This window comes from Nomascus leucogenys, chromosome 18 (assembly GCF_006542625.1).
Source record: "Nomascus leucogenys isolate Asia chromosome 18, Asia_NLE_v1, whole genome shotgun sequence".
In the NCBI taxonomy this organism is placed as follows: domain Eukaryota; kingdom Metazoa; phylum Chordata; class Mammalia; order Primates; family Hylobatidae; genus Nomascus; species Nomascus leucogenys.
Genome location: NC_044398.1, coordinates 41,195,871 through 41,267,959, shown reverse-complemented (window position 1 = coordinate 41,267,959; position 72,089 = coordinate 41,195,871). Strand labels below are relative to the sequence as shown.

General features: G+C 45.4%; 2 long non-coding RNA genes across 2 annotated transcripts; both read right to left on the bottom strand.

Annotated features, from left to right (window-relative positions):
* Nucleotides 1–12,763: 12,763 nt before the first annotated feature.
* On the bottom strand, nt 12,764–48,992 carry LOC100579626. The gene is made up of 5 exons (XR_001114841.2): nt 48,042–48,992; nt 46,454–46,502; nt 41,047–41,227; nt 33,871–34,093; nt 12,764–13,332 (listed from the first exon to the last, which is right to left on the bottom strand). It is a non-coding gene; the product is annotated as an uncharacterized LOC100579626 (long non-coding RNA).
* Nucleotides 48,993–57,764: 8,772 nt separating this feature from the next.
* Nucleotides 57,765–63,066, bottom strand: LOC100595648. The gene is made up of 3 exons (XR_001114852.1): nt 62,964–63,066; nt 62,769–62,838; nt 57,765–58,716 (listed from the first exon to the last, which is right to left on the bottom strand). It is a non-coding gene; the product is annotated as an uncharacterized LOC100595648 (long non-coding RNA).
* Nucleotides 63,067–72,089: the final 9,023 nt, after the last annotated feature.

Here is a 72,089-nt window from a genome sequence, read left to right as displayed (position 1 = left end):
TGATATGAGGAATATACTCCACTTTTACATCTTTTCTGGCCATTCAATTCCCAATTTTTAGTGATACAGTAGGTAGTTTGAACTAGATAACTATTACTTAACATTTTTAACCATGTGTCCTCTTTTGGAAATTATTTTTGGCATTCTCGTTGTGTTTTAATGTCCTATTGAGAATTACATTAATTTTGTTCTATAGTTTATGTTTGTTTTGGGGGAAGAGGTTATTTATTTATTTTTATTAGTATTTTATATCATGAATTCTCCATTTTTGGATTTGATATTTTGATTCCTCACTCAATTGGCTTAAAAATGACTCACTAAGATGTTTCTCGTTTGCATTTTTTTGTGGCTGTTGTCTGTCCAGACCCTCACGTGGGGTCTGAACTTCTCAAGTTCACAAGAGGACGCAGCTCTTCTGCGCTGGGATCTCAATGTCCGCATTAGGGGAGCCAGAATGGGAGAATGCAGGACAGACACTTCAATTTAAATTTCAGATAAACATGAAATAACGCTTCTGGTATAAGAATGCCCCCAATATTGCCTGGGCATCCTGCATTTTATCTGGAAACCCCATGTGGGTCACCATACTTTTCTTGGTCACATTTCTGCAACTGATGATCATTGTCTTCGTGTTACAAAGAAACAGGAACCAAGTGTTATTGACTTGACCCTCACTGAATTTTTTTTTTATTCTTGAAATTAAAATAAATTATCGGAGTAAGTCTAGGCAACAAAAGCCCTTCATTATTTTGTCTAGATTTCTGAAAAGTCTTTCTTTAGCTCTGGAAAATTTCCACCAAATAGTTCTTTAATGATAGCTCCACTTTTGGAGGTTCTTTCTCTGGAATGCCTGATATCTATAAATTAAATATATCTCAGCCCATGCTTTTCCTGTAGTTTCTCTAATTAACAGTCTCTTATCCTCTTCCTCTGACTTCTATGATGTCAAATTCGACTTCTCTCTTATAAAACCTTTTTTACTGAAAGGTCCATTTTGCTCTCCCCTTCCCCGTTTCCATTTCTGAAATGAACATTTTTTAAATCTTCTCACAGCCTTCCCTACCCTGTTTGTTTTTTTTTTCTTTATGGTTCTCTACTCGAATTTCATAGAAGAAATGCTCATTTGAAGTTTATTGGAAACATAAATCAGAAGTGTTCTCAAAATTTTCCCATCTCTTTCAGAAACTATCTTTTATAGGAAAATACTTTCCCTGATTCCTGAGTGCTTCCTCCTTTTGAACTGTGCTATCTTCTCATTCTCCTGGTGATTTTCATCTGTGTGCTCAACATTACAGAGGGAGTGCAATGTTTGTCCAGAACCATTAGTTGAGATCCCAGTCTGAGTTATTCCGACCCAAGGGAAGGGGCAGGGAAGAAGACCGAGTTCTCAGTTCTCTATGCTGATTCAGCAGCCCCAGAAGCCAGGAAGCAAGCCATTCTGAGACGGCCTGCACGGAGTCTCTCTGCTCTTGGTTCTTTTCTCAGTTTGGAAGGCATCAGGAGTTTCCTGGAAGTGCCCTTGTTCTCTGCTGAACGCCGGCGAGGGTCACTCCTGTTCTTGGCCTGTTCATGGCTCACAGCCCATGACAAGTATCAGCTGGTGTTAGTGCCTCCCTGGCTTTGTGAAAGGCAGAATTTCTACCTACAAATCCTACAGCCTCCCTCTTCCCCTCTGGGCCTCTCTTCCGGACAGCGCACATACCAGGAAAAGCTAAGGGGCATTGGAGAGAGTCTTCTAGACCTTCCCCGTGATCCTTCCCAACTACAGTGTTCCTCCTTTACATGTAAGGAACTAAGCTAAGGGAACTCTTGACATTTCCATCATGCGGATGTCACCCTACCCTTCCCTCAGCCGATTCACATTTCCCCGTTCATACAGTAACAAAGCATGTCAGCATGTAGTTTGCTTAGGATAATTTCTCAGATTTCACAGTAAGAATGTTTTGCTGAATTTTCTCCCTTGAAAAGAGTCCATTTTTCCTTTTTCTGGAACAAATGATATGTAAAAAGCTGTATGAACCCCATTTTCATTTGGAAGCTGTTCCATGAAATATATTGTCTAATTTAACAATGGGTCCCATTGTCAAATTTACTCTCAATACCAAGGCCAGCCATAGATTATCAAAACTTGCAGGCTGGTCAGCGTTCTGTGGGCTTCTGGTGAGATGTTTTACAGATAACATTCTGTATAGGAAGCAATCACGGCTTCATTCTATGATAGGCAAGTTGCCAGGAAATGCTAAATCAAGTGGCAATCGAGTCCCTAAAGAAAGTCATTTCTGATTTATGGTGATAGCTCCAACAATTCTGCTGAACTTTTTACACATTGAAATGACTACTTAGTTATGTTTTCCATTAGAGGAGAGAACAGCTGGCCTGCCAGAGATCCAGCGTGGCAGCTGGAATGCAGAAACCCTCATACCATTAACCCCGAAGCCTGAGAAAAAGATTTCTTATTTCCAAAATGTAAGTGCTTGTTTTCCCCCAGCACATCTGACACCCTGAGTCTGTGGTGGCATTCAGAAAGTGGGAAGCGGCCTGAACTGGGCTGGAGGCGAGGGCAGGAAAAGAGGAGTCAGGCGCTGGCGCAATGGGGACTTTGCACTAGCAGGAGTTCCCCAAGGGCTGGGGGTGGTCTGCGTTATTTTTTAATTTATCACAGTTTCAAGAGACTTATCTCGAGCAGTCTTATCTTCCAGCTGCTGGAGCTGCCTGAAACCCTCTAGAGAGAGTGTGTGTGTGTGTGTGTGTGTCCACGTGCACATGTGTGTTTTCTTCTGTGTTCATGTATTTTGCTCCTGGAGCTTTAAGAAGAGCCTAGATTAGTATTGTCCAACAGAGTGTGATACAAAGCATACACATGATTTCAAATGTTCTAGGAGCCACACACACACAAAAAAAGAGTAAAAAGGAACTAGTAAAATCATTTAATATAATTTATTTAACTTAATACATCCAAAATATTATCAGTTCAGCATGTAACCTTCACATAACTTATTAATGGGATCGGTTGCTTTCTTCTCTTCAGGCCAGGTCTTTGAGCTCGTGTGTGTCTGCCATGCATTTCACACTCACAGCCCACCTCCTGTGGATTGGCCACATGCCTGGGTCTCAGTAGCTCGTGTGCCGGCAGCTGGGGTTGGGGGGCGGGGGGCAGGCTGGGCAGTGAAGAAGAACAACCTCCTCCTGTTTTAACTCATTCAGCTCTGCTCGGGTCTGTGTATTTCCCTGGCCCTGAAGCTCCCCGTCTCAGAGGCGCCCCTCTACCAGCCCCTTGAAGAATTGTGTGTGAACCATCACTCCTAGCCCTGTGCTACCAGCCCACCTCACTCACAGGTCATGCAGAACTTTATGACTAAAATCCTAGGACCTGGAAAATACATGTACGGGAGCTCCCAGACATAACAGAATCACTTCTGGACTCCCAGGAGAAGGCCATATCTTTCCCTTTGTCTTCCCTGCACACTTCCAATCATTGTCTCACCCTGTTTCTCCACAAACTCTCTCCTCTTTTCCTCTCTGCTCTCCCTTTCCAGATTGAGCAGGATGGTGGTGGGGCTGCTGGGGGGCATTTCTGGGTCCTGTCCTGGGGAAAGAGTTTGCAGAGGGGAGGCAGGGAAGGGCAAGGCCTACTCTCACTGCACTGTCAGTCCTGCAGCTAAGAGTCTAAGGCTGGACCATCGCCTCTGCATGGGACAACAAAACCGGGCTGGCAGCGCTCCCGTGACAGTTCCCAGACACCCACAGCCCAGGCAGGTGGCGCACCCGAGTAAAGCTGTCTGGGTATCAGATGGGACTTGTGGGCCTGGAAAACACGGGCCCCACCCAGGACATTTAAATTCGGCTTTTAACCCTGTGCAAGCCAAGCAAAACCAGTGGGAGCCCAAGAGTCATCAGCTTGTGGTTCCTAAGAGAGGGAAGGGTCCTGGGGACTCTGGTCACAGCTGGTAGGTATCGAGGGACAGCTACCTTGCCTCCTGCCCCACCCTTTTAGGGATCTGCTGTCTATAAACTGCCAGATGTCAGGTACCTGGTTCATCATCTTCATCTTCATGCACGTCAACAGCCACATCACTGACTTTCCAAACAACCTTCCAGCCTTACCGACCCTCACTCCTCACCTCTAATGGCCCTAAATTCCATCTGGAATCGGACCTTCAAGTGAAGTGAAATGCAGCCTGTAACTCAGAGAGTGGCAGGTTGTCTCCTCTGAACCGGTGTCAGGTGCTACTTTCTCCACAACCCTAGGCTGTAGGCACTCGGCAGCCCCAGAATCTGCATGCTTAGCCCTGCCATCCGGAGAGCAGTTCCTGCTGCTGCTCAGAGGGGCCACGCAGCCCAAGACAAGCCTGGACTCCCTCACAGTCTCTGCACTGTCAGGGTCCGCTAAGCTCTGCCAGGTCTCCCTAGTCGGAATGCAACATGTCTGTCTCCATGTTCCGAATTGCATCCAGTCCACCCGCAGGGCCTGGAGCCCTGCCCAGAGGTCCAGGTGGAAGGCATGATGCCCTGTGCAGTCCTGCTCAGACCCCTTCTCAGGAGGTGAGACTCTGGCCTACACATCCAGCAAGGTGATAAACAGATCAGGCGGAACAAGAATGTCATTGCCTCGTAGTCCACCTGCAGGTACTGGAAACTGCTACCATTGCCCAGACTAGTGGAATAGATTTCACCTTCGAAAGCAACCCTGGCCTGGATCCTGCTGCTTCTGCCACATCTATTTCCAGCTTCCTCTTCCTCCTGGCCTCCTTCTGAAGTCTCAGCATGATGTCCTGCCAAGTCACACAGGTAATGGCCGTGCCGGCTTCTTAAGCCATCCATTTTGTTTCATGTCTTTTCCTTCTTGGGATGCAATGAGCTAAAGTGAAGAGAGTAAGTGCTTTTGAGTCTGAAGAATTTCATCTTGAATCTTGGCTCCAAGATTTAATAATTCTGTAATTATTGGGCAAATTGCTTACCATCTTTGAACCTCAATGTTTTTTCATCATTAACATGTAATCAATCCTACTTCATAAGGTTATCAGGATGATCAAAACAGATCATGTAGGTAAGATACTTAGCACATAGCAGACACGGCTACCTGCTGGCTACTGTTTTGAGTGGACCTGCACTTTGCCCATATTGTAATTGCCAGCCTCTTAGCTCTTCCCTGTTCCCAGTCGCCATTAGGAGAGTTTGACCCCCTTTGATCCTGTTCACAGCCTAAATCCCACAAGTTGCTATTTTCCAATGGGCTTGTGTAGATGGTCTGGCGACAGTCCTGCCCATCCCCAGCTGCCTTGTCACAGCCTCTACCTGTGGCTGGGACTCATCTGAATCTTTCGCACATCCCTCACTACCTCCTGCCAAGAAGCCACATCCGATGTTCTGGACGTCTGGATTTGGGGATCATGAGGCTCAATCATCAGGAGGGCCAGGAGGCGATAAGGGAAGAATCCAGTTTCCGAGGGTCTCCAACATGGCATAAGCCACTGTGGGAAGGAAAAGATGGTTTCTCCAAATACAGGCTGGGCAGATGCAGTAAGAGCTCACTGTCAGGATGGTCTTTCCAGCGGTGCCTCTTAATGGGTGCATCGTTTATTGAAACCCTATCTGAGCTGTCTGCTTTTGCAGCTGTTGGATATTGTTCTCTCACTCAGTGGTCATTCAAGAGCTGAGACCTTTTAGGTAATTGATGAACATCGCAGAATGACTGACACTCAACTAGCTCTTAAAACCAACCCCCGTATCACCGCCGCAATACACAAAAGTTTATTTCTCACACAATATTCGATTTGGGTCAGGCAGCCTCCTTCACCTTGCTCTATGTGACCCAGGTCCATGGCCTCCCAGGTCCAAGCAGCAAAGACAAAGGAAGCTTATGGGCTCCCACCTGCTCAGCCTGGAGGTGACCCTTCTCACAGCCGCCCACAGGCCACTGGGTGGAACATCTGACCTGACTTTGAGGGAGGCTGGAAAATCGGGGGAGCACAGGGAATGTGGATGAGCCAAGTGCTCTGCTCTGGCATTCAAGTGGGAGGGGGTGTGGATGTTTATGGGCTGCGGATGCATGCGTTGTATGTGTGTGCTGTGCTTTTCACACTCCTAAAGTGCCAACGGCTGCTCCTCTACCATTTCTCTGTTTTTTTTTTTTAAAGTCCTTGTGATGGCCCAAACCCCCACATGTCTTGCACAAAGCAGGTGCTTTATAATGTCGTTTGAGTCAGCTCACTCAGCCTCTGATGAAAGTCTCTTATAAGAGGAAAAATAGAAACAGGTGTCATTTATCAACTCTCCTCAGTTTTAGGCTCAATGCAAATAAGAACATCACGTGTATTATTTCATTTCTCTCTTACAGTTGCTCTTTGAAATAGGTTCTATTTTTTATCCTTATTTTACAGGTGAATATATAAGTTTAGAAAGGGGATATAACTTTCCATGGTCAAAAGCAAATAAACTGGACATCTCAGCCAGCCCATCTGCTTGGAGCCCTCTGCCTTAAAGCCACATCACTCTCTGAGATGAAACACCAGCCAGACAGGGTGAAGACAGGAGCGAGCTCCAGGTTTACAAGTGATAGGATTCCTGTGGATTTCTAGTTCAGACTGAAAATCCATGAAATTTAGAATAATATGGGGATAGTTTACAGACATGTGAAGTTCTCCTTTTACTGTGTATGTTTTACTTACAATGCAATACCTAATATTTCCATTGTGACATCAGCAAACATCCTTAGCCCTGTTTGCCATTGCACCACAGAGCTTTTCATGCAAACTAACATTACAGTATGATACAAAGAAAACTGTTTCTTCTTAAGATATTTACAATGTGATCGGGTTTATTTAAATAAAGTCCATTTTATACCAGCTTTAGAATTGTCATTAATTTTAAAAGGCAGTAATATGCCATCAAATTTGTTCCTAATCTTTTACAAGTGTATTTTTCCTTGCTATTTTCATTTTATCATTATTATTTGCAAAAGTCTGCAAATTGATTTTGGGGAAAATAGGTAGATATGCCACACTAAAGTTGCAGACACCTAAACACCCATGAAGACTTACTTTTTTTACTCAGGCCAGGCCTAATGTCAGCTGCACAAAACCATGAGGCTCAGCCCTGGAAAGAAGAATGTTTCCACTTTTGCTCTCAGTCCTTCCTCACTATTCAGCTTCTGTATGAGGGTCCCTGTGTGCTTTCATAATCTCACATTATCCTAGTATTGTGCTTCTATATTTTTCTAATTTCTAATTTCTAAATTTTCTTTTTAATAAAACTTAAGGACTGCTGAGTTTTTGTCCAGGACCAGGAAAAAATAAAAATCAGCACACTGACAATAAAAGTTGCTTTGAGATTGCATCCCGTAAGTCATGCTTGTTCGGTGTCCAGGGATACTGCTGTATTTCTAGTGATTTCCTTCAATCACTGCCAAGAGGAAGGCTTGGATTTCCAGCATACTTTTGCTCCCAGAAAGCCAGTGCACAGGGGAGCAGCTTGGCCCCCGACCATCTTCAACTCTGGTGCAGCCCTGCAACAGAGCGGGGGAGGCCAGACAGAACTCACTCCTGAAGCCAAACCCCCACCCAAGGTTTGCTCCTGGAGCCTCTTCCTGTGTCATTCTCATTAACCTGTTGTGATGCTCCAGTTGTCATTCCCAGAAATCCAGGCACTTGGTCATCTGTGCCCAAGTCAAATTGCTTGCTCTGGGGCACACCTTCTACTCAAGGAAAAATGAGACCTCAGGAAAATCCGATCCATCCCAGACCAAGCTCCCAGCCCAAAATAGTGCGCTGCTGCTGAGTGTCTAGATGACATCTTGCCTTCTCCTCAGAGGTCTGCTCCAAGGGCCTTGACCTGGCAGCCCGCTTCGTGGAGTGAGCAGGCCACACATGCAGTACATGGAGCTTAGGAAGTGCTTGGTCATCTTTCCATTCAGGGTGAGTTTGGTTACAGCTTGAGTAGGTATAGTTCCACCTAAGAGAACTACCAGTCAAATAATTAGGGCTTAGAAATGCTCCATTTCACCCTTCAATTGTCCATCCCAGGGCACCAGCTGAAATGTAGAGGAAGCTTGAGGACAGGCTCACCTGGATGGGAGCATGCCCCTGTTTGCCCTGTTCGCTTCATTTTCAGGATTTTTCTGGCTCTGAGCTCTGTTAGTGGCAACTATAACTCATGCCTTTCCCCTCCTTCAAGCCTCCAATCCCACCAAAAAACAAACAAAAAAAAAGCAATGAGACATCTAGAACAGAATAATAAAATCAATCATTTAATATTTGAGCAATGCTTCACAGTTGACAAAGTGCTTCCTGTGTATTTCCTCTTTTGACCCACATAATAACACTAGGAGGATTGTAGGGAAGACATTAATAGTCCCATTCTTCAGATAGAAATAAATGCATTGTGCCTTGAGAACCCTAATGCTGGAAATCACAACTCAATTGACCTTTCAGAGGCACCCAGTGCAACCCAAGTCGTCTGACTTGGAAGCATGACATACTCTACTGGTATTCACAGCACATGTGGCCCAGAAGGTGGAAGCAGATCCCAAAGCAGTTTTGCCCATTGCAAAGTTCATAGGTCCGGTGGTCTGGGTGATGCTGGGATGTTTCTTCTGGGGTGAAAGACATGCTGTTGCACCTTGTACTCCCTACCACTAAGAGGGCATCTGGCTTTTGCCAGCCCTCGTGGATTTCTGATGCCATATAAACCACACCTGGAAGTACTGATCTGATCTATTTATCACATGACCTAATCAGCTGCCAACCCCGCGTGGGGCTCAGAGCCAGAAAAGGCTGTAATGCAGGCCCCGGCTGTGTGCAGTTTGCCCCTAGGCCACACAGCATCCGATGGAGCATGCCTCTGCTCCAGTCTCTGGAAAGCCCCAGTAGCAGGGCTGCAGCATGGGCCCCTGGGGATCTGGGCAGGGCTGCCTCTTCTGTGGCAGGAGCTACTCACATTTGAAGAGCAACTCCAGGCACAACACTGGGCTCCACAGGAGCTCCTAGGCAGGGCTGCATGCAGTCAGATGCCCCCTGTGCCATAAGTTTGGGTGGGCACGACAGCAATCCTTTGCACACAGGAACTGGGATGCTCAAGATCCAGCCCGAGCAGACCCAGGGGAAGAGAAAATGATGTGCACAGATGGCCCAGGCTCCCGCGCCCCTGCCTGCTGCACTTATACCTTGCTCTCAGCTGGCATCAGCCAACTCCAGGGCTTCCCTGCAATTAGCTGCCTTGGGACGGAACTGGGCCTGGGCCACATAGGGCAGCCCTGTGTGTCAGCACCATCCAGCAAAAGTAGACTGCCCACGCCTGCCACTCACGAATCCCTGGAGGACGAAAGTGAAGGAAATTCCTCCCTGTTGGCAGAGCTGTGGACACACTGGAAGTTGACCAATCTGTGTGGAGAAGGCACCTGAGGTGTGTACCCACACAGACTCCTGGAGGAGCCAAGGGGCAGGGCTGGCCACCCCCATGACCCCTGGGGAATGTGCACTTCCTGCCACAGCAACCTTAGGTTTGGGCTGATCAGAGGCCCTGGGTTAGGGGTGGCAGAGGGGGTGGAGGTGGCGGTCAAGGGAAAAGCTTCCACTAAGTGAGCACAACAGGGCGTCTACTCAGCTTAAATTTGTGACTCTCACCCAGTCACCTTTGGGCCACAGATGCCAGTGAACCAGCAGGCAAGAGGGAACTGGTGAAGGGCCTGGATCCCAATGGCTGTGAGGAGCTAGAGTTTCCACTGCCTAATGGATTCACGGAGGAGTCTTATATGGAGTGCAGTGATTTCCTGCGGTACCCCTTGTGGCCTCCACATCCAGTGAGGATGGTGAACAGGCAACTGCAGCCCCTGCCCCCTGACAAGGGCAAGACAACCAAGGCCTTAGATATTCTGGGTAAGAAGGTCAAAAGTCCCAAACCCAGAAGGTACCCAGATCAGCCCAAGCACTGGCTAGGGTGGGGGACATTCAGACCCGGAGGTGGAGGAGAAGTCTGCAAACACCGGTTATTGCCACACAGCCAGCTGCACTAGTGGAGACAGGAGCTTGTTTCACTGATACTTTTAAGTTAAATGTTTGCAGAGGCTATAGCCAGTCACTGCCTTGAAACTGATGCTGTGGCAGATTGGACTTAACAGATAACATGAGCGGGTGTGACTGTCCCTGGGTGGACTGCATGGAGCATCTCTGGGGCACCCCATCAAATGCCCTCAGCTGCACCTGCCACTCATTCCGGCTATGCCCTATAGGAACGAGCACCTCCATGCAGACACAACCTGGAGACTGCCACCCTCAACTCCATGCTGTGTGCCTCTGGTGTTCTGCCCCAGGGTTTCCCTGTGAACCTGCTTAGTGCCCATAGGTACACAACACAGAGTTTAGGGGGATCACACCCTATGCGGGGCTCTTTGACCAATGGGGGATGGGAGCTGGTGCGTAAACATTTCCCTCTTTCTCTTCTATAGAAAAATCCCCGAGATCCCTGTCATGTAGCTCCTTCGCTGTCCCTGGGATCAAGCACACAGTTGCCTGCAGCAGTGACTGACACAATGACAGACTTTGCACAGCTCTTTTTCTTTCCCTGTTTCACACCCCCACCTTGCTCCTGTGCCCTGGACACCGTGCTCCAGGACAGCACTTTCACTCCTGCCTCCGTTTCCGGCTGTGCTTTCTGGGGAAACCAGGTGTAGTCATTTAATTTTAGGTGTCAACTTGACTGGACTAAGGGATGCCCAGGTAGCTGGTAACACGTTATTTCTGGGGGTGCCTGTGAGGCTGTGACTGGAGAAGATTAGTGTTTGAATTGGTGGTCTGAGTAAGCAGAGCCACTTCGCCAGCGTGGTCAGGCACCAGCCAGCCACTCTGTTGAGTGCCCAAATGGGATAGAAATGAGGAGGAAGGGCATTTGCCTACTGTTCTAGCCAGGACTCCCACCCTCTCCCACCCTCAGACATCAGTGCTCCTGGCTCCTGGCCCTCTGGGCCCAGACTGAATTGCACCATCGGCTTTCCTGACTCTTTAGCATGCAGATGGCAGATCAACGGACTTCTCAGCCTCCACAGTCATGTGAGCTAGTTCTCATAATAACTTTACCTATATGTGTACATATATCTCCTAGTTGCTTGTGTTTCTCTGGAGAACTTGACTACTGTATCAGGCCAAGTCATGTTACCTATTCCTAACTACCACTGAATTTGACGTTCAAGTCCTATACCTTGAGTTCTCAGTCCCTCTATCAGCTCATTTCCAGTGCCTTCACCTCAATTCCACTTTATCAGCTTGCCTCTGGTGCTTCCTAGAACACTGTCATCGTCCATGACTGCCGTATTCATGAGTCCAAATGTAGACATCCCTCTCTCTTCCTCAACCTTCCCTCGGTCCTTTCAATCAGTCCTTCTGCACCAATGGCTTAGCACCACTAACACTTTCTGGCTTGGGAACCATCTTCTTTCTTGTTATCTAGCAGCCTCCTCTTGTCTTTTATTTGTTGGCTTTTTTAACCCAGTTAGGATTCCAGAGAACAATATTTCTGTCACGCTTGCCAATTTCCCAATCCCCTTATTCTCCTATCTCATTTCTTGACAAAATCCCCTCAGAATTAACACAACTGCTACATTAGTCCATTTTCACACTGCTGATAAAGACATACTCAAGACTGGGAAGAAAAAGAGGTTTAATTGGACCTACAGTTCCACATGGCTGGTGAGGCCTCAGAATGGAGGCAAAAGGCACTTCTTACATGGCAGTGGCAAGAAAAAGTGGGGAAGAAGCAAAAGTGGAAACCCCTAGTAAACCCATGAGATCTCATGAGACTTATTCACTATCATGAGAATAGCACAGGAAAGACCAGCCTCCATGATTCAATTACCTCCCCCTGGGTCCCTCTCACAACATGTGAGAATTATGGGAGATATAATTCAAGTTGAGATTTGGGTGGGGACACAGCCAAGCCATATCATCTGCCAACTGTTTTGTGCTTACATCCCAGGTGCTAATCACTGTTAGAGAAAAACCACAAAGCTGAACAATCTGGAGCCATTATAATAGCTCACCACGTCTATTGAGAGTATAATCGTCGCCAGAAATTATTCAAAGTGCATTACATATGATTATCTTGTTCTGTTCCCTGCATCCTGCTGGAAAGCTGCCCAGAAGGCCTGCCCTCCAATCTCTGAAATGCATTCTCAGAAAACTTTCTCTCCTGCTGCTCAGAGCAAATAGAAGTCATCAACTGAGAACCTGGTAGACGTCTTCCTTCACATTTCAGTATCATTCAGTGATGATTCCTTTCTTCTAATCCAAAGACTCTCTTTGGCTCCCTTAACCCCATCCTCCGCTAATTTTTATTCTGCCCCTTTGACATCCTTTCAATTATTTCCCTTATCCCTCTGCTCATGCTTTCTTTTATATTTTGAATGTAATAATATTGAGGGAAAAAACAAACTTAGTTTCTCCTATACTCTCACAAAGCAGAGTACTTCTGACACCAGGTTCTGTAGGGGATTTTTCCAGCACACCAGGCAAGTAACTAACTAGTCTTGCAGCAGTGGACACCAGCTGTGTGTCCTCCAATTCGATTCTGACACTCTCTCCCTAGTGGTAGCATCAGATCCCACAGGGTGAGGGCTCAGACCCACAAGATTGCCCCCCACTTCTGATGGTGATTACAAGCCCCAGGTTATTTTACCTGTGCTTCTGACAGACTGGCTATAAATTGGATTTCCCATGATTCCCTCCTCAGTTTAGTTAATTTGCTAAGATCGCTCGCAGAACTCAGGAACACACTTATGCTTAGCAGTTTATTACGAAAGATATTTTAAAGGATACAGATGAAGAGATGCATAGGGCAAGGCATGAGGGAAGGGATGAGATGCTTCCATGCCTGCCCCAGGCACCACCCTCCAGGAACCTTCATGTGCTCAGATATCCAGAAGCTCTCCAGACCCAGTCCTTTGGGATTTTTATGGAAGCTTCATTACATAGGCATGACTGATTACATCACTGGCCACTGGTGATGGACTTAACTTGCTGCCCCTCTCTCCTCCCCAAAAGTCAGGGGTGTGGGGTATGGCTGAAGGTCCCAACACTCTAATTATGCTTTGATATTTCTGGTGATTAGCTCCATCCTGAAGACATCAGTCAATCATTTGCACATGAAAACCATGCCTTTAGATATTCCAAGGGTTTCAGGTATGCCAAGACACAGGATGAAGACCCATATATATTTCACAATATCACAGTGGTCATTAGGCTAGTCCCCTCTCTTCTGAATCATTTTTTTTCTGTTGATTTATTTCAATTGCATGGATTCTATTACCACCTCTTAAGAAAATGATTCTCTGGTACTTCAATAAAGCTGGAGAACGAAAACAAAAAGGAAGAAAATGATTCTCCAGTTAGATGCTCAACATAAATGTCTCTCCAAAACTCAGACTCACTCAACATTTTCATTCATATCTAACAAACCCATATCAGAAAACAGAACGATCTTCCCACATAAACTACTTCTCTATCTCTATCAGCATCTAACAAGCCCTACAAGTCAGCAACATGACCTCACCTTTGACTCTCCCTCACCTCCCCCTCTATCCCCATATCTTCCAGTCACTTACTTCTTAAATATCTTTAGAAACTAATCTTCCGTTCATACTCACTACCATATCTGTAATCTAGATCATTATCATCTACCTGCCTGACTGCAAGAAACTTCTAGTTATTCTCCTTGCCTTCATACATGGCTGTGATGGTTAATATTGTGCATCAATTTGATTGGATTGAGGGATGCAAAGCATTGTTCCCTGCGGCAGCTGGGTAGGGGGGTGGTGTCTGTGAGGGTGTTGCCAAAGGAGTTTAACATTTGAGTCAGTGGACTAGGAGAGGCAGACCCACCCTCAATCTGGGTGGGCACCATCTAATCAGCTGCCAACGTGGCTAGAATATAGCAGGGAGAAGAAGGTGGAAGAAACTGACGTGCTGAGTCTTCCAGCCTCCATCTTTCTCCCATGCTGGATGCTTTCTGCCCTCGAACATCAGACTCTAAGTTCTTTAGCCTTTGGATTCTTTGACTTACATCAGTGATTTGCCAGGAGTTCTTGGGCCTTTGGCCACAGACTGAAGGCTGCACTGTCGGCTTCCCGACTTTTGAGGACTGACTTCCTTGCTCCTCAGCTTGCAGATGGCCGTTGTGGGACTTCACCTTGTGATCCTGTGAGTCAATTCTCCTAATAAACTACCCTTCATATACACATCTATCCTATTAGTTGTGTCCCCGTACAGAACCCTAACTAATGCAATGCCTATATTAAATGTAAGTACTTCTTCAGGCTCATGCCAAGCCTTTTCTCATGTTTATCAATATATATTGACATGTGTCTTTAGGATTGACTCCTTATCCCTGAACTCCCCCAAAACATGCCCTGCCATGAGCTTATTTTCAATAAACTTTTGTTGAATGAATAGATGGCCATTAAATAAATTAAAGAATTACTCCATCAATGAATAAGTCAATCAGTGTTGTCTACTTTAAACTCCTTGAGACTGAATCAATTTATGTATTTTGTTTACTTCCCATCATAAAACCAAACATTAACTTGAAATTATAATCATTATTAAATTGATCAACTGAGTGCATGCATCTCGGGTCCTTATAATAATCCTAAAGTCTTTAGACATATTTTTGAGCCCACCAGACCAGAGGTTTCTATGCTCAAATTTGTCGGACCTCAAAAATGCAGACATCCCATATATATTCATCTTCACTTTGTTTCCGTAACTTGAGTTTTGTAGCCTACAAAAAGGGTGAAAGTAGAGCCTGAGTATCCTGAGACAATGAGTTTAGGGGCCTGGATTCTGGGCATGTTGGCTGAGCTGTGTCATGGACAAGATGTGAGGACATGTCCAACTAGTGTGGCCAGCAGCAAGGGCATGGTTACAACAGTCTTTGGGCTCTTGAGTCTAGAGGCCTAGATGTTAAGGGGCAAGAGTGAAGGGCTATAGCAGAAATGAGAGGACCTTGGAGGAGAGGCTGAGAATGTCAAGTGTAGAGAGGCCAGGGGGCCTTAGGTCTGGGGATCCACCCTAAGATGACTGTGCTTCAATCTCAGGTTTTCATGGTCCTGAGAGTGAGAATGTGATTGGCTGAGCTTGGCTCAGGCTCCTCTCCCTAGAACCAATCAGCCATGGCCTGGAGTGGAGTGGCTGAGCACCACTCACACCCTACAGGAGTTGTGAGCTGGATAATGCCCCACTTTCTGTATTCTGCACATCCCGGAAGTCTTAAGTTTTTATTGAAGCTTGCTTAGCCAATTCAAGCCCAATTTCAGTGATGCAAATTTCACATCTATTACACGCAAATAACATGTGGGTCCCTTTTCTGTTGATGTGCTTAGTCTTCAGAAACACAGGATCATGGGCCAAATCAAGTAGCAAATGAGTATTAACACTGGAGGGTCAACCAAGCTCCGAGAACAGTTACAAGAAAACAGGATGAAGGCAAAGACTTTGCTCCAAAAGGAGCTGCTGAAAGGAAGGTGTTGCTGTCTGCGGTCCAGCACAGAAAAGGGCCAAGCTGGGAGCCTGGGAGTCTGAGCTGTCTCTCACATGTGCAAGTCTGCAGCAGGAAAGAATCCAGAGCATTCTCAGTGACACCAGATCAGCCTGTCGCCATTTAGCTCTGACATGCCTGAGTGTGAATTCTCCATGAAATGTCACAGTGCAGAGGGAATAAGAGTGATAGCAGACCCGGTGACCTCCCCAAATTACACACTGCCCATCTCTGGAAGCTGCTGGGAGGCATGGGCCTCTCAGCAGAGCACAGTTTAATGTACCTCATGGGATCTACTCCCACACAGCAGTGTAGAAAATGTTTGGGAAAGGAAGGCTTTTTACTGAGTGCCCAGCACAGATGAATTGCATCAGTGGCAGCGCTGCCTGGGGACTTCCCTCCCCAGTCTGCACTCTGAAGGGCAGACATTGTCTGTCTGGGCCATGGAGTCACCCATCCCAGGAATTTGGTCACAACCACAGACTTCTAATTTGTAATAACTGTCATTGTTCTGTAGCCATGCAACAGAGCCCAAGTGCACATGGCATGATTTCTTTTGGATAAAAAGTGTGACATCTCAGGGAAAGTGGGATGTTTTACCAGAAAGCACTGTCCTGCAGTGACCACCTTCACTAACTCTAAGAACCTCAGCTCAGTGTGTGTGTAGTAGTTGGTAATGCTCAAAGCGGCTTTTTTATTGTTGTTAATTTGGATTTTTAATTTTATTTTATGTTAGATTCAGAGGTACCTGTGCAGTTTTGTTACATGGGTATATTGCATGATGCTGAGATTTGGGCTTCTAATGAACCTGCCACCCAAGTGAACATAGTACCCGATAGGTAGTTTTTCAACCTTCCCTGCTTTTGGAATTCCCAGTGTTTATTGCTCCCATCTTCATGTCCATGTGTAGCCAATGTTTAGTTCCCAATTATGAGTGAGAAATGCACTTGGTTTTTGGTTGGTATTTGGTTTTCTGCCTCTGCATTAATTCACTTAGGATAATAGCCTCTGGCTGCACCCAGGTTGCTGCAGAAAACATGATCTCTTTCTATTTTATGGCTATAGTATTCCATGGTATATGTGTACCACATTTTCTTCATCCAATCAACCCTTGATGGGCACCAGGGTTGACTCCATGTCTTGAAGTGGCTTTAGTCTTCTCACCTAACCTTGCACTTCTCTGTGAGACAGGTCAGGCAGGCATTCAGTGGTTTGCCCACTCAGTCAGCAAACGTTCAGCTAGCATCTTTGTGGTTGCCTCCCTTGTTCTCACCTGAAGTAGAATCAAGGCTCTAAGTTCCCTCCCTTGCTCAGCATGCTCTATGCCCAAACACAAGGTCTAACACATGCATTTAACTCATATCCTAAGGAGACACTCAAAATGATGGTTAAGTAAAAAAGGTGGAGAATCAAGAAAATTCTACCCACATTATTTTGGTTACCAAATTCAAACAGAACTGACCCTATTCAAAGGTAAATACAGTCATTCCTCAGTGTACACAGTGGGGGAGAATTGGTTCCAGGATCTGCCGTATATACAAAAATCAGCACAGACTCAGGTCTCCACCATCAGCCCTGCAGAACCTGCTTCTAGGAAAAGTCAGCCCTCCATGAAATCAAGTTTCACATTCTGCAAATATTGTATTTTAAGTTCTGCCTTTGGTTGAAAAACAAATCCACGTATAAGTGGACCCCTGTAGCTCAAACCTATTTTGTTCAAGGGTCAAAAGTATATTTAAAATCACATCATTCAATATTAAGTGAAATTTGAACTAAGGAAGGAAGAAGAGTAGAGAGAAGAGAAGGAAATAGAGGATGAGTAGGAGAGGAGGAGAAAGAGAAACAGAAAGGAGGGCAGAAAAGCATGCAAGATGCAAAAGATAGTTGAAGTGAACACTGTAGGAGACTGATTCCAGGAAAACAAAGAAGAAAATAATGACAAGAAGAAAGAAACATAAATAAAGAAATAAAAGTGACAAGGGTGAAAATAACAGAGACAAACAGAAAACTGGAAATTTAACACAAAAATAATTATATACCTAAAGAAGAGACTAGAAAAAATTGTAAGACATAAAATTCAACTAGGATCTTTTCTACAGTGAAAGAAAAAATAAATATAATTCAAAGGTTTACTGTACCCTGATAAAAAGAATATAGGATGAAATACACCAAGATTTGTCCAAAAAATAACCACAAATACTTTTGAGAAAGTAAAAGCCAGTATCCTAAAAGGAAAACTATTAGCTGACTATCATACACTCCTCAGCATTTTCTTCTTACTGGAATGCAATGAAACAATCGAGATTTGAGAAAAGTAGGACTCAAGAGCTCTATTACTCACAGCTGTCATGTGTCTATGGCAATAGAAATACATTCTAAGATAGGTAAGTCATCCAAATGTGGATGAACCACCAACTAATAACATAGCTTCAAGACGCATGAAGCAAAAACTGTTAATAGAACTGTAAAGAGAAATAGAAAAAGTCACAATTAGAATCTAAGATTTGCAAATCCCTATCTCAATAACTAATAGAACAAGTAGAAAGAAAATCAGTAAGGATATAGATTTGAACAAAACTATCAATCAGCTTTAACCTAGTTGACATTGATAGAACACTCTACCTGACAAGCATGCACATCCTTTTCAGGCGTACTCGGAACATTTGCCAAGGCATACTCTTAGCCATAAAGTCTCAGTGAATGTAAAACCATACAAGTCATACAAAGCATATTCTCTGACCACATGGAACTACTTTAGAAATCAGTAAAATAAGGGTATCTTTAAAAATCCCCAATTATGTAGAAAAAATAAGTCACACACTTCTAAATAACTCAGGGATCAAAGAAGGAATTAAAACAGAAATTAGAAAGTATTTTGAAGTAATTATAAATGAAAATGCAACATATTAAAATTTGTGATATACAGCTAAAGTGTAATTTTATAGCACTAAATGCCTGTATTAGAAAAGAAAGGTCTCAAATCAATAACCTTATCTTCCACTTTAAGAAACTAGTAAAAAATATTTCAAAATACATGTTGCATACAATAAATATATACAATTTTTGTCAACGTTTAAAAGATAAATAAATTAGAAAAAATATTAAAGACAATATTTTTAGTATTGTTATTTTTAAAAGAAACTCCAAATAAGCAGAAGACAAGGAATAATAATAAAGATCAGAGTGGATGTCAATAAAACAGAAAAAAGAAAAAATATAGGAAATTAATAAAGTCAAAAGTGGGATCTTTCAGAAGACCAATTAAATTTATAAACCCCCATTCAGACTGATCAGGAAAAAAAAAGAGAAGACACAAATTAGTAATATCTGGAAGCAGATCACACATCACAACATATTTCAAGAATCCAAGAAAGTGAAGATGGGTCCAAATGCACAAACCCCCCAAAGTGAGGCTATGTAATGGTGTATCTACACCCAGAATGTGAGAATGGAAAACAATGCATGTTCCCCAGAAAATGATGGTGCACATCTCCATTTGTTGGCCCACAAAGGGGCTCCCAATAGTGTTAAGCTTAAAGAGTAGGTCGAAGAACAGTTGTTTTAGTCCAATGCCAATCAGGAAAAAGTATTGACATCTATTTCAAGAGGCATAAAGAAATACCTGGAAAAAATGCTAATCTGTGAGTTAACAATGGCCATCTTAGGCTATTAGGACTCTGGGGATTTTTGGCAATGAGCTTATTTCATTACACAATAAACAATAAAGCTATTTTTGAAAGTTTTTATCTTCAGATAGAAATTCATGTTATTGAGGGTGTGGGCAGTGTATTGCATACACTGTAGTATTGCAACTTTTTTGGAATATGATTTGGCAGAAGCTACTGAAAGTTAAAGTATGTATCTGCATTGACCGGGAATCTGATCTTATATAAATAATGGCTTTAGTATGTGAGGACTGCTGCATAAAATTTTGCAACCATGAACTCTAAGGTGCATCATTTTCCTGTTAGTCATAATGGATTTGTATATATTTTATAACAGTTTTCTGGCAGTAAAATGTCTTGGGGGATGCCTTTTTCTGTCACCGTTTGGACTAGCAGTGGTGCTCAAATAATGCAGGGATTTTCTTACACGGTTATTTGTATAGACCAGAAGAAAGAGGAGGAGAAGAGAAAGGAAGGAAAAGGAGAAAAAAGGGGGAAAAAAGAAGAAGTAGAGGAAGAGGAAGAAGGAAAAGAGAAAGAAGGAAAGGAAGAGGCTCAGGAAGACTAAGTTACAGAATACTCATATCATTGAATATTATGAAATAATTTTAAAAGAATATACTAGATCTATTTGAATTGACCTACAAAGATGTCCAGGATTTATTTGGGGGGACGGAGGCAAACTGCAAAACAAATGAAATAATAAGTCCTTAATTTTGTTTTCGTGTTTTGTTTTTTTTTTTAAGGAAAGAAAACATCCTTTACATTTGCTCATATAAGTTTTATGACAGCTAAGAAAAATGTAGAGGGACACATACCAACAGTTAACTCTGTTCTGTGGGTTTGGGGATGTGGCCATTACGTTTTTTCCTTATTTTTTAAGTTGTATGTATTTAAGGAATACAGCATGATGCTTTGATATTACGTATTTATAGTGAAATGGTTACTACAGCCAAGTAGGTTAACATATCCACCAATCATCTCACATAGTTACATTTTCTTTTGTGTGTATGTATGTGACAAGAGCACCTAAAATCTACTCCGGCACATTTTCAATATACAATACAGCAGATTTAACTCTAGTCCACTTGCCGTACATTAGGTCTCTAGACTTACCATTCCACATAACCGCAAGTTTATACCCTTTGACCCATATCTCCCCACTTCCCCCACGCCTGCTTCCACCTCTGGTAACCACCTTTCTACTCTGTTTCTACTTATTCATGGTTTTTCTTTTTTAGACTCCATATCTAAGTGAGATCGTGCCATATTTTTCTTTCTCTGTCTGGCTTATTTCATTTAACATAATGTCCTCTAGTTTCATCCATGTTATCATACATGGCAAGATTTTCTTCTTTTTAAAGGCTGAATAACATTCCATTGTGTATATCTACCACATTTTCTTTATCCAGTTATCCGTTGATTGACAGGGCTTGTTTCCATATCTTGACTATTGTGAGTAATGGTGCAATGAACATGGTAGTACAGATATCTTTACAACGTGGTGATTTCATTTGAGTATATACCCAAAAGTGGGATTTCTGGGTCGTACGGAAGTTCTATTTTTATTTTCTTTAGGAACCTCCATACTGTTTTCCATAATGGCTGCACAAATCTACATGCCCACCAACAGAGTACAAGGATTCCCTTTTCTCTGTGCCTTCATCAACCCTGGTCATCTCTTGTCATTTTTACAATAGCCATCCTAATAGATGTAGGATGATACTTCATTGTGGTTTTAATTTGCATTTCCCCAATGATCGGTGATGTTGAGTACCTTTTCTTATAGCCGTTGGCCATTTTTTTTTTTTTGTCTTCTTTGGAGGAATATCTTTTCAGGCCATTTGCCCATTTTTTAATTAGGTTATTTGTTTTGTTTGTTTGTTTGTTTGTTTGTTTTGTTTTGTTTTGTTTTTTGCTGTTGAGTTGTATGAACTCCATAGGGATTTTAGCCCTTATCTGACATGTGGCTCGCAAATATTTTCTCCCACTCCGTTGGTTGCCTTTTCAGTTTGTTAATTGTTTCCTTTGCTGTGCAGAAGACTTTTAGTTTGATGTAGTCTTTACTTGTTTGTTTTTGCTTTTGTTGCCTGTGCTTTTTGGAGTTATATTTTTTTAAAAAATAATTGCCAAAGACAATATCAAGGAGCTTTTCCCCTGTGTTTTGTTCCAGGAATTTTATCGTTTCACATCTTACATTTAGGTCTTTAATCAATTTTGAGTTGATTTTCGTGAAGGGTGTAAGATAAAGATCCAGTTTCATTCTTTTGCATGTGGACATCCAATTTTCCCAACATCATTTATTGAAGATATTATCTTTTCCCCATCTTGTCTTCTGGGTGGCCTTGTCAAAGATTAGATGACCATGTATACTTGGGCTTATTTCTGGACTCTTTGTTCTGTTCCATTGGTATATACAGTATGAGTGTTTTTATACCAATACCATACCGTGTGATTATTACTGCTTTGTAATACAATTTGCAACCCAGAAGTGTAATGCCTCCAACTTTGTTTTTCTTTCTCAAGATAGTTTTGGTTATTCAAGGTCTTTTATCATTGCATAAAAATTTTAAGAATTTTTTTGATTTCTATGAAAAATGTCATTAAAATTTTTATAGGATTGCATTGAATCTGTATATTGCTTTGAGTAGTATGGACAGGTGAACATGATTTTTTATGTATATATTTCTCTATTGCATAAATTAATACTTTGAATATGTATCACTCTTTGTCATCTAAAAAAATTTAAAATTTGAAAGCAAATTACAATTACCTAGGCCAACGATCTTTAAAGTTTTCTTCAGAATACTTCAGAACTCTATTGTCCTTTTGTTTTTCCAATATTCAGTTAAACTTACGGTTATTCCTTTATCTATGCATCCACCTGCCCTCAGCCCACACTCCCAGCCATCAACCAAGCATTTAGTTTCTCTGCCCATCCTCTCTGCAGGGAGCTGGGGACTCAGAACCTCCTGAGGAGTTGCTGGTGATCCCACAGGTAGCAAGGTAGACAGCAGCAAACAGGCGCCCCACCACCTGGTGACAGCCTAGGGTATTGGAGCTAATTAGTGCACAGCAAGGCCCTGCTTTCTCCTGTTTGGTAATCAATATACCATTGGAAAAGTGAGTGTGGATTTCAGGTGACAGGGTAAATCTCAGGTGGACTTGTCATTTTGGAAGGATTATTTCTCAATGACAACTCAAGGGACCAGCTATGTTAGAATCCACTGTGAGTCCAGTCAAATTCTTTCAGGCAGCCAACTGTCTCAGTCTCTCAGACAGTGTGGTTTTGAAGGAGCCCAGGTAGAGGATTTTTTTAACACAATCAATGTTTGAGAATCACTTTTCTATAGACTCTGCGAACCTCAGGTGGAATCATATATTCCAAAGTGCTGAATGAAAGCTTCCAAAGTGTCCTCCTGCATCTATGGTCTCTGGGGCAGAAGGAACCAGCCCGGTTAAGGGGAGCTGCTGCCCCAAGGGCGAGGCATCAAGCCTGCTGTTTGCAGGCTGGGCTGTAAGCGCGGAGGCTCAGGAGCCATGGTCACCACGAGGTTCAGGATGGCTGAGCTTAGAGATCCAGCAGAGGGAGATTAAGGAAAGAATGTAGGCTGGAGACTGCCCATTTTACCCTCTCCTGGTGAGAGCAGAGAACCGAAGTCACTGTCTTTATGTTTAGAGAAGTGAGTGTATGGAAGTGGGTCAGGGAGAACACAGCATGGCCATTTATGCAGTCAGTGCTGCTGCCCTCGGCTCACCAGGGAAAGCTTCAATGTGCTGCTCAGAGAAGCGGGCACTGTTTTCCTGAGACCCTGAACACCCAATTCCCAAATTTCAGGAGGTGGACCACAGACCTAAAGACTCAAGCTTTTGCTCTGGAAAGCTAAGCCATCCAGAGAAGTCTCTGTGTTTGTGTACAAGCAGAAGAGGGAGAATGGTGTTTTCAAGACTGGGAAGATGCCCCAGGCAGGCAGCAAGAGCAGGTGAGCCCTGGGAACCTGTCCCCATCCAAACCAAGGGCTGGGGGTAGCTAGGGCTTTGGAGAGTGGGGAGCCAGTCCTTCACAGCTGCATGGAAGCTGGAAATTATCCTCTGCTGCTTCTGAGCCAAGCGGGAAACCCTCCTTCAGGCCAAGAACAATGTGGTATGAGTGGCATTTCTGTGGCCCCTGAGCCACAGAGCCCTAAAGATGAAGGAATCATGAAGCCAAGAGGACACAGCAGTAGCTGTGATGCTGGTCACAGGCTGAGGTGCAGCTCCTGCCCGTTTCCAGGGCTCTTGGGCTCCAGGATCCCTGCATGATCTAGTTGAAGAGGAAGGAACCCTGAGAACAGCCAGCATCGTGTTTCTTCTTAACCCTCGGGAGCAGATGCTGAGAGCCAGGTGTCATTTGATTTGGAAAAATAAAGAAATGTGATGCTTCTTGCATCTGAGTGTGGAGGAGCAACTCGTAACTTACACCCTCCACTTGTTAATTCCTCCATCCACATGTGAGCGATTTTAGATCACCTTAACTTGGCTGCTGAAAGCTGCACCCTCCTTATCATTCTAACACCCAGCATACTCGAGGCACCTCTTGCAAGAGTTAAAGTTTATATAAATATTATGTCTTAGGATCTTATCAAAAATCAGTTTTCCAGTATTTATGTTTTAGATTTTTTGCCACCCCTTGGAGGTGGGACCAGGAGGGGTGAGGTGAGTTCTTGGCCAGAAAATTTTTAAAGTGGCTCCCAAGAGGGTGAGGAGCTGAAAAATAAAGAAAGCAAACCTTGAATATGTTTGCAGCAGCCTGAAGCAATTTTGTAAAGTAGGGTGAGAGGGCTTGCCAAAGATACAGGCATGGAAATTATTTCCCTTTTTAATGCAGATAGATGAAAATGAGAAAATTGTAATCCTAAGAGGTAATGCACCCAAATGGAAAGGTCTCTTAGCATGCCCACTAGTTATACATTTCAACTTTTTTCTAGTAAATATAAATATACATATATATATCTAAATTAATATAAAACTCAAAGGGAGCAAAGAAATACAAAATAAAATAAAATAATTGGTCTTCTCCACTCTGCCTTTCAGCCCCTCTGGTTGTCTTCCCCAGAGGAGAATGTTACTGTTTTCTTCTCTATCTTTGCAGAAATATTCTAATGTCTAGTTACCTACATATATAAATATATTTTAATACAAATGAGACCTTACTGCACACACTGCTCTGGGCCTTGTTAGATGGACCATACTTTATTAAACCAGATCCCTCTTAATGGACATCAGAACATGTCCAATAGTCCAATATTACAAGTGATGCTGAAATAAATATCGGTGATGTATTTCCAAGTCTCTTTAGAATACCGAATGCAGGGTTTACCTAAGACACAGGAAATGTTTTTAAGGGCAATGTTCTGGGTTGAGTTGGCTCGTGGAAGAAAATATGAGAGTCGTGTTCAGGATTCCCTCGGGAGCAGAATGCTGGCCCCTCCCCAGCTCAGACCCGTGCCCAGCACTGTCGTGTCGGGGGCCATTCATTTCTCCAGGACTCTCCTGGGAAAGGTCGTACTGGGATGCCTTCATTAGTTAGGGTGGAAAGATATTTCATCTTTAAGAGGAATAACTTTCCTCTTCACAAGTGGTCTAGAAAAAAGAAAGTAAAATTGAAGAAGTGGAAAACACATGTCAAGATGAGGCGAAATCCAGAATCACTTCAGACCTGAACAGGGAATCACAGCTCAACACGCAGAGAGAGAGAGTGGGGACCACCAAGGCGGCTAGAAACCTGAGCGAGTGTTGGAAAGGCGGAGTGAACTTTTGTAACAGGCTCAGCTATAGGAAATTCTTGGGACACTTCCTTTCCCAATAAAACTTCACATAACAAAGCTGTTTTTGACAGGGTTGAAGTTTTTGTGGAAGGGATACAGAGGCCTTCACTTTGCAGGTGCAAGAGATCCCCAAGATAAGTCCACTGGGTTGTCGAGGGCATTTCATTTGTGGCCCAAAGTTGACACAGTTCGAGGACAAGGAAGAAAACTAGAGAAAGACTTGCCCTGGGAACAAGAGAATCCAACCAAGCCCCATTCTCCCTCTTTTTCAGGACAAGGTCGTCAGGACACAATGGGGTTATGGAGAGGAGAGAAACAAAGGAAAAAGCACTTTATAATCATTACCTCATTTAATTCCTGCAGAAGGGGAGGGAAAGAGCATTGTTTCCATTATGTGAACCACATTCCAGAAAAATTGGAGAATAGTAAAAGAGAGAGAAAAAAAATCAGCCCTAATCCCATAATTGAAGCAAAGTTATTGTTACCATGCTGGCAATTGTTTTCACCCTGACATCTTAATGTATTTGTTATTATTTTTATATAATTATGGTCAAAGTGTTACAACTGTGTAGCCTCCTTTCTAATTTTTCATTAACCATTACAGCATATACAATTTCCATGTTGCCAAATTCTCCAAAATCATCACCTTGCTAAACATGAACCAATCATCGCCAGTGTCAGCTTTACTTGGACAGTTCCTTATTGTTGAACATTTGCATTGCTCTTGGGGCTTTATTTCTGCATTATTTTAAATAGTAGTACAATTTCAGATTGTTTTGTTAAGATAAATTTCCCCAACGGGTAGGGGAGTAAGGGGCAGGGGAGAGGAAGTGAGTGGACAACCATCCTAAGATGCCGTCAGGAACTTGGAAATAAGATTTCCTTTGGGAGTTCTGCTGTAACAGCCAACCCATAATCAGTGAGTATAGCAATTTGAGAAGTTACCCTGAAGGGGTAGAGGCAGCCAAAAATGAAACAATGTTGAAGGCACCAAAGTAGCTGAAGAATGTGACCATCAGAAGAGAGTGGGCTGGCCTGAGGAGCCCAGAAAAAGTGTTCATATCAGTTAGAGTATTGGGGGGAGGCTGGGTAGCCCGGGTTTACTCCTATTTTCTCAGTATCATCAGTAACAACTCCCTCCCCATCTCACTCTCAAAACAGTCTTATTTCAGAAAACAAATGACACAGTCCTCTCCTATGGATGACTTGGCAATGGGCAGGCCTCTGTCTTCCAGAGGGACCAGATGGATACACTCTATTTTGCACAAAAGAGTTGGAAGAGGACAAGTTACATCTGAGAGAGAGGTGATGGTTACTGGCCCCAGGAGGCTGGGTGCCAAGCCTGCCTGGACACATGTGCTCCAGTGGGACAGGGCCTCCAGAGGTACAACCGAGAAGGAAGCTGCAGAGAAAAGCATGGCACTGCACCCCAGGAGCCGGTGGGGGGACTCTGACCACCACATCAGGGGAAGGGTCACCCCAAAGCCTCTCCTTGCCTGCTGGGGCCCAGCGCTGCCCTGCGGCTATAACACACGTGAACTGAAGGACCAGAGCCCTCCTCCTGGAGAGAGGGAGGCTCACCAAATGCTTTCTGGACTTCGCACACCACCCTAACCACCCTAACGGTGAGCTGACCTTGCAGTGAAGACCTCTGCCTGCCCACCAACACTGGGGCAGTGTGCTCAAGGAGATTTTGTGACATCTGAGAAAATAAAAGAATGCAGTGCCATTGGCTGGATCTGAGTGTGTGCAGCAATTCAGGCTTGACAGATGGGTGCAGCAGCCTGCAGGTCCCGCACGGCCCCAGGTGCAGCCTTTCCCTGCTCTGATGCCACACTTACCATAGCACCCTGTGGGCATGGGAAGAGGACCCCCAGGCAGATCCATGTCTCCTTGTCAATTAATTAGGCACTATATTTTATACATTGGTTTTATGAATTTGGACAGCTCAAATCAGTGTACAGGGGTTCACTCAACCCTGGGATGGCTAAAAAAAATTGAGTTTCTGAGCCACAGAATGAAGGGCAGACCCATCCTCAAAACACTTGATGACATTTTTTTCTTTCATCTGCCTTTGGTTGCTCTGTATTTTAACTTTGAAATTAATCTGAAATTTGCTTTTTGTTTAGGACTAAATTCCTCTTTCTCCCTAACTGCAAGCAGGTTATTATCATGTGATTTGTGGAAAATATTTTTATTTATGAGTATTTGTATTGCTTTATGAACCATATAGCTTATTCAGTGATGAGCCAAGGTCTTTGAATTATTTATTCTGTTTCATTGATTTGTCTATTCATCAACAATGACCAAATTATTTTGAGCATTGTATCTTGATAATTATTAATAATTATTTATAATTAATAATTATAAAAACCAATCTTTTTATTCAAAGATTTATGTTGAACATTCACATTATTATTTTCACAGTAACTTCAGAATTTGTTCTGTTTCTAAAATAGCCAGGAGGATATTGAATGACCTACACTAAATGTGTGCATTAATCTAGGAACAATTGATATTTTCACAACAGTCATTTTCTTATTCAGGAATATGATACTGTTCAAATGTGTATGTTATTTTTTGTGTACATTTTATATGCCAATAAAGTTTTGTAATTTTCTTGATTGCAATCACACTGATTTTCCTTAAAAATACTCCAAGGTGTTTTATGATATTTGTTGTTATTCTTTATATGCTTTTTCTCATTAAATCTACTTATTGCTGGAGAGGTATGTAATTTAACAGCCATATTACGGATGACAAAACTGGGGCTCAGGGAGGTTCATAAATTGTTCAAGATTTATGAAGCAATTAAGCCGGGGAGCAGCAGCATGAAGCAAATGAGGACAAACCCGGACACCCACATGAGTGTTTCCTTATCCTGCTCTGTGTCTGGGCTCTTGGCAGCCTGTGGTGTTGGGAGCGGGCCTGGTCCGTTCTCCCTTTCATGCTGACCTCCCTCCCGCATCTCCATGGAGACTGGCTTTCCTTCCCACTGTGATGCACTTTCATCTCCAGCCCATTCCAAAGTGCCCTCCTTTTCTGAGAATGCCTGCAACTGTGTCTCCCACAGGAAATGTTCGTCATGCTCACCATCCTTGCCTTTCGTGTTTTCCTTGAGACCATTGGGGAAGAGACCTCAGTGAGCAGAATGCACAGCCGTGGGGCAGAGGTCTGAGTGTGGGGATCAGCTCAGAACATGAGACCAGATCACAGACACCCGAGTCACCCGGCTGCAGCCTGCACAGCTGGACACACTCACCATCTGCTAGGGGTGCCTGGGGCTCTGCGGGTGTCCAGCACCAGGAAGTGAAGACTCCCCACTGGCTGTGGGGCGGGAGTGAGAGTGGATCCTCTGCTTCAGGTGATCCATCCAATTATATTTGATTTATACCCACGGGGCCACGGGCTTTTCCTGAAGGAAAGCTGCAGTGTGTGCCCTCCCGGGCTGGCCACCCTCCCCTGGCTGTGGTCAGTGTTCTGAAGCCAGTACCAGTGGTGGGCAAATCCCACTCAGTGGTGACCCCACTCAGCTGTGGCTTTTCACTCAGTTGCTCCTACAAGGAAGATGGGCACAGCATGGTTATCCCACGTCCATGGAACTTCCAGTTTTGGGAGATGACTTCTCTGGGTCTCTTTGTCACCACTCACAATTCCCTGTGCAATATCTTACGGCAATTCAGATGAATTAACTGAAGCGTGGCAAAAGGACAACACTTGCCAGAGCCTACGGGGAAGCTGAGAAAGGGAAAGCCGGCCTTGAAAGCGGCAGACTGCAGTCTGCCAGGGCTGCAGGTCAGCTGCCCTAGGCGGCCGTCTCGTTTGGGATTTAGGTCTGAATCGCCATTTAGTGCTGGAGACTAGGCGCACCCTCTACTCAAGTTTGCTGGCTGTGATGAAGGACTCACTGTCAACCAGGGTCTGCGGGCATTCAAAATGGAGCAGAGGCTCGGCCCCTGCCCTCCTGAGATGTGCCAGAGGCAGGCACCTGGGAATGTAACTTGAAGGAGGGGCCAGAGGCACTGTGGGTCTGGATCAGCTTCCCAGAGGGCCTCATAGGAAAAGCATGGTTCAGAGGGAAGCCTGGGGAGGGCTTTGCATAGAGAAGGGTAAGGAGGGCACTATTCTTTCTTAGGAACAATCAGAGAGCCACTGAGACAGCACATGTTCTGTCCCCAGAAGCCCTGGTGCTCTCACCTCACTCTTCCACCACCTCCCTCCGTCACCCAGCTGAAGCCACTTTCCCCTCACAGAAGTCCTGTCACTGACTTCCCAGACATGAGAATAGGCACGTTCACGACTTCAGAAGAAAGGACTCTATAAGCACAAATGATGGGAGACTCTCGGCCCTGATAAAGATGTTTTTCAAAAGACCAAAGAGGGTAAATAACAAAAGCACCCATGGTGTAAGGTCCAGGCGCTATTTTTAGGCTGTCCTTCGTGGTTCAGGACAGACGGAAGATGGAAGAGGTGATGCTGGCCGCCAGTCCTGCTCCATTTTGGTCCTCACCCCCGGAAAGCACTGAATCCTTGATTGTTTGCTTAAAAACATCCCAGAGTGGATTTTGTTGTTAGCTGCTCTTGATCTTTTAAAATTTCCTGCATGTGCTATTGACTGCACTCCCGGCCTTGATAGAAGTCCAGACAAAATTGTCAGCCTATGAGCTGTGGCTTTGTCATCAGCAGGCTCAGCCGTTCTGGCGACAGGGGCAGGAGGCTGCGGGGCAGGAAGTCGGGCTGTAAGCCAAGCCTGAAGTGACTGGAGAACAGCCTCAGACCCACCCTGGCTTCTCGTCTCTCCGTTCCTGCTCCTGCACTGGGCAAGATGATATTCTTACGTAGGAAACCAGAGGAGAAATCCTGCCGCAAGCACAAAACAGCCTTACACAGTGAGTTATCAGGAATACCACTAAATGTTGCAGATGTGCATGTGCAACTTGAAGGAACACGTGGCCCCGGGCTTCACTGGGCCCCTTCACCACCCAGCCTTATACCTGAAAGGAAGGGCCTACCAAAACACAGACAGGTGAACCCACCACAGCCGGATTTCTCCACGTGTCGTAACTTCTGCATAGTCCAAGCTGAGTCAGCCTCACTCTAAGGAGTGTCGTGATGTGAGGTTCTCCTGGAAGGAGGGGGGTTATCTCAAGACCCTCAGGATCTAAGTGGGGCCTAGCACATGACTGGCACTCACCGACTGGTGAAGGAGAAAGAGAAATGGTGAAGGAGAAGGAGGGAATGGAGGAAGGGGAGAAAGGGAGAGGCAGGAAGGGGAAACCAGAAAACAGGCAGACATGAAACAGAAGAGCTTCACCCACCCAACCACAAATCTCCAAGCCAGGGCACTTCAGCAGCCGGCAGGGCTGGAACCGAAGGGGTGACAGCAGGAGGCGGCCTGAAGGAAAGGAGTCGAGAAGAGAGGATAGCGAAGTCACCAAGGATGTGCCACGCTCCCTCCATCAAGGCCTCAGTCACAGGGGCCTTCTTGCTGCTGAGTCCCTAAAATGGAAGAACCACAGCATGGCAACGACTTGGAAATGTTTGCTCACGGCATTTAACAACCAGAAGCGGGGCTGGGCGTGGTGGCTCATGCCTGTAATCTCAGCGCTTTGGGAGGCCAAGGCGGGCAGATCAAGAGGTTAGGAGATCGAGAACATCCTGGCCAACATGGTAAAACCCCATCTCTACTAAAAATACAAAAATTAGCCAGGTGTGGTGGCCTGTGCCTGTAATCCCAGCTACTTGGGAGGCTGAGGCAGGAGAATCGCTTGAACCTGGGAGGCACAGGTTGCAGTGAGACGAGATCATGCCACTGCACTCCAGCCTGGCAACAGAGCAAGACCCCATTTCAAAAAAAAAATCCAGAAGTGTTTGTTTGTGCCATTCATTTTGTTTCTTAGCATGTGGACTTCATCTAAAGGAGTGTTTAACTCTTTCTCTTCCTCTTTAGCTCCCCAAGGGATACATTGTGATCTACAGCTCTACCCTTAGTCCTGAAGGAAGTTAGGTAAACTCTGGAGTGGGAAGACTGGTGTTTCTGTCTCCCCAGCTACATAAACATGCCTTCAACTGTAACATGCTACAACTATAAAATGCAGTTTTATAACAACCCGTTTCATGTTTCACAGCCCAGCTTCCATTTAAGTTTGTGGAAGGGTTGCTGAGGGAGGTGGGCCGGGAACTGGGGAGAATACACACGCGTAGTTCATCAAGGTGTAGTTTAACTGTAACTGCTGAAATAAAAGATGAGAGGAATACCAATTTCCGTGAAATGCAGACATAAACACAGCCCTGTCAAAGCTCCAGACATGTATTGGCCTTAAATGTGTGCGAGGTGGGCTTCCGTGACAGGCCACACCACAGCATTCCTCATGACCAATTGTGCAGTTATTCACAAGACAAGACGAGTGTGAGATGCCTCCTCTGAGAAGGACACGACGGAAGTTGCCCCATCTTGTGTGAACCAGAGTCTCTGAAACTCACCCTTGAGTTAGAAGAAAGGCAATCGAATCCGAACACCGAACAGCACTATTTAAAAAAAATCTTTTATTTTAGCAGAATCTCTCAGTGGCCATTCTAAGAAAAAAAATGAAGAGACTAATCTTCATTTCCATGGGTAGAAATACAATTTGAGAGCATATTTTACCTAAGGGTATTAAATTATTTGACTACTCTGAAAATCTTTCCCAAACCTTAAGGATTTTAAAAGAAGGGAGTGCCATTGCCTCCGCTTCACAGAGGGAGAAACTGAATGACAGGAACAGGAGTTTAGACAAGTTCACCAGCATTCATTTGAAAGGGTCAAGGTTAAACCTCAGCATTCCCAAGAACCCAAATTTGACAGTGCTGGAACCTCAGGAATTCTGATTTCTAAAGATCTACTTTATCAAAAGGTAAAAAATATAAAGAAAAATCCCCCAATGTAGAGGATTGGGATCCCAATAGTTAAATACATGTTCTGCATGTGTACAAACAAAGTCAGAAGTTTAGAAAAAAGGCACGTCAGAAACTGTGACCTCCCTTGCCAATGTAGCTCCCATGAGTAGCATAAATAAAGTGCCTGAGAATCCATTTTAAAGAATTATTTCATCTCTTCTAAGCCTGGAGTTAAGTATTCTGAAATTCAGTGCAAACTCATCTATATTCTTGTTGAGAATACATTTGTTTACACTAATATCAAACTTCTAAGGCCCCAGCGTCTATATAGTTTTGGGAAATTCTTTCATGCCAGAACCAGAGAAGTCTCAGGCTTCCTTTACAGCCACAATTCCTGGTCACCCTGACACTAAAAGTGTCAGGTTTTGAACGTGAACAGGGCTGGTCATTTTATCAGTATTTCAGGACTCAGCAGTTTCTTCTTTTTTCTTTTCTTTTTTTTTTTGAGAAGGAGTTTCACTCTTGTTGCCCAGGTTGGAGTACAATGGTGTGATCTCAGCTCACTGCAACCTCCATCTCCTGGGTTCAGTTGATTCTCCTGCCTCAGCCTCCCAAGTAGCTGGGATTACAGGTGTTTGCCACCTCGCTCAGCTAAAGTTTGTATTTTTAGTACAGACAGGGTTTCACCATGTTGGCCAGGCTGGTCTCGAACTCCCGATCTCAGGCGATCCACCCTCCTTGGCTTCCCAAAGTGCTGGGATTACAGGCATGAGCTACCGCTCCTGGCCCTGGGACTCAGCTATTTCTGACCATAAATCCAAAATCTGAAAATTCTCGTTTCAAAGAACTAGATTTGTTTGTGTTCATGCCAGCAATTTTCTAAGCTGAAGACGCTTCCTTACTGTGCACTGAGATGACACGTAGGTCAACTTGACTGTTTTAATCAACTACAGGCTCATCTAATTTTCCGTGTCACAACAGGTTTTCAATGTAATACTCTTATCTCTGAAAACACTATTTTAAAAACAAAACAAAACAAAAATTGGTCATTGATTTTTAAAACACAAAGAAACTATCCTGTTAGGTATTTTTTGTAATTTAGGAAAAGTGGGCACTTGGGAAGAGCTCCCTGCAACACACGATGGCCCTGGTGAGGGCTGCGATTCACAGTCTGGGCTGTCAGCTCTGATCTCACAGTGCCCACAGCACTCGGCCACCACCACTTCCTCAAAAGGAGCATTTAACTCTTTCTCTTCCTCATGAATGCATCAGTGGCTAATGGGGGAGTGCACTCTGGGGCCCTTCATGAAGCCTCTGTGGGGAAATCTGATTCTCTCCAAGTTGCAGAGGGGTTTATGGAGGTCCAGGATCTGGCAAGCTGCCCCATATCACATGGCTTGCAAGTGGAATCCTGTCTGAGAGACACCAAATCCCATACTCTTTCCACTGTATTGCTTTTCTATGGAATGGAAGAAATTGAAGTACACCTTCCATCAAGTGTCCACCATTGGCTCCAGTTTGATTTCTGAGTCTAGTCTACATTACACATAAACCCATCTACCTAATCCATATTATATGTAGAAATACATCCTTTACTGGCCTCATCTCCTTCATCCCCAGTGCCTCCCAGGTTGAATCACAATGAGCCTGGCTCTGCAACTGGCTCTTAGCTGTGGTCTCTGCAATTCCAACCTTGCCCTCTGCCCCGGTTAGCATTCACCACCCAGCACCCAGCATGATTTCATAAACACATAAATCAATCCACCATTCCCTGCTCAGTGCTTTCTGGTGGCTTCCCAGGCCCTCAGAAAGAAACCCAGCTTTCTTAGTGTGCCCGTGATACCCTCTACTGAAGCACACACATGACCCCAGCCACTCATGCATGCATCTGATACAAAGGGCCATCTCATTCACCACGCTCCACATTCTTTGCAGTCCCAAATGCTCCAACCTCATTTGCACCTGGGGACCAGTCTGTCCCTGCCTGGTGTCTTCTGGCTTACTTTCATGCCATCCGGTTCTCAACCGAAATGTTCTCATGGAAGCAGAATGGTCTGGAAGCCAGGTCCTGTGATTTTGCATCACATCCTCTTGCCTTCTCTTCTTCACTGCACTGTGGCTCTCTGACACTGGCACTCTTTCCCTCGGTTCACTGTTTCCCACCAGGCACTGTCAATTAGAATGTTGGCTCCCTGCAAACAGGACTGTGTCTGCTCCGGGACTGAACTGTAGTTGGAAAAAACAGATGTAAAACTCATCTGCTGAATTTCCTGATGCTCCATCGGACTGTCCTCCCAGCACTGGACCAGCCTCCTCCTCTCTAGGTGGTCTCTTCTCCAGGTCAAATGTGCCTCGTGTGTGAGCTGTCCCCCACGCCATGTCTAGACTCTACCCCATGTGAGGGCCTCCTGAACTCTGCAGACTCCAGGTCTGAGCTCAGCCCTGTAAGTGCCACATAATTGGACGATGTGACTCCAGGGAGAGCCTTGAACACATGGAAAGGAGCCCAAGGTTAGCAAGAGGAGCCCGGTTCTGCAGGAAGCCTCGGCGCAGTTCAGCTAAGATGACTGGGGTCCTTTCGCTGCCCCTCACCCTTCACTCTACCGTTCCTGGGGCTGGGGCTCCTGGATGGTGGGAGCTCTCTCTGCCCCAGCTGCTCCAGCCAGATCCTCCTCTCCCGGTCTCATCCACACAACCTCCAAGCCTCCGTGAGTGGCCTTATTGGCAAAGATAAGACTCCAGGCTCAGAGGAAAGCACCTACTCTTGAGGCTGAGAACCAAAAGCAAGGGCTTCTCTCCAGGAATGCGCTCTTCAGAGGGAAGGTTCTGGCGAGGCAAGGAGTACCAAGCTCACCCTTAGCAAAGCGGCTCCTTAGAAGGTTTCTATAAACCTCTGGCAGGCCTCTTCCCACTTCTCAGGAGGTGAGCTAATTTCTTGGTTGAGTCAATGCAGTAGAAAGTCAAGATAGTTTGATATCCATCTGACTTGGAGTCAATGTAATTTGTCAATTCAGAAAACTCAGTCTACAACAGGATTTGTGACCTGGTGAATTTGACTTTTCTGCCTCAACAGCCATGTGTGGCAAGTGCCCCCTCCCTCTCGGTTTCTGAATTTTACTATCTAGGAACTAGAAAGGCCCGTAGGTCTCAGAATCCACCTTATACAGTAGAACCCATATGCGAGTCCCCCTGAAAAAGGCAGGATGGCACTGGGAGCCCAGTCTCCTGGGTCCTGGCCACAGCTCTGCCTCTACCCACAAGAAGTTCTGTTCTGGTCCTGAACATCTCTGCATCTGTGACCACAGCATAGTTATACCCTATGACTTCTGAGGCTACTTTCAGCTCTGGGATTTCATACTCAGGATTTATAGTTATAACTGGTTCCAGGCCCACATCCTCAACAAGATCTTTTTGATGGCCCTGTCTAAACAAGTGCTTGTCTCCTCCTCTGTGGCTGCACACTGCTTGCTTCCTTTACACCCTCACCTGCCCTACCATGACTCACCCACTCCGTGTTTGCACTCTCTGCCTCCTGTGCGGTTCTCCAGGCACCAAGATACCAGGGAGCCAGTACTCTCCTTCAAGGCCACAGCCCCAGGACCCAGAGAGTGTGCCTGGCACCAAGGAGGTGCTGGGCATTTGCTGAGTGACCTGATTATAGCCTTTACCTCTGAGGATGCATTTGTGGGAAAGGGCAGTTCACCCCTCACCAGGCTGGGGATGCTGTGTGTGAGCCTAAAATATCCAGATTGAGCTCAAATCAGCCTCAGTCCAGTTTGGTCTCAGGTCTAACCGTTGACTCTTCTAATCTTATTAGCAATTACTCAAAGTTTTAAAAAAGCATAGAGTTTCTTTGGAATCTTGTTTTAAAATCCTTCCCTTTTAATTTGGAATATAGCAGCTTGGGAGAGCTGGAAGTCGAGAAACAAAGGGATTCATTCTCTGGCCAAGAAATGTTCAGAAGCAACAATGGTCATGTTTATACTAAAATAGCAAAAAAAAGAATGCTTAAATTAAACCATTACTGATTTAAATTCACAAAATAAGATAATTGATATTGAATATTGAAATTAAAGACTCTGCATTTGTGTTCTTCTTAAGTCTACCTGGTGGAGAACATTAATATTTGAGTAACATTTGTCTTTAAAGAGTAGGTGGGTGATGAACCCTGAAAATAGCCTTCCTTCTATATCAAATATGACTTTAACAAAACAAGTTGGACTGCATTAGAATCTGCTTACATAAATGGGGTTTGTAATTTTTTCTTAATGATTTGAGATTCTATAGTAATATCATGGCCACATGTGGATTTTAAGAGATATAAACTTTACAAAAATCTAACATAAATTAAACTTCATTCTATATTTATTCAATACATATTCTTGTTTCAGGAGAAAATATTTACTGGATGATACCTTTGTGAGAACTATTCTCAGTAGCAGATTGTTATAATGACATGGTTTCTTGCTTTAAGAAAAATAAATGGTATCATTAAAAACAAAAAAAAGCTCTCCCCATTGGTGGCCTGGAAAGGGAGCACATGGTGATGCTCAGCAGCTGTCTCAGCTGCAGCCCTCCTGGCAGGGTGGGATGGGAGGCAGGCAGTTCTCTGCTCTGAGGCTGCAAATGTGGAGGCAGCAGAGCCCAGGGAAGTCAGGTGCCCTGGCCGCTGCCCCTGTACTCCAGCTACTGTCCTGGGGGTGGTGAATGCTGAGACAGGGTCCAGGTGGAAAGCTGGTATGGCTTGGATTTTCCCAGAGCATCCCTTGTCACTGTGTCATATTCTGCCAGGCAGCCTGCACCATCCAACAACATCTCAGAAATGGGGACAGTTTGGGGCAAGTGCACGTTTTTTGTGTGTATTTGGTGTGTTTGGTTTATTTAATTATTTTAAGCTAAGTCAAAGTCGAACTCTACTCTCCCATCCTCCTGAGCTGTCATTTATGGAAATCGCGATGTCCCCACAGGATCTGTGTGTGAAAAGATAAGGCCATATGAGAAGAACTTCGCCCATGGGCACCCCTCTGCCGGCTCAGCCGATGTAGGGCTCCGTGTCCACCCTGCCCTGTGGCACAGACCTCCCTGGCACTAGGTGACCTTGGGATGTTGTCCTCCTGCTCTCCGGTCAGCCTTGCACTCTCCTCTCAACTCTGAGGCCAGTAAAGGAAGGGAGTCCACTTGAGTGGAAATGCCGAGGGCGTGGCCCCAGGGGCAGGTCGGGGCAGGTCAGGGCAGGTCAGCCGCATGTGCAGAGCTCCGAGTCTCCAGTGGGGCCGGGCAGTTGGCAGCTCCAGGCAGTCCCCCGGGGAGTGCCCATCCTCTGTGGTCTAGAAGCACGTTTGCCTCACATGGCAAGCACTGCTGCCTTTGTTCTCCTACGACTCCTCCGAGGCTGAGCCCTTGGGAATGAACATGCACAATAACAGGTTGCAGAGGCCTGAGGATTGTTTCTGACAACAGCAGCTCTCTGTGACCATGGCTCCCAACTGCATCTTCCCCAGGCATAGACCTGGGGAGGCAGTCAGCCCTCAAGTAAGAGGGCGACAAAAACAAAATGAGTCAAGCCACCCCACCCACCACTTTCCCTCTGAGGCAGGTGCATGTTCTCAGCCATTTGACAAGGTTCTGTAGAAGTTAGTCCCTTTATGCAAATCGGCCTCCCTGTCTGGTGTGTGTGTGTGTGTGTGTGTGTTTGTGTGTGTGTGTATACAATGGCATTGACCTGAAAGTAAAATCCAATAGGTAAGAAACATCCTATTCCAACCATGACAGACCCTTCCTCCAATGCACGTGGGTGGAGCATGGTTACCATCCCCAAGATTTCTGGTTCTCAGTCTCAAAATGTGGGCTTAGCAATCTACGGAGTAGCCTTTCCAAGCATCCCCTGTGAGCAAAGACAGAGTCTAAAACCAACATAAAAATGAGTGTCCATGTGGGTTGAGAGTTTTCATGATCCAGGACGGCGCATTAAAAAGACCTAGGGAGCTTCAGCAGTACTGAGGCCTGGCCCCACCACAGACCAATGAAAGCAGAATATCTGGGGAGGGGTCAGGCATCTTTATTCTTTGAACTCCTCAGCTGATTTTAACAGGCAGCCGGGGTGGAAAATTCTGGGTCAGGCCTTACAGCGACTAGAGTCCATGGCTCCTCCAGCGAGCCTGATAGCAATTCTATCCGCACAGGGAACCATCCTGTCCCCACACACTCTGTGTCGTCCAGCCAGTGGTTCTTAGACTTTGATGTGTCCAAGTCACCTGGGAGGATCATAAGGACCACAGACCCCCAGGTTCCTTGAAGTAGGTGGGACCCGGGCCTGGGGATTTCTCAGAGCTCCTGGGTGAGTCTGATGCCCATCCGAGTGTGATCACCAAGGGCCTTGTCCTTACAGAGAGTAGAAGGTGGCTGAGCAAGCACAGCAATTGATGGCAGTGCTCCTTGCCTGTGTCACAGTAATACCAGCCAGGGGCCAGCTGAGCCTCCTGCAGAGGTGAGCCAAAGTGAGCCCCCCACTCTCTTTGGCTCACCTCTGCAGGAGGCTCAGCTGGCTCCTGGCTGGTATTACTGTGACACAGGCAAGGAGCACTGCCATCAATTGCTTGCTTGCTCAGCCACCTTCTACTTTCTGCAAGGACAAGGCCCTTGGTGATCACACTCCTCCTCCCACACACACCAGAGATCCATTCTGGAGCTGTGCCTATACAAAACCCAGTTTCCTCAGCCACTGTGGGCCAGGGTGGGCTTCTGCGCTCTCCACCTGTCATCCCAGGAGCGCTGTCCTGGGCTCCACCTGACTCAAGGAGAGGTCTGTGCCCTGTGCTCTGAAATGCTGGGTCTCCCGACACTCCATCCATGAAACAAACAAAATAGGGTGAGTCTGTGTCCTCAAATGGGAAGGCCCTAACACATGCTGCTTCCTGGCCCCTTGAATTGGTACTCCCCACCAGAGCCACCACCCAGGCTCTGTGGTCCATGAGGAGAGAGGCTCACAATGGTGCCTCCTCCCAGGAGAACAAGCTCCCAGGAGACCTCCCCTCAGACCCAGGGCTCTGAGCTGGGTAACATCCAAGGAGAGGCACAAAAATGGCTGGTCAGGGACTGGAGTCTCTGCCTGGCCTACCTAAGGGCATCCTCAGCTGCAGGTGCCCTGACTCGATGAACAGAACAGGAAGGAACGCCGCTGAGCATCCACCCCTACAGCCTACCTGTCTCAGTCCGGCCAGACAGCCCCTCCAGCGCTTGAGATGTAACTCTGCTTCCTTCTAGCCTGAAGCCATGGAGGAGGCCGGGCGGGGGCAGGTGTGGACAGGTCAACTCTGGCCAGACAGGGCCCTAAGGTGCCGCCTTGCCTGGGTGTCCGGCCCTGACTCTGGGACAAGGACCATGCTCCACACCAACCACACTTGCCAGCCTGCCCTGTCTGCTCTGAGCCGCCCCCTCGGCCCACTGCCTCTTCCCTCTGTCGGATGTCTACCTCTGACGCCTCCCCTACAGCTCCATGTCAGCCATATGCTGTCTCTGTCTTCTCATTAGGACTTTAGGCACACTCCAGACAACATCTCTTTTTATGAGCTACCTAAAAAATTCCTCTCCAGCAACACCAAGCCACCAAGGGGTGGCCAGCAAGGCAGGACTCTCCAGGCCAGGCCAGCAGGGGTACCTGGGAGGGGGCTTGTGGCAGAAGGGCAGGGGTGGGCCACTCCCTGGCTGCATTTAGGACTATTTTGCAGATAGGTAATGGGGAACCACCCATAAGGATAGAGTTTGAAATAAGAAGCAAGCTAAAGCCAGGGCTTTGGGGAATGGAGCTCAGATCCCCAAAACTTAGCATGTAGAACAACGTTTTTGAATCTTACTGGGCATAAGACTCACCAGGAAGAGATAAAAATGCAGATTTCAAGGCAGCCGAGGAAGCTGCTCCCTCAGCAAGCCCTGCAAGCCCCTGCTAGGCCTGCGGTGTGTTCCCAGGAAAGATTATGGAAGACTTGATGAAGAGAAAAGCAGAATCCAGGGATGGGTGAGGCCAGAGCACAGGCTGGAAACCAGAGAGGTCCTGAGGTCCGAGCTGGCGGGAAGTACAGGAGAGGCAGGAGGGCTGTGAGTGGGACATGGATCCTAAAGCCACAGATCTCTGGGCATGACTTCCTGCGATTCTGAAAGCCTCCAGCTTTTAGGTCAGCCCTTGAGATGTGAGCAGGTCATACAGAACTTTGGGGCCTACGAAATCTTCCTCCTTAGAAATAGACTCTTAATTTATAGAGTTGAGAGTCCACCCAAGAGGAAAGAGCTGGATTTATTGCTAGCAAAATATGAAGGATGTAACATGATACCTCTTCATGTCTCCTTATATATTTTCACGGGCCAGGCAGTAATTGCCTCCAGAGATGAGGCCCTGATGGGTTAGGGGAGGGACCCTGCCCTCCCACCTGCCAGCTAGGAGGAAGGAGTCTGGGGCCAGGTACAGCTGTGGTAGAGATGCAGGACAGAACGGACTCACAAAAAGAAGTCATGGCGGGGTCCACCAAGCACAGGAACTGGCAAATAAGGAAGCCACAGAAACAGAGGGAAGGTGGCAAACAGGGAAGAAGGGAGCCGAGAACTTGCTCGTTACAAAGGCAGGAACCCTACTCTGTTCCCAAAGGCCTGAAATCTCCCCAGAGGGAAGCCGTGTCCACATAAGGCTTCCTCTGGGTGAATCAGGCACGATGAGAGCCCGGGATGAGTCACTCTCGCTCCAGCCTGGCGCCTTCCTTTTGGGGGCCTTTCTGCAGACAGAAAACTGAAGCCAAATTAGGGCACTCTAAGGATCTGAAGGCACCAAGACCTGCTGGTCTGCGACCAGAAGAATCCAGATTTTATGCCTGATTTGGGGTGATCCTTAAGTCATCTGACTCTCATTTTCCTCATGGTGAAGGGTGTTTATCAAAGCCCAGTGACTTGTGAAGACCACCAAACGGTGCCTATGTGATGTCAAAGCTGTGCTGGAAGAAGGGAAGTGTATTCTCCCAACTAGTGGTTCAGCAGAAAGAGGCATGACCCCCACAAGCACTTGGAAAACTTTCATCCACCAAATAATCACAAAAGTCATGCAAATGAACACCGTGGGAGGTGCCTCAAAGGAGAGAACACGCCCCTGGCCCCAGCCCCTGGGGACGCCGGCAAAGCTTCTGTGAGGAGTTCACCTTTGGTCTGAGGTCTGGCGGATAAGCACACACCAACAGGCCAAAGAAGGGGTGGACAGTCACGGGGACAAACAGCACTATGGAGACGCCTAGAGCAGGGGTTCATGGTGAGCTCAGCCTCATGAGAGGTTGCAGCCAGACTGGGGAGGGCTGTGGACCAGGTAAAGATCTAGTCATTGTTCTGGAAAAAAATGAAAAAAAAAAAAAGGCGTGTGAAGCATGTAGAGCCATTGAAGGATTTTAGGCAGGACAGCAGCACAGTGAAGCTTTGAAAAAGGCCACGCCAGCCAGATGCAGTGCAGGGATAGGCTTGCAACTTACAGGACCAGCGCAGAGAGGCATCCTGACCATTTCCACCATGCAGTCTCGAGAGAGCTGCTGCAGCTCCAACTGAGATGCTGGCTGTGGATAAAGGCGAATGTGTCTGAGACCACTGACAGGCAGAATCAGCGGGGACAGATTGCATTTGGGGTAGATGAGAGTTTGCTGTCTCCAAGGCAATATCCTAATAGGAGGAGCACGGGAACAAGGTGTGACTTAGAGCTCCAGATTCAGGTTCTGTTTTTATTATGTCAAGACCCAGGTGCCATCTCCATGGGAGCTTCAGGAAGGTGGTTGGCTATGTGTTTCTGGAGCTGTGAAGAAAGTTCTAGAAGGAGATTTCTATGTCAGCTGCACACAGGAGCTCACGAAGCCAAGCTCCTGAATGAGGTGGCCAGAGGAGAGTTCCGCATGAGAAAGAGTGACAGCTAGGACCGAGCCACAATTGCCCCCCATAGACAATAGCCATGTGCAGTGCGCAGGGGAACCAGGAGACAATGGGGCCTGGAGGCCAAGACTGTGTGTCAGGAGGAAGAAACTGTTAGCAATGACAAAAGCTGCTGAGACCCTGGAAAAGAGAGACAACAAGAGAACTCCAAGGGCTGCACTGAGATCATCCCGAAAATGCTGAAAAGTCAATAGGCGACAGACTGTAGGGACATTGGGTTGCATGTGAAAACAGTTGGGGTGAGTGAGGAAATGTTAATATGTGAGAAGTAGGATTGGAGCTGTGCCCAGGGAAGATCATGGTGGCTTGAAAGGAGAGAAACAAAGCTAGGAATTCCATTCTCTGTGTTTATACTGCCATCTTGTAAGAAATAAGTGACTGGCTGGAGCAGTCCAGGAATTGACAGGAATGATCAAATCATGGCCACTGAGCTCGCGGGAACTGAATTAAGGGGTGACTCCACAGATACGGAAAGGAGAGCAGCTGGACTTAGTGGCTGAATGGGCCACTACAGGGTGAAGGCACAGACAACTACGAGACTGGCAGGAAAAAGAAGCAGGATCCATGTCCCTGTCATAGCTGGATGGCCAGGGATTCTGTGCTGAGCTGTTGTCAAGGGCAGCTGTTTCAGGTTCCAGTAGAATGTCACAATGTGGAGACACCTGTCAGTCACTGTTACTTGCAGACCTGTGCTCAGGACACAGGGCAAGTGGGTGTGGGGCTGGCAGGGACTGCAGAGTCCACTCAGAGGACACGTGCAGAATGCACAGAGGGGCTGTGGAAACACAGAGCCCAGGAGGAAAGGACATGGACAGCAGGAGTGACCAGGAGAGACGGAGAAAAGGATGGATGAGGAATGGAGCCCCTGCAGAGAAGGGTGGAGAGACTGCTCCCACCGTGGGTTTGGGGGGAGATGCAGGAGGAGGTTCCTGCAGTCCCCTGGGTTTGGAGGGCACAGTTTCCACTCGTGTGTAGGAGTAGGAGCCAAATGGAAAGGGATGGAGACAGAGGAGGAGGGCAGAGGGGAAGCAGCTCAGGACCACACCATGTGAGGATGGAAAGAGGGCTGGGAGCAAGAACAGCCCCAGGGCTCAGCGCAGGCTGTCAAGGGAATTCTTCAGTTATCTGTTTCGGCTGCTACTCTTTATGTGTGTGAATATGTGTGTGTGTGTTTTCCGAGCTTTATTGAAGTGTAACTAACAAATAAAAATTGAGTATTTAAGGTGTACAAGGTCATGTTTTGATATATGCAATGTGAAATTACCAGGAACAAGCTAATCACCATATCCATCATCACATTTTTATAAGAATATTTGTAATCTATTCTACTAGCAAATTTCAAGGATATAATGCCATGCATTATTAGGTCTTCATAATTTAGCTAATAACTAAAAGTTTCCTATCGTGTTTTTCAATAAGGAAGATGGGTATAGAGAAGTCAAAATGGCCAATGAACGTGGAAAAAAGAACAAGATTAATGGCAGTAATTACCCAACATGCTAATTAAGAACTGAAATATTGTCCATCCGTCAAAGTAGCAAATACAAACAGTTTCTGCAGACACATCATTTGGGTTAAAGACAGGACTGCATATCATAGGATGGCATTTTTCCCTGGCTCTGTCGCTGCTGCCATGGTGGCTCTCCTGGCCCCTGCTGTGGGCACACCCGGACACAACCCCCAGCCTCCTCACTTCCCTGTGGTGTGGGTCACTTCCTCTAGAGCTGCAATTACATTTGAGCCAGAGTCAGACACAGAGGGCTCCAAGCCCTGAAGATGCTGCAGGGTGTGCAAGGCTGCAGGAAGCTGCCTCAGGACCTGCTTGTGCAGGCGGGAAGGCAAGCTCAATGGCAACTCCATGATGCCTTAGAGATTGCCTCTAATGTCACAAAGGGAAGAGAGACCAAAAGAGCCATATCTGAGGTCCAGAAACAGAGCCAAGTGGGCACTGTAACTCAAGATGGGTCAAGGGACCTGGCCACTCACACACAGCTGGCAGGTGGCAGAGCCGGGATTTCATCCAGGCTGCCAAAACCCAAACACAGACCCTGCCTGCAGCATGCTCTGCCTCTCTAAGTCCACCCTGCCTATGACCAGGAAGGCCGGGTGTCCTCCCACCCAAGGCAGGCAGTGGTGGGAGGAAGTCAGCAGAGAGACCAGGTGAGGGCCCCCAGCACAGCCACAGCACAGCCCTGCCCATGTGAGCCCATCAGACATCAACACATACCACGCGTCACGTTGTGCACAGCCAGTCCCTGAGCAAGGGCACAGCAGGGCACCTGGTCGCAGAGCAGTGTGGACACGCAAGGGCACACTGGCCCTGATGGGGAGAGCAGATGGCTGAGAAGCATGCTGGGGCAAGGGTTGCCACCAGCCAGCTTGGGCCAGGGAAACTATTCAAGCTATTTTTTTTTTTCAGCAAAAACAATGACAATTTTCTGTCCATTGTCATTTCCTAAGAACACTTACAGGACAAAGTCTGAGCTGCAGTAAACAGCCTGGGAGCCAAAGTCCTCTGGCTCCAGTGAGCACGTTAGGCATGATTCATCTGGTGAACATTCTCTTTCTAAAGAGGGAAGGCCAGTTTAAACAAGGGTTTGCACAAAGCTCTCTTCCTGTGGCAAACAAAAGCCTGGGCTGGGCCAGCCATCAGTCCAGGCTAGGGAGAGCTCCCTAACCAAGTCCACATGTGGCTCCCATGAGACCCTCCCAGATGGGACTTGGGGAAGATCTGATGATGGTGATGATGATGATATGGTGTTCTTCCAGAAATGCCTAAAATGTGCCAGCAGAGTCTTCCCTGGGAAGCAATATTGTCCTGGCAAAGCAATGGGATCAGGAGTCCTTTCAGTCTCGATCAGAGTAGGGAGGAGAAGGCAACTTTGGAAATAAATGAAGCACCGTAGGCCCCAAGGAGAGCCAACATGCAAATCATGGCCTAAAGACGACCCTGGAGGGAATGGAGCTCAGGACCACTGACGGGACACAGAGAGGAGGCAGCAGAGGGATGGGCAGCACCACGATCCCAGCATCCAGGGCAGTGATGCCAAGCAGCAATGGCCCTCCTGTGCTAGGCGATTACACGAAGGCCCAGATCAGTGCCAAGCGGGTGGTCTACTGGGCAGGTGGGATCTGAAGGAGACATTATTTCCTGCCTGATCTTGTTAGCCAGGCTCACATATCGGACCAACCCCCATCCCACCTTAAATTGCAATCCACATCCTTCTCAGGAAATAAGAAACCCCTCAGTCTGCACAATGCTTTCTTTGCCATGATTTGTATCACCCATGTCTTGCTGTATGATTTGGGGATTATGTCCACTGTTCGTTGGCTACACCCCCACCTCTCAGTTGGAATACGCATCAGCTCTAGGAGGGCAGGGAACCTTTTTCTTGCTCCCTGATCTCCCCCTAGCACTTCGAGCAGTGCCTGGCACACAGCAGGTGTCCACAGTACTTGTCGAATGTAGAAGTGAATGAACAGCAAGATAGAGTCACCCAGCTGGCTTGGACCTGGACTGGCCCAGCCGGTGGTCTACACCATGATTTCCTGGATAATCCATGCAGCTTTCCCTGCACAGACACAGATGCAGCCCCTCTGTCCAAACATGATGCTCCCTCTGTCGTTGATGGGAACCAGATGGAGTCGCGTCTGTAACATGACTGAGCACTGATTTCAGTAAAGTAAATGAATTACCAAAATGTAGTCATTATAATCTATCTTCATCTTAGTGACACACTTGGCTGGCTGCTATAAACCAGGACTTGAAGAGTGAATGTGAATTTACAGACCTCTCAGCTCTGCCCACAGGATCCAAATCTGGCAGAATTGTCATCTCTATTGAACTGTTACAACTGAATGATGAGCTCTCCTACCCCCAGATTTACCCTTAATATGTGGTAACCCAACTATAGGAGCCATCTGATAATTCATCCTAGTACATCAGATTTGGAAAGACCTTTCGGTCTAAACAAATTCCATCTGCTTGAAACCAATGCCACTAAATCACAACTACCACTCTTCCAAGACTGGGCCAAAGTCCAGCTCACACAACTCACCCCACTCAAACAACAGTCCCACACACAAAATGGAGTATCCGCTCCTAAAGCTGAGTCGGCCCTGAAAGGTCTGAGGGGTTGAGCAACCTAGCTCAGGCATGACAAGTGACTTTCAGAACTATTACTCAAACTGAAGAGTGTCTGACTCCAACCCAGCACTCCCAACCATTATGCTCACCACCGACTCTGAATTCTGGAGAAAATTGTCAATAGAGATGTAGAGGATTGGTGACTCCTAGGTCCATGACACCTGAACTCACCAATCTTAACAAACAACATTAAAAGCAAGAAGGCCAGACATTGTTGCTTCCTGATGTGATGAAGGTACAACAGGAAATGCACAGCATTCATATAAAGTGGCTTTGCCAAAAAAAAAAGTGAGTTTAATCAAGCATTGGATATAATCACCTGCAGGAAGCATGGAAGATAAATCTTCAACAAGAGGTCATTTAGCTAAATCCAGAACATAATCCACTCTACAGAAAAATGACCCATGACCAAGTTTTTTCAACAAATAAATGCATTTTTAAAAGAGAGGGAGAAGTATTACAGATTAAAAGAGACCTAAAAGACGCCTCACCCAACCACAGTACGTGGACCTTGTCTGCATCCTGAATCCAGCAAAGCACCTGCAAAAGGACAATGATTTTTATATTTAGCTGAGATTCATTTATTATGACTACAGTATACTATTCCATTCTATACCTTTTTCTGTTTTTTATTTTTATAGATTTAGGGTGTACAAGTGCAGTTTTGTTACGTGGATAGATTTCATAGTCGTGAGGCCTGGGCTTTTGGTGTAATCATCACTTGATTAGTATACAATGTACCTGTTAGGTAATTTCTCATCCCCCATTGCCCTCCCAACCTCCCCTCTTTCTAAGTCTCCAATGTCTGTTATTCCACACTCTATGTCCATGTGTACACATTGTTTAGCTCCCACTTGTAAATGAGAACACACAGTATTTGACTTTCTGTTTCTGGGTTGTTTCATTTGAGATAATGGCCTCCAGTTCTATACATGTTACTGCCAAAGACATGATTTCATTCTTTTTTATAGCTGAGTAGTATTCCAGGGTGTGTGTGTGTGTGTGTGTTTGTGTGTGTGTGTGTGTATTATACACATTATATATATAATATACACACACACCATATTTTATGTTGTAAAATATATCCATATTTTATGGTGTGTATATATATATATATATATCTCAATACCAATATGGTATGTGTGTATATATATACCATATTGGTATTGAGATATATATATATACACTTCTGGAATTTGCTTCAAAATACTCCAGGAAAAATAAAACACAGAGTAAAGGGGTAGATGAAGTAAGAATAGCTAAGTGCTGATCATTATTGAAGCTAGGTTATGAACAAGTGAGGTTTCGTTAGACTATTTCTTCTACTTCTACATATGCTTAAGATTTTCCATAACAAAGTTAAATTTAAAAAGAAGCGAAGACACCCAGGAATAGAATCTTAAACCCCAAAACAACACTATACTTTATATGGAAATGGTCACACTCTCCCTTTGAAAAGCTTTCTCATCACGGGAGACAAAGTTACCAACTTAGAGAAACTGAAGGGTCTCAGTGAGAGACTCCCCAGGAATATACCACAGAAAGCAAAAGGATAATAATAGCTAAGAGATAAAACCATGGAAAATTTAAGAAAAGATATACGTTTTAAAATATTAGTGAAACATTTAAATATACATAATGAACTGGGAAAATATAAAGTACATGTCAAAAAAATCTTAACATTATCATTACATTTAAAATCTCATAAGCCTATAAGAAAAAATAGACTATTCCCTCTGAAAGGGCAAAAGATATGAGCAGACAGTTAGTGGAAGGAAAGGAAAGGTATAAAGACAGTGAATATGTATAAGGGAACAAACAAGAGGACAGGTTCATTTGTAATAAAATCAGCACATAATTAAAAAGCACATCAAGGTCTACACATTATTGACAAGATGAACTCATTGGAGAACATCGCATAGTCTGGCCATGGCTGAGGGGAAACTGTTCTTCCACCACACTGCTGGTTCACACTCCCTATTTATAGGTAGCAAAAGCTCATTAATGCCCTTTGTTTCAGCAGTTCTTCTTGCAACTATTTATTCATGAGAAGTAAAAATAAGCAAAGGTTTGTCTTACCTACAACAGTAAGTACAGGCAGTTTCCTTTGGCGCTGTGTAAAAACTCATGCGCAATTCAAGATGATGAGCCCTTGGCTTGAAGTCAGAGGCCTGAATCCTGGTGCTGGCCTACTTTTAGGACTTGGTTTCTTCTTATCCTATGGGCTAAAAGTTAGCACTTAAGTCTACAGCTACTGAAAAACTGAAATAGATCTAAAAGACAAAGTGTTTATTTTTGCTAACATATATAAGACACCTATTAAAAACCTGCTTATTCAGTAGATAACATTTTGTGCATAAGACTAAAATAATAAAAATAATGATCTTCTTCAGTCTTGAGTCTTGAATCTCAGAATCTTCATCTGTATAGTGAACACACTCAGTTTTAGAAAACACATCCATTGGCCAATACTCTGAGTTCTAGTCCAAAATGAAAAGCATATCCTTGTGTGATCCAAGTCATAAAGGTAGAGCCAGTTTCCCTAAGGTGTATTCTTGGAATTTTCCAGAAGATTAATTTTTCTCAAGCCTTAGATTGCTACAGGATTGACCTTGTGGGCTAACATCCATAAGAGGACGTTACCAGTTGAGAACCCATGGACTTAGAGGTGAAACTGCCTGCAGCTTGCTTCTATTTGAATTTCCCCTGAGGTGAACAAATCTGTGCCAGAAGGAGTTGCCCAAGTCTCCATTCTAGAGCAACAGGGCTGTTTTGAGTGCAGTTATGAAGGAGGAAAAGCAGTTCCATGCCTCCATGGAAACCCAGCCTGAAGATCTCAAGATCCTGGTCCCTGGAGAAGCAGATCCATGGCACCGAACCCCACACTGTACAGCCCATCTAAGGTCAATGGCACCTGTGTGAGAGATATTAAGGAGGAGCAATGGTAGACAAAATCAGAGCGTCTATGAGCTGACTCCAGGGGCGAATTTGAAGAAAAGCTTTGGCGTTATCCAGATTAAAATTGAAGTTAAATGCTGCAGCGTTTCCAGAAACATGAGGCACTGGTTTGTCCGCAGGACAGGAAATACTGATGTTGACTTTCATGATGGGAACAATGACTTCTGCCCACTCTCCACCCTCCTTTCTTACACTTAGAAAATCTGGCATTAAAATGAAAGGCAAACCAAAGAAGAAATGGAAGGTGACAACCAGAGAAAAGACCATGTCAGCAAAATCCTGGCTGCAAGTCCTGAGCCCTGGTACTGAGGATGCATTCACAGGTTGACGCAGAGGGTGGTATTAGGATCTAGGAACAGATCAGGAAATATTTGAGTAAAGGAAGCTGCTGACCAGGAGAGCCAGGCTGCACTTGGAATCACTGGGGAAGGAGAATCTTGGTTACATTTGCTTACCAGGATTACCCTCCTATGGGTTAATCAATCCTAATAGGATGCTGAAGAGTTTTTTTAAATTTTCAATTCAGAGGCCCATTTTAAAAAATATGCTCACTGTTGGTTAAGGCACACAGCTGATTTTGTTAATATATATGAGGATCCATGTCTAAAGAACTCAAAGTTATTATTAAACTCATAACTACTAAATTAACGAGCACATATATAACATAAACATTCTCAAATACAGGACTGTGTCATGTTTAAAACTCTACTTGTTCGCTGAGCACCATTTTATGCAAAACTATCTAAGAAAACAGCTGCCAATTAATATTGGAATAAGATAAAGTCAACCTATGCCAATGAATGGAGCAATATTGGAACCTATTTTCCAGAACTAACTTGATGATCATTCAACAAAAGATTCTGGCAGGAAAAAAGAATATATACATACATACACACACATATACAGGTTCTTTTCAGAAAATGTCTCAAAAATGTGGTCCTCATCACGTGAACGCAGTGTTAGTGTGTGTGCTGCCTGATTTGACTCCCAACTTTCTGCCGTTGCATTGGTGTTTGGGGGGTTTTGTTCTCATAGTACAGAAAAGCTTTTAATCGTTAAATGTGTGCAAAATAAAATGCAAACTGTACAACTCAATTACTTTCCTTCAAACTGATGGCCATGTTTCTCAGTGTCTGTCAGTTGTTTTAACAAAAACTTTTCTCATCTGCAAAGAATTGAAATTACTCTTTCAACATTTGTTTTCCAAAATCCCTGCTCTGTTTTCTCTTTGAAATTCAAAATTACTAATATACCATACTGCAAATATAAGTGCCTTTCTCCAGAAAGCTTTAGTGGCCAAGTAGAAATGTTTCCCTTCGGATCAAGGAAATGGTATTTTGTGATTAAATTAGTTTGAGCAACACAGTTCTGGGTGTTTTATATCACAGAGCTGTGATTTTCTAGCAGATGGCTTCGACGTTTTTATACTGAGGCAAGTTTTAGTTTTCCAACCTCAGTTAAAATCTTTAAAATGTTTGCTTTAGAAGGAATTACTACACAATGGGAAAAGAACCATATGCAATACCTTATCATTTAGGAAAACTATTCCATTTTGAAACTGGATTTCATTAAGGCCTGTTTTGTGTAAGCAGGCTGCAGGTTCAGTTGCTACACACATTGTTAGGGCCCTGCAAATGTCTGTTTTTCGTTACCCTCCCCACACAACCCAGCCCTCTGAACCCCGGCGCCTGCATCTGTGCGCTTACATGCTGTGATTCATTACAATAACAGGAATTTGCTGCTGTTATGATTGAGATAAATCAGCTTTGTGGTCTAGGCAGCCATTCTGATAACCATGGCTCCACCTCAGATTTGCTGCCTGGTCTTAAGCCATCTGCAATACAGTCTGGTCAACGAAGCAGACACCCAGATACTATATTTTCTTAGGAATTAAAATAAAATAGATACTATGGACCAGGAATTTAACTAACACCTTTCCCTACATTAATTAATTTAATCCTTACAACATCCTTAAGGGTTAACTCCTTCTCTTATCTGCCTTAGATATAATAAGGGATTGCTTGCCCACAGCACCCCAGTTGGTGTGCAGCTCAGCTTGATCCCTGGGTCCTAGCTCTGAACAGCTGTTATGACATGCTGTCACCTTGCCATCTTGGCTCCAGGGTGAGAACTGGAGTCCCCCACTGTTCATTTCTGTAGTGGGTTCTGAAGGGAAGGAGAACCAAACTTGGTCTTCCACACTCTCCCCAACCCAATCACCTGTCTGCACCTTGGGCTGGGTCCATCACTGGCCACGGCATAGACTGGTCTCTTGGCAAAGCTGAGAGGAGGTTAGCCAACCTGGAGTTTTCTACCTAGTCACCTCCCACTAGTAGTGGTAACTGTGGCTTCTCTCTCTCTTCTTTCTTACATCCTATTTTCTTATTCGTTTTCTTTTTTCTTTTTTTTTTTGAGACATGGTCTTGCTTTGCCACATAGGCTAGAGTGCAGTGGCATGATCACAGCGCACTGCAGCCTCCGCCTCCTGGGCTCAAACAATCCTCCTGACTCAGCCTCTTGAGTAGCTGGGACTACAGGGGCATGCCACCACTCCAGCAAATTTTTTTTGGAGATATGGGGTCTATGTTGCCAAGGCTGCTCTCAAACTCCTGGACTCAAACAATCCTCCCATCTCGACCTCCCAAATGTTGGGATTACAAGCATGAGCCACCACACCTTGCCTCTTCTACCTAGTTTTATATTTGCCTCCACATCAGAGAATTTTAATATGTTCCTTTGTGTAGTACAACTGAAAAATTTACTGTTTATCTAAAACTCAAATTTAACTGGGCATCTTGTGTTTTATTTGCTCACTCTGGTCACCCTAACTAGGTGATCGCCAATGCAGAATGCACTGGACTCCTTAAACAGCAGGACAAGGTCACAAAGGTGGAGGGCCTGGTCCCTGCTGCTCCCCCACTTCTCCTAGTGCCCTTTCCCTTCCCACGTGGAGTCCACCTGTCACTCCTGCTCACCTGACCTAAAACTGTGGCCATCCCCTTGCCGCCAGCCAGTCTTGCTCAGATGTCCCTGCTACATGAGCCCTTCCCTGCCAGCCCTGTCTTGCACACCCTATATTTTCATTTATTTCATGTTTATATATTTCATCCCACCCAATTACACAGCAGGGATCTGGCCCAGGGCACTGGGGCAGCCCCATCTAGCACAGGGTAGGCTTCCTATTAGCAACTGTGAATGGATGAATCCTCCAGGAAGCCTGAGCATTCCTTGATACACTAACAAGGCTTCTGACACATGGTGCCTAATGAGGGATGTTCCAGTGGTCTGACCAGCCATCTTCAGGTGTGAAGTGCCTCCAGCCATGCCAAGAACTCCTTGGACAGCACGCTGACACTGCACATTACTCTTTCTCTCAACTTCAGGGCCAACTGGCAGCTTCTCTGTCACTTACCACAGTCGCCTTGCAGTTCCTTGCATGTCTGTGTTATCTGCCAGGCCAGACTGAGTTCACACAGAGCAGAGACCACTTCCCCATGCCCCTCACCTCGTGGAGTGAGCATCCAAGAAGCGCAGACTCCGTGGTGGGGGTTGCATTGTACATGTGTTCAAGTACTCACATGCTCCTCAGAGCTCTGCCCAGACCAGGCTGGCCAGCATCGGGTCATGACAGATGGGGCCTCACAGACACTGTGCAGACACAGTGTAGACATGGCAGTCAGGATGGAGCACTCATCCCATGGGGCTTGATGCTGTAAGCCAGCTGCGAGGGCAGGAAGCAGGAGCTTAGCTGGAGTTGCCACCAAGGTGAGGTGGGTTTTCACTGGTGAGGACAAGTTTGAGTAACTAGAGAAGGGTAATATAGTTCTTGTGTTTCCCGGGCCTCTCAAAACGATCTGAAGAGTCTACTTTTTGCCAGGTGCTCTACTAGTCACCAAAATACAGATGAATAGATGTGACCCTAACCTTGGGGGGCTTGTGGTTTTCTCCCACGCTCCTCTCAGCTATCACCTTCTGAAGGACGAAGATGCACATCCTTTGTCACCTTGGCTGCCTGGAGCCTAACAGAGAATTGGCCTCGGTAAGAGTCATTGTTATTGCTCCATGTTCCTCTAAAAGAAGGGACTAGAACAAAAGGGATAGACTCAGAAACGGAATTGGGCAAAATCATATAAGCAAGAAGCTTTCAGTAGCCTGAATTCTCCAGCAGTGGAATAGGCCTTCCTTTGGGAGGATGCATTTCCTTTTCCTCAACGTGGCCAAGCATGGATTGGGCCACCTCTTAACAAGAACCCTGTGGAGGAAACTCAGGCACGTCCCCCATGCCTCTCAGGCCTGTCGTGACCCAGGAGTCTCCATGTTCCCTTGGTGGTGATGTGGCTGTTTTCAGAGTCTTTTCAAGAACTCTGTATTAGCATTCTCCAGAGAAACAGAATAATAAGATAGAGAGAGAGAGATCTATTTATAGATATAGATAAAAATAGATTGATTATGGGAATTGGCTCATGAGACTGTGGAGGCTAAGAGAGCCCACGATCTGCCATCGACACCCTGGAGCCCAGGAAAGCCAGTGGTGTGATTCAGCCCAAACCTGAAGGCCTGAGAATCAAGAAAGCCAACAGTGTAGGTTCAAGTCTGAGTCTGCAGGAGTGCTGGTGTCTGCAGGCAGGAGAAAAGCGGCAACCCAGCCCAAGGAGAGAAAGAGAGAATTTTCCCTTCTGCCTTTCGGTTCTTTTTGGGCCCTCAACAGATTGCATGGTGCCTAATCACATGGGTGAGGGCAGACCTTACTCAGTCCACTGATTCAAACACTCATCTCTTCTGGAAACACACTCACGGGCACACCAAGAAATAATGTCTGACCAGCTGTCTGCATCCTTAACCTGATCAAGTCAACACATAAAATCAACCCTCACAGTATGGATGATAAGGAGATACTAGGTGATTCCCATAATGTTTATTAATTATTCTGCAAAAGAGTCAGGAATATGGATCTTTGGTCTTTCTGATGATCAAAATCTTTATTCACTGACACTGTACCTAGCAAGAAAACATTATCCAACAATCTGTCTCCTCCTCTGGCTCAACTTCTCACCCTGCTCTGCCCTCCACCTGCATCTGATATCTCTGTAGAGGGACTCCATTCCCTCACAACCTATATCCATGCAATGGAAAAGCCCACAGGAGCGGGAGAAGGGGACAGATTGCATTCCTGCCACAGTTCTTCTCCCTTGAGGCAACAGAGGCTCGTCACATGCCAATCTGTGGTCGCATTCCATTCTGGTGACACGTTTGAAAGGACATGTTCTTTTAGGCACAATAAAATTGAATCTCATCTCCACATGTGGAGCTAAGTAGGAAAATTACCTTAATTAAACGCAGCAAAGTTCAGATTTATTGCCCACCACATGGAGTGCTCTTAGTCTCTGAGGACCGAACCTGATATTCCAGAAAAGCCATTTTCCACTGGCGCTGTGCACTTGTCCACCTATGGCCTTCAGATGCACAGACTCGAGAAGAAGAAATGCGTTCCACAATTTTCAATGTGGTAAAGAGATTTACAGTTTAATAAAAACCATAAGTCCAACGCAACTAGTTGAAAAGTGAATGCAAAGTCAAATTACTGTTTAGGCCACATGTCCTAAGCAAGTGGGTTGACTGTTTGGCCTCCTCCCTGACCTCACTGGAATCAGAGGGTCTTCTTTGTTCTAAATAAAATCATGCTTTGGTATCCTGTACGCTGTTTTCAGTTCCAGGTAGTAAAAACTGTTGACTGTGGGAAAGAGATTAGAGAAATAAAGTAATAGATCAACAGTACATAAAACTGAAACCCTGAGAAGTAGATTGTTTTCCCTAACAAACAGGTCTAAGCTGGAAAAGAGGAAACACACAGAGGGCCCGGAACACAGTGAATGGCCCAATTGTGCGACAAGCAATTCAGAAAGGCAGGCAGCGAGGCTTACCCATCTAGCAGGCGCTTGTGTGGGGCCAGAATTCCCTCTGAGTCATTAATTTTAAACAGTGCTAAAATGCTAGAATTCTCATTGCACATGAAATAGAATGGATGCTCTTGGTAGACAAAGAAGGACTTCAAGGATGCCGTCGATCCTTACCGTACTTGCCTTGACCATGGGTTTTCCTTGGCTTGTTTTCTTTGTTTTAACCTGAGCAATCTTACCAGTTCCCATCATCACCACAACCACCTCTCATGCAATGACCCAACTGCTGGCTTCTCTTCAAGGGTCCAGATCCCCATTTCCAGTGCTCAACTGGGTGCCCCCACTTGTCTACTGGACATCTCAAATGGGGCTCCCACAGGCACCTCAAATTCCACATGCCCCCAACTCAACTCAGTATCTTTTCCACTAAGCAAGCCCCTCCTCCTCTCTTCCCTGTGCCCATCAACTCCATCCACAACCCCAGGCAGACAACTCAGCCAGAGGCTGTCATGCTGTGCTCTGCATGACCACAACTTCATGGCTGTGATGCACCCACTCTGTTGGCACTGACCATTGCCCAGCAGCCTCCCTGAGTTGCAGCTCCCCCCATGCAGTGCAAGAGGGCCAGAGCCTCTGACCCTGGCTTCTCCTCTCTCCCAATGTGCATCCCTGTGTGCACAGGTGAGCTCCTCTTGCAGGGTTCCTGACTGGACCCATCCAGGCTGGAGCTGCTCAGGCCCCACGATCCTCTCCCAGCCTGAGGCTGGCTCCAAGGAAGACCTTCAACTTGTTCAGCACTCATGCTCAGACCCCTGGCAACTCACGGATCCCTGCTGTTGTCCACTTGTTGGAGTGGTGCCTGCCCCACCAGCACTGTCTTGCCCATAGCCACATTCCCATATTTGTCTCCAGTAGCCTGTGCCTATCCTCCATGCTTGTCCCTTGAACAACACAGGTTTGAATGCATGGATCCACTTATACTCAGATTTTCCAACCAAACTCTGACGGAAAACACAGTATTCCCAGCAAGCAAAGGCTGCTTATGCAGAGGCCTGCCTTTCCTTACACACGGGCTCTGCAGGGCTGACAGCGGGACTTGAGTATGCATGGAGTTTGATATACTCAGGGGTCCTGGAACCAATCCCCACCCACACCAAGGGAGGACTGTATGAAGAGGAGACTTATTCAGGGAAGTGGCTCACATGGTTGTGGAGGCTGAGATTTCCTGCAATCTGCCATCTGTCAGCTGGGAAGCAGGGAAGCCGGTGGTGACATACAGCCTGAGTCCTAAGGCTTGAGAAATGGGGAAGGCGGTGGCTGAGGGCCTAAGTCCCGGTTTGGGTAGGAAAACCTGAGAACCAGGAGTACCAGTGCTCAAGGGCAGGAGAGGATGGATGTCTCCACTCAAGCAGGAGAGGGTAGATCCACTTTTCCTCCACCTTTTTGTTCTATTCAGGCCCTCAATGGATTGGACAATGCCTGCCTGCGCTGGTGAGGATGGGTCTTCTTATTCAGTCCACGATTCAAATGCCAGCCTCTTCGAAAACACCCACACGGACATATCAGATATAACACACTGCCAGCCATCTAGGCATCCTTACGCACACCACATTGACACATAAAATTAACCGCCATAATACCTAATTGTATGGATTGTATAATTGTGTAGATAAATATGGATCATGTAAGCACTAACAAAAAGAAGACAGAAGCAGTATTTCCAACACAGAACTCAAGTTAACACATTAAATGAGAGAAGGGGATGCCACATTAACAAAAGGCATGGTCTCTTTGCCTGGAAGCCTGTCCCAGCTTTTCATGGGGCTGGCCACCTGTCCTCTGGCCTTGGCTTCAGTGTGCCCTCCCCAGGGAGACCTTCCTGACCGTCCCACAAACAGTCCATCCCCTCCATACCTTGAAAAGGCTGCTCACTTTTTTCCTTCATAGCCCCAACCGGGATTCTTTTAAATTAATACTTATTTATCTGCTTGTTTATTGTTTGTTTTGTAGCTATAATGTATGAATCATAAAGTACAGGAGGCCGCTAGATTCTTTTATCTGCCATTGTATTTCTAGTGCTTAGCACAGTGCCCAGCACACCAAAAGCGTTTAATAAGTATTCCTAAAATGATCACCACTGTATAACATCACAAATCTAGGCACCCAAAAGTTCCAGAAATATCTTAATAAAATATATTTTAAATGCAGAAAAATTTAGTGAAACTACATGAACCAGTACCAGTCCGTGGCCCATTAGGAACCAGGCCACACAGAAGGACGTGAGTGGCAAGTGAGTGAGCAAAGTGTCATTTGTATTTACAGCCACTCCTCCTGGCTCACATTACCACCTGAGCTCCACCCCCTGTCAGATCAGTGGTGGCATTAGAGTCTCCTAGAAGCACGAACCGTATTGTGGTCTGTGCATGCGAGGAATCTATATTAGGTCACACACTCCTTATGTGAATGTAATGCCTGGTGATCTGTCACTGTCTCCCATCACCCCCAGACAGGACCATCTGGTTGTAGGAAAACAAGCTCAGAGCTCCCACTGATTTCTACATTATTGTGAGTTTTACCATCATTTCATTAATTACAGTGTAATAATAATAGAAATAGAGTGCACAATAAATGTAATACACTTGAATCATCCTGAAACCATCCCCTACCATCATCCATGGAAAAACTGTCTTCCACAAAACCAGTCCCTGGTGCCAAAAAGGTTGGGGACACTGAATTTCATTCAACAAATATTTACATAATTCCTATATGAATCAGGTTCTGTTAAGTAGTTGAAGCTGAGCTGAGGATGAAATGGACAATTCTGCCTCAACAAACTTGAATCGAGATGACTCCAGGACTTGGCTAACACAACTACCATTGACTAAATATGATATATAAACATATGCACATGGCAGTGTGTGTATATGTATTACTCTATTCCAACAGATAATATATATTTCATAGTATATTTTTGGAACACTGTCAAAAATTGATCATGTTTGAGGATAAAAAATATTAATGCTTTATCTAAAATTAAAATCCTTCATATTATTTTCTCTAACCACAATGTAATAAAACCAGACTTTAATAACAAAAGAAGAGCCAACAACTCTAAGTATTTGGACATTCACATAAATCTGGACCTACACATGGAAAACAAAATTGAAATTGAATTACAATTAGTATGCCCCCTACAGAAACCTGTAGAGTTTGCTCAATGTAGTACATAGAGGAAAATTTATAGAATTAACTGATTTTTTAGAAGTCAAAATAACGAAATAATTGAATTAAGCACTTGACACAAGGATATAGCAAAATGATAATAAAATTTAAGCCAAAATAAATAGGAAAAAATATAAACTCAAACATTAAAGAAATAAAGGGGGAAATCACAGTGGAGAAGTAAAAATAAACAGTTGGTTATTTTTAAAATAAAGATAAAACAGACAAACCTCTTTAAGTCAGGCCAAGAAAAAAAGAAGAAAATCAAACACAAACAGCATTAGCAATAAGAAAGGATATATAACCACAGACCCAGTGGAGACTAAATAATTATGAGAGAACCACACTCAACTCTGCACAATAAATGTGATCACGTAAATGAACTGGGCAATTTTTTAAGAAAGCCAACAAAAACAAAATTAAGTGAAAATGAGAGAACTGAATAGACCAGAGGAACTCCATGGGCTGAGATATGCTGGTGGCACCAGGAGGTCCCCTGAGCCCAGTTCCTGGACATGGCCCTGGGGCTTCTGTCCCTGCGGCCTCTGGCAACCATGTCCAGTCCTCTAATGACGCCTCTAAGACAGGTTCTGTGTGTCCTTGCGTCTGAGGAAAGCTCAGGCCGGTGCATCTGGTTCTCAGGATCTGGGTCCTATGCCTTCAGTGGGAGCTGGGCTCTGCAAAATAAAGGTGGGAAAGGCCCTGCCTAAACACAGGAATGGAGTTCAGAGACTCATTACCCAAAAAAGAAACACGTGACCACTACATGAACACAAAAAGCCGTTATTGGAAATTAGAGTGGATTTGAATTCACATTTCAGCAACCTCATTTCAGTGCCACCAAGCTGTAACATAGACACTCCTCTGGCTGCTCAAGTTCAGCACCAGGGAGGAGCTACTTTGAATTTTATATCTCACCCCTATTACATGCAACACTTATTTACTGAGTGCCAAATATGAGCAAGGTGTAATCTCAATGGTTTATTTACACATGTCCACCTAGATGCCTCCTAAGGGGACCTCAAAGTCAGCAAGCCCGGAAAGTGACTGCTGATCACTGACCCTCCATTTAGGATAATAAAAGCACCCACTTTGCATAGGGATTATAAAGCTTAAATGGGACTGTGAGAAGAACATGACTAGGGATAACTAAATATTCGTTATCTTTATTAGTATCCTCCTCTGTCTCCAACCTGAGCCTCCTATGACCCCTCCCTCATTATAAACTCATTCAAGCCAAGTGCAGCCTTTATTCCTGAGGACTTACCTCTCATATCACCTGCTCTGTACAGGGCAGTGGCCCCAGGAAGGGCAAGCCCTGGACTCTCTGCACTCCCAACACTGCTTCAGGCCTCCCTGACCTCTCACACCTCTGTGCTCCCCAGGCACAGAGCTCCAGCCACACTGCCCTCCTATGGTCCTTGAACACCCCAAGCTCATTGTGCACCAGGAACCTTTGCATTTTCCTGAGAGTTTCTGCTCCAAATCTTTACCTGGCAGGATCCTGTTCATGCCACAAGTGTCATCCTATCTCTCCTGTCCTCTGAGAAAACTTCCCCCATCACCCTAACTGGAATGCAGCTCCCTTCCCACCCCATACTTTACTGCCCCTCCTCATCTTATTTTCTTCATATCACTGCCTGCAATGGGTCTATCTGTCCCCCCATTAGAATGTAAGCTCAATGATCTAAGATCTTAGCCCCAGGACCTCAATAAATATATAAATAATGTATGGATAGATGAATGAATGGATGGGTGGATAGATGAATAGGCTGGTGAATGGATGGATGGATGGGTGGATGGATGGATGGATGGATGGATGGATGGATGGATTCATGAACTAATAGGCACTTCTGTTTTAAAACTTAAAATCTGAATGACTGCTTAATGTCTGTGTCTTAATAGAACATGAGTGCTGAAAGACAGAGGGTGTCCTACTGATTCCTGTCTACCTAGTGCCTAAAAGTATGCCATCCAGCTTTCTGCTGACTTAATTTAATTCATTCTATGTTGCCCTAAACTCTTACTGCAATGATTCTCAAATTTACCTGTTCAGTGCAGCCTCTGCTTTTCCTACTCTCTCCACTTTCCTTGTAGCAAATTAAAGATGGTCTCCTTTGTCCTGTCTCCCATTGAGAAGTGGGCTCTGATTTCCTTCCCCTTGAATCTGGGCTGGTCCTGGGGATTTGTGTGGCCAATAGAATGTGGCGGAAGGGAACTACTGGACTTCTGAAGCCAGGTCATAAGGAGCCTTGCAGCTTCTGCATGGGTCTCTTGGCAGTCTCATTATTGGAATCCAGTTGCCATGGTGTGAGGAACCCATTGCCACATGAAGAGTCTACGTCTAAGTCTATGCTTGAGTTCCAGCATCAACCTGCAGCCAGGCGAGCAAGCCATCCAGGGTGCCTAGGCCAGCTGAGCCTTCAGATGAATACAGCCCCAGCCAACATATGACTGTGACCACCTAGCCAACCACAGAACAATGGGAGATAATAAATTCTTATTAAACCACTAAGTTTCTACATAGTTTTCTAGGCAGCAATAGCTGAAGAAATACTCCCTAATAAATACCAAAATAAAGATGTAATGAAAAATAGGCCCGTATACACAGTAGAACAGAAGGAACACTGGGAGCTAGGTGTTCTAGCCTTAACTCTGCTACCAGCTAGTTGTTTAGGATCATGTAATCTCTCTAGGTCTTTTGGGAGAGAGTATTTTAATTTAAGAGATGAGGCCAGTCATATGTAACCCTAAGTCTTTCATCCTGTGTATGCATTTTTATAATTTGTTTTTACCAAACTTTATTGTATAACTAAATAAAGTAAATAATGTATATAATTTAATTCAGATTTAATTCAGATGTTCTTGTAGTATGAGTAAGGAAGTAAAAAATAAGTGCTACCAACATCACAATTTTGTCTTGGGTTGGTCCAGTTTAAGAAGCAAAGAAAAAAGTGGGACACCAGAGTACAGACCTGGAGGGCATCTTCGAGAGTAAAGACTCCAGCCTGCTGTAGAGACCCAATCAAGAAAATGAGTTGCCAGTAATTAAAATGTGCCTGTTAGAAATAGGACGGTGACCCAGGGTCAATGACAGGAAGGGTTTGGGGATTGCATTGTTTTGCTTTGTTTTGTTTTTCTTCTGAGTTTAAATGAAGGGTTTGATGATGTTGGCAAGTTGCTTGCTTCACAAAGAGAGGGTCAGAACTCAATGAGGGCTTCCAGCTCAGATATCATCATTCCAGGATTTTGAGCTCTTCCCTTTGTTTCTAAAGCAGAAATGTGATCACATGGCTCCCCTGCTGAAAAATTTATCGTGCTCCTATTGTCTGCAGCAAAAGGAACAATTCAAATTTCTCCATCTGGCCCCTCCTGCTTCCTCACCACCACCCACCCAGCCCCCACGCCCTCCACGCCCGGACACACTGAGCACCAGTCCTTACTGAGATGTCTGGTCCTTCTCCCTCGGGATGCTCATCTCCCAGATGGAGAACCAGGTAAAGATATGCTTCTGTCTTACCCCTGGCCCATGTCCTGTTGAACTTCCCTGACTGCAGCTACACCAACTTTGGATTTTGGAGATGATTTGAGAACAGCTTGCTGTAAAAGCTCTCTACTTTTGGCTGGCAGCTGGACTTTGCCTTCACCATTTGCCATGCAGGTGAGGCTTGGACTTAGTTGGTTCTTGGTGTGCTTGCCTCAGACTTGGTGACGCCCCATCCCTCCGCTGACAATCGGAAATTCTTCACTTCCTGCCAGGTGCTTCCCAGCGTGCCCTGCTGCCAGGAGAACGGCGGCAGGCAGGCGTCTCTTCAGGATGCCCTTCCAGCTGCCCGAGGGCCCCGCTCCTCCTCTGCCCTTAGCATCAGGGACGCGTCCACTCCCTCCCAAGCCTCTGCAAATGCTCCCTGCTCTAGGAATGAGGTGGAGCACACAGCACTTAGCACAAAGGCCAACCTTCCACAAGGAGTAGCTGTTTTTACATCATTTCCTCATCCACTTCTACAATTACATGAATAATTCTTAAATAAGTAATATATACACATGACAAAATCAAAGGCACAAGAGGTCAAATCAAAGGTCAAGAGGCATATCATTCAGTTTCTGACTCCACATCTGTTTTATCTGGCATGCTAGTGTGTGGCATGCATAGCACTCATTCCTGGGTTTTTTTAAATACTCAAAGAAATTTTATTTTCTCTTTACTTTGCCGAATAAATTCAGCACATCTTTCTTGGCATTGCAAATCACATATTCCTGATGTGGACAGTCCCAGTTCTAAGAACTATGGAAGCTTATTATAGTTTTTTTTTTTAAGTTGAAAATATTCTGATTTTTAAATGTCAAAAAAACACAAATGTATAAAAGGTTTATGATGAAAGTCCCAGTCCTATCTTTAGCACCGGGTTGCCCAACTACCCAAGACCCTCCACTGGGAGGCAAATATAATTTTTAAAATATTTTTTAATATTTTGCTATTAATAAACTAAGCTAGCCACCTGTAGTTGACCATGTCCTCCTTTTGCCACTGCAATGTCAAAATGCCCACTTCTGTTTTGGGCACTAAGATAATGCAGTTCTGATTTTCTGCATTAGTCTCCTCCGCTTGACTGCAGGCACCTTGACTGCAGGGAACACTAAGGCATCAACGGATGTCTCTGGGACTATGTTGACAGAGCCATTCCCCCACAGAACTTAATAATCAATGAGACAGATAAACTGCACATACCTGTGGAACTTTGGGGAGCCAAGGGTCAGAATCCACCATACCCACATCTCTTCTTCCACATGTCTTCTTCCTGTTTCCAGAGCAGCAACCAAGGCTCATACCAGCCTCTCACCCACTTCAAACACATCCCTTACCCTCACCTGTGGGGCAGGTTTCCCAGGCTCTGGGGCCACTGCCCGTCTGGACAGGAAGTACCTGGAGAAGAGGTCCAGGGGGTGGAATGCTTTGGCCAGAGGAGCAGGCTGGCTCCAGGCTTGTATGCTGGGAGGGGGATGATTCCTTTGGGCTCATGGCATCTGGCCTCTCTGGCAGCAGATTCTCCCTTTTCTAAGCCTGCCCCACTCCCTCATGATTCTCTGGATTTCTCACATCACACCTGTCTCAGACCACAGGCCACTTAATGACCTCAGAGACTAATTAACCACCATGCCAACTAAAACATGACCTGCATGCCCCTCCCTTGGTTGTGATTTAGGTTCTACACCACAATCCTTTCTAGTTATTTGGTTTCTTCACGTGTTACTTGTCCCTATCACCAAAATAATAATAGATAACAGTTAAGATGAGGGAAACTGAATCAGTGGCCTGCCCCAGGTCACAGGCCAGGAGAGACAGCCCCAGCTCCAGGGCCCAAGCGCTGAGTTCTGTGCAGCCAGAAGAAGCTGCTGCACATGCCAGCAGGTGGGAAGGGGATGGCAGACCTCGCTTTAGAAGTGGAGGTGCAATTTAGGGTCCTATTGGATGACAGCCAGGAACACACAGACCCTGCCCAAATCACAGCCACCATCCTGTGAGGCTGCTGTGAGAGAGGAACACACCCAAAGGACAAGTCAGATGGGGAAAGTAACAGTACTTCAGATGGGGAAAGTAACACTACTTTGGATGAGGAAAGTAACAGTACTTCAGATGGGGAAAATAACAGTACTTCAGATGAGGAAAGTAACAGTACTTCAGATGGGAAAGGTAATAGTAATTCAGATGGGGAAAGTAACAGTACCTCAGATGGAGAAAATAACAGTACTTCAGACAGGGAAAGTAGCAGTACTTCAGATGGGGAAAGTAACAGAACTTCAGATGATGGGGAAAATAACAGTACTTCAGACAGTGAAAGTAACAGCACTTCAAATAGGGAAAATAACAGTACTTCAGATGGGGAAGGTAACAGTACTTCAGATGGGGCAAGTAACAGTACTTCAGATAAGGAAAGTAACATACTTCAGACAGGGAAAGTAACAGTACTTCAGGGCAGCTGCACTTTTTGTTACCCATCCCCTTTGCAGGACCTGCATTGGTGCTGGGTAAGAAGGTCCAATCCCAGCTCCAAGGGGCTTCCCCAGCTTACCCCCATCCCTCCCTCCCACCTACCCTAGCCCAGCCCCAGGAATGCCAGGCTCCAGCCAGACACAGCAGAGAAAGTGACCAGGTGAGACACTTCACGATGCTGACCACCTGCCCAGAGTGTGGACTATCTCCTCCTCCGCTGGGAAGCATGGGGAAGACAGGACACCAATGGGAATCAGTCAAAAGAGGCTTCTAGAAAGTTTCCAATAACTGGCATTGAGTTTGTCCTTTCCTGTTCTCTCAAAATGTTAGAGAAGACAAACATAAAATACATGGGTACAATATGAAGTGTAGAGGGCCTGGAAGTGAAACCCTGCTTCTGCAGTCTGAATGTGCCTGTGTCTTCCACCCCACAGTGCCAGCCTCCCTGCAGGGCACGCCCAGCCTGCCGAGGGCGACTGACCCACCTCTTTTATTCCCAGCCGCCTCCAAGGTGCCCTCTGGGTGCATGGGGAAAGAGTCACATGGTCTTATGGGGGTGGTAAGCAAGGTAAAGAGTTCCAGAACCCATGCCCAGATGCTGATCAACTATTCCAGAGTCCGAAACAGTTTCCTGTGTGGCACTGCAGGGGCAGTCCATCCTCCCTGTGCTCAGTCCAGCCAGGGTCCCCTGCTGCTGAGTCAGCTGGCCACAGAGCAGAGAGCAGCACCCTCGACACAGCCTCACCCTCCTCTGCACCTGGCCCACACAGTGAACCCACTGGCTCTCAACCCAGCTCCTCCCCACACAGGAGCCCATGGTTGGGCAAGAAACATTTCCTTGGTTGGGCTGACCCTGAGGAGGCAAATTAAACCCTGGCCCCAGTGCCTGGTCAGCAGGTTAATTCAAGGTAACTTAGTGATGAGTCAGGGGGTGACCCAGGCACTGGTGAAGTGTAGGGTAGGCTCTATTCCATCCTGGAGCACCCACGTGCACAGAGCTGGGGGAAGGCTCTGCCCACTGTGGCCTGCCAAGGGCCCAGGGCCACTTACACTGACCTGCCCCAACTGAAGCCTCTGCTTCCAAAATTTAAAAAAAAAAAAAAAACAAGAATATCTCCTGGGCTGTGGATCCTCCGTGAGGTCCAGCTTGTCAATTCTCCTTTGAAGGTGAACAGCAGAAACTACACAAACTTAAAACAAAGACTATAAACCACTAAACACACACAGCTTTACTATTTCAAGGAGGTGGTGGAGAGAACGCCAAGGTGGGGTAAGAACATGTTATAAATCAGCTCCCACCTGCCAGCGTTCCAGCCATCTCACCATGAGAGGTGGTGAGATGAAGTCATCAGCAGTGGGAATGCTGAGCCCATCCTGGAGCTGTGGCAGGATAAAACACTCGGGGACTCTCCAGGGCAACCCATGGCCTCCACCTCACTGGGATTTAGCTGATATATTCAGAGGTGGTCTTGGTCTTGGGCTCCAAGGAGACAAGAAGGTGGATCAACGGTCTGGGTGTGTGCAACCACGTTTTCTGCTGCAGTTAGTATGACCGTGGCTCAAATGCACCTTTGTTCCTGCTCCAGGAAGATGATGGGGCCCAAAGGAAAAAGCAGAGATGTCTGGGTTAGCAGAGGTGAGTTTTAATATTGACTCAGCCACTGCTGAGAACCTTGGGAAGAGGCCAGGCAGACTAGGAGAGAAGCCCCTGGGTATTCAGGATCTCAGCAAGGAGGCCAACAGATTGAGCAGAACCAATGGAGTGGTTCCACCAATTGAGTGGAAGCCAAGTCAAGGAGACATGGATGTTCCCAGTTGGATTTGGAGGACGGAGGAATAGATGCTGACCTTGGAGAAGCGTGAGGATTGGAGTTGGGCATTGACCCTCTCCACACCAACTCCCACTTCCAAGAGCTGAGACTCAGAGAGGGCTGACTGCTAGACTGCACTCCTATAGTTTTTCCCTCAACAACCACCCAGAAGGTGCCAGCCCCTGTGCTAGCCATGAAGAAAAAAAGGGTGAAGACCAAATGTGACCTCTCTGCCACTGTGACTCTAGGCACAGCCACCCTGGCCCACATCCTGGGCTTCCTACATGGTGTCCTTGATTTGGGTGGCTCCCTCTGCACCTGCCCTTTCTCTCTGATTTTTTTTTCTTTCTCAACTGGAAGGATCCGTGTTCTCTGAACATTTTTTCTTCTACAACTAAATGCCCTGGTAGAAAATAATTTGAGGGGCAACATTCTTTCCCTGGTCACGCCCGGCACTGGTGGATCTGCCCTCTGCCCTCGGTGCCCGTTTCTCAGCACATTCCTGTGTTTCCATAGCTGACAGCCCCACCCCAGCCCTCTCTGTTCTCACCTGGCAGACAGGTGGGGGCGCTCAGGGTAGATGATGGGTGGAGACTGTGCCCACCAGGAGTGACTCCTGGATCTTCAGAGGCCACCTTCAGGGGCTGGCAGCCATTGTGAACACCAAGGAGATGATCCAAGTCCTAGTCCAAGACCACACCCCACTCCTTGCCCCGACACGGCCCACTCAGAGGCTCACTGCCTTCACGTGCCTTCTTTTACTTCTCCTCAAGTAGCCCTGTAACTATGGTTGAGTGTGATTATGCACATGGCATAATTATAATGCATATCTGCCTCCCTCCACCCCAGCACCTTTCGCCTGGGTTCTCACCGGCTCCCACACTGGCCTTGACTTCCAGAGCTGTCTCACTATGTGTGTGCACACATGTGTGCACGTGTGTGTGTGTGCATGCACACGATTCCATCAGATTCTGAGGGGTAGAAATCCTCTCTCCGCCAGATTCTGGTTGGTAGAAATCCTATATTTACACCTCAAGTTCAGCACATAGACAATGCATATAGACAAGCATATAGAAAGCATATAGACAACGTAATGCTTTCCTGTTGGACTTCATTGAATCTTGAAGTTTCTCATTTCAATTCTGGAAACAGAAGAGTGGCTCAGATGATGGGCTCCAGAGCCCTGAAATGAGCATGTTGTGAGAGTGGCTGCTGATGCTCCAACTGTCTTCTCGAGGGCCTGTGGTGTGTGTTAAGGGGGCTACAAACAGAACAGATGTTTCTGCCCTTCTTCTCAGCTGGTGACTGTCATGACCATTTCCAGTCACCCCAGCACACGCAGGGCCTCCAGTTACACAGAAGCATCGGCTGGAGCAGCGTCTGCTCATGTGTAAAGACAGTGTCACCTGGACAGCTGCAGGGCTCAGGACTGGGGGACATCTGTTGCCCCTGTGGAGGGAGCTACTCTAAAACTTAGGGAACAACAGAAAGATTTGAGAATTTCAGGACTCAATGACTCAGCGGGGCTGCTAATAGGTCATCATCTCCCTTTCTATAGCTCTTTAATTTTTTGTGTGGAGTAGAGTTCTGGAAACATTGGATCTCTTCTCCTTGCCACACAGACTACTTAAGAGACATCGATCCTGTCTTTTAAATTGTCTGTTGTAAAGCTATAAGCTTTGATAATTTTTGTATCTGTGTAGCTGTTGTGAGTTCTGAAAACGTGAAACGAATCATTATTAACTATCAAATAAAAAAGCCAGTGAGAACACTTCTGGCATCTCCCAGCCGTTGTAACTGTTATCACTGTAGATCTGGCATGTTATTCATTATATTCTCTCCATCATGCGAAGGGTGGTTGTTTTTATTGTTCATTTCTTACACACATGGAAACTAAGGATTAACTCACCCAGGCTAACAGAATTGGTGGCCAGGTTTTGTTGCTCTTAATTTCATTATTTTTCCATTTTATGAACAAATTTGCTTACTATAGAGTGAATTTATAACTTTCACTAGGAGGGTATCTGTTACACAGTGGGCAAGAGAGTCACAAGCAGTTTCTGTGTGGGTGAAAACAGAGCTGGAGATGGGCAAGGCTTATTCCATGTGGGTTTCTTTGGAATAATTTCTTTATAAAGGGAATTGGATGGCTTAAAAGACATTAGATGTCATCTTACCTACAAAACAATGCTCTGTCTTGAATACCCACTGTGGATGCACTACTTTACAAAGCAACATACCTGCGTTATGTCAGTTCTAATAATCAGGTCTTCCTTCTATTAATACATTTTGGCCTCCATTTGGACAAGATATGGTACATCTTTTCCACATCACGCAGCCACAAACATCCTTTTACAGTCCTGAACTATGATCCAACACAGTCCCCATTTCTGTCAATTTTGTAGCAACCCCACATTAAGGCCAGCGGCCAACAACTGTCTCCTAAAACACGTCTGGAAAATGTCCCTTCCACTTGACATAAATCCTTGGTTACGTTCACTTGCCCAAATGCACACAAACCTTTCTTCCAGCTTATCATTCAACCTGAGGCAATTAGTGTAAAATGTGTGCTAGATATTGGTTATCATGAAGGTGAATGGGACAGGTAGCAGTGAACAGAAACAGGAAGAGTCCTTTCTGACATCTTGAAACGCTAACATCCAAACAAAATCCAACTCTCCCAGACTAATATTCCCATCAAATAAACCGATTCATTTAAAATAACCCAGTCTTAGAGTCTCATGGGACCCCCAAAAGCAACTGGTGATTACAGCTTTATTTTGTTGTGGTTTACAAACTATCATTTCTAAAAAATCCATTCTAAAATATTTCCTGAGATGATTGCCATTGCTCTGTTGTTTAAAGACACCATATTATTAAGTGTTGTGTTTTGTCATGGTTGTTTTTAGTTTGGGTTGGGACTGGTCTATCCATCTCATTTATACTAACACACTTTCTTCAAGCCTGAGTGATAATCTTTCCAGTGCTAATGAAAGTGGCTGTACCCTGAAGGTCAGGAAATGTTTCTTATCAAAACAAATGTTGAGCTTCAAGAGCCAAGGCAAGGCAAGGGGACATGCGCTGGGGGAGGGAGGTAAGGTGAGAAGAGATTTATAAACAAAAGAAACAACAAATGCAAAGGGCCCAGGGATGAAGAGATCATGTCAGGATGCAAGGGCAATTCTCCCAAATGCAAGAGTGCTTTTCGCAAATTATTAGGACCAATAATAGAGAAAAGTTGTTAGACATAAGACCAACATTAAAAAAAAATTCACCATGAACAGCTGATTAGAAAATGTAATTTAAGAAAGAGATTGCATTTACTATAACAAGAGTCTATATATCTGGTGAAAAATCCTATGGAAGCAGCACAGAACCATTTTGGAGAAATTTTTTGACTTTTTTTGAAGGACATATAAGAGGTCAGGAGTTCAAGACCAGCCTGGCCAACATAGTGAAACTCTGTCTCTGCTAAAAATACAAAATTAGCCAGGTGTGGTGGCATGCACCTGTAATCCCAGCTACTTGGGAGGCTGAGGCAGGAGAATCACTTCAACCTGGGAGGCAGAGGCTGCAGTGAGCTGAGATCAGGCCGTTGCATTCCAGCCTGGGCAACAGAGCAAGACTCCATCTCAAAAAAGAAAGAAAGAAAGAAAGAAAGAAGAAAGAAAGAAAGAAAGAAAAAGAAAGAAAGAAAAATAAAGAAAGAAAGAAAGAAAGAGAGAGAAAGAAAGAAAAAAGAAAGAAAAGAAGAAGAAGAAGGAAGGAAGGAAGGAAGGAAGGAAGGAAGGGAAGGGAAGGGAAGGAAGGAAGGAAAGAAATGAAGGAAGGAAAGAAAGGAAGGAAGGAAAGAAATGAAGGAAGGAAGGAAACTAAGAAAGAAAGAAAGAAGAAAGAAAGAAAGAAAGAAAGAAAGAAAGAAAGAAAGAAAGAGAAAGAAAAAAAGAAGAAAGAAAGAAAGAAAGAAGAAAGAAAGAAAGAAAGAAAGAAAGAAAGAAAGAAAGAAAGAAAGAAAGAAAGAAAGAAAGAGAAAGAAAGATCTGAAAAACTGTATTGGACACCATGGTTGTAAAGACTTATTATATAGATGTGACTTTTCCTCCAAATAATTCACAAGTGCAGTGAAATTCCCATCAAAATTCCAAGCAGCATTTCCATGGAGCTTGTTGGGGTCATCCTAAAGGTTATTTGAAAGAGTAAAGGCAGCCGCGCACAGTGGCTCATGCCTGTAATCCCAGCACTTTGGGAGGCTGAGGCGGGTGAATCACGAGGTCAAGAGATCGAGACCATCCTGGCCAACATGGTGAAACCACATCTCTACTAAAAATACAAAATTAGCCAGGCTTGGTGGCGCATGCCTCTAGTCCCAGCTACTCAGGAGGCTGAGTCAGGAGAATCGCTTGAACCCGGGAGGCAGAGGTTGCAAGTGAGCCGAGAATGTGCCACTGCACTCCAGCCTGGTGACAGAGCAAGACTCTGTCTCAAAATAAATAAATAAATAAAAATAAATAATATAAATATAAAAGAGTAAAGGCACAAAACAGTTGAGACAGACAAAATAGGGAAACTGGAAAGAGGCCCACACATTTATGGGAATTGAAACTACAATAAAGATGGTAGTATAAATCAGTGGGGGAAAGAGGGACAATTTAATAAATGGCAACTTAACAATGATGTCAAACGGCCCCAGGACCCCACGTGATCCACTCCCATGTCCTCTCTTCCCTCATCTCTTACCACCCCCTTCTCCTTGTGCTCTGGCACTTGGGCCTCTGCGCTGGTCTTTGGAGTGGGGGATGCTTCTATCTCAAGCCTTGCCCACTTGCAGGTTCCTGGGGCTGGAATGTTTTTCCCCAGAAAATCCACACCCCCTTGACCCTTACACAAGTGGCATCTTCTCAATGAGGCCTTTCTCTTCTAGACCACCCCTTCTAACTTCTAAATTCCGCCACTACCACCATTACCTGCTCCACTGAAAATACATACACTAGAATAATCCTGGTGGTTTTTGGTTTGGGTTTGTTTGGTTGATTGGTTGGTTAGGGTTTTTTTTGTTTTTCCCATGCCTTTCAAATGTAAGCCTTGGGAGGAAGGAATTCTTGTCCCATCTGTTCACTGTGATATTCTTCCGAACAGTGTTCACTGGATAGAAGGCCTTCAATAAATAGTACTCAAATAAATAAATGACTGCATAAATTGTCAAGATACAATCTTCCAGGAACTGTACTAATGGCTGGAAAACAGAAGTGGGGGGAAAAGAAAAAGAAGCCTCACCCTCACAGAACCAACAATCTTCTGGAGAAAAAAAAAATGGGCTAATATGTATACATATGGAGATATAATTTAAAATTAAGGATGTTAGGAAGGAAAATTCTGTTGTTTCCACCCCACAGAACAAGGTTGTTAGTTTTTGTTTTGCTTTGTTTTGTCATGCTGTATTAACTGTGAAAGTGTATCCTCCACCTCCTGAGAATCAATCACTTCTTGGTATTCTCAATCGCTCCACTATAATTATAATCCGGATTTTGAGAAGTCAGAAATTCCTGTTTCTAGCCTTTGTTCTGATGTGGAGCAGGATCTCCCTGAGCTGCTTCACTGGAGACTACAAGCCTGCAGACACAGGGCCCCCTCCTCCTGTGGACACCCTTCAGCCTCACAGACTGGCAGCACTCACAAACCCTCAAGAATGTCATCATCTACCCGCCTGGTACAGCAGCCTCTGTGAGAGGTGGGCCCCTTGGCTCCTTCCCTTCATGGAATTCTGTGAGTTTTTTGTGACTAAAAAAGGAATTCACAAGTCCACCTCGCAATGGTGAGATGCAGATGGTTTTTGAACATAGAGCCCCAAGTCACCAACTTTTCATCATTATTGCCAGCCCAACCCTAAATCAACATTCAGTTGCTTTTATAAGAAGTAGGTGAAAGATCTTGAGGGAAAAAAGTCATGGAACACTTGAAGATTACACTGGATGAAGAGAATTATCTTTATTGAACCCAGATCTAAAAAGCAGGGCTCACTCTGGAAGAATTCCACCCACAGGCCAGCACATTTGCTCTGGAGTGGAGCACCCGGAGCTGCAGGACGTATGCAACTGACAGGTTCTGTCTATCCACCTCTTTCTTTGGCAGGCCCGGATCTGTTTTTCATTGTCTTCGCCACATGTTCTCTCCTTGGTGTATGTTGCAATTGTTGACTTGTAGAGCATCAAAAAGAAACAAAGCAAACCTCCAAGAACAGCAGAATTTG